This window comes from Phragmites australis, chromosome 9, assembly GCF_958298935.1.
Source record: "Phragmites australis chromosome 9, lpPhrAust1.1, whole genome shotgun sequence".
Taxonomy (NCBI): Eukaryota; Viridiplantae; Streptophyta; class Magnoliopsida; order Poales; family Poaceae; genus Phragmites; species Phragmites australis.
Genome location: NC_084929.1, coordinates 31,236,528 through 31,307,605, shown reverse-complemented (window position 1 = coordinate 31,307,605; position 71,078 = coordinate 31,236,528). Strand labels below are relative to the sequence as shown.

Below are 71,078 nucleotides of genomic sequence, written 5' to 3'. Positions count from 1 at the left end.
CCGACTTCTCACATGTAGTTATATTAACTTTGTGTCGATTGATTTCTGAGCTTGTTTTGTCAAGTTCCTGACATTTGGAACATTAAATAATAAAAAACAGAGTAAACAAAAAAGGGAAACGAATACAAGTCAAAACCCATATACTTACAGATTGGATGTTAGCAACTTTTATCTTCTGATCCTTGAGCGCCTGCCCCCCTGCATTTTCAATTTTCTGCTGAAGTTCTGAAGCCTGGTATTCATTATGGCAACTCAATTACGGTGGAAAATTACGGTGGAAAAGCATGCTACAACAAAGTACAGATATATCGGTACATGCATACACAAAGATGCGAGGGGTGGGGGTGGGGGGAGTTGAGGCAGATGCATAAGGCTTGGAACTAGAAATGAGAGTTATAAGCTATGTATAGGCACTTGCCTGATCATTAAGTTTGCTGGAACATTTTGTGAGTTTATTTAATTCAACTTGCTCAGTAGATATGATGCCATCCAGCTCTTTCATTCTGCGAGCCTCATCAGCTTTGGGTTGTGAAGCAGCTTTCAGCAAATCCAGTCACTTTTCATTGTAACTATACTGTGCATTCATACTCTCAACCTATTTCAAGAGAGAAAATAAGGTGATAAAAAGTTAGTCAGCCCAGCATTCTCAGATAAAAAACCAACTTGAAGCAAGCAGAACACTGTTTGTTTACATACCTCATTTTTAGCTTTTGCCAGTTCCATTTCAATACGGGATTTAGCTTCTTCCAAGGACCGATAGCGTTTCTTAGCATCATTCGTTTTTTCGCGCAACCTATTGAGTTCATCAACTAGCTTGTTAAGATGTTTTCAGCATTTTTAATAGCATCTTCCGAAACACTTTCTCGGATGGATGTTCCCATCATGCCGCACTGTGACTTGTTACCCCCACCACTCATGGTACCAGAGGTCTCAAAAAGTTCACCGTTCAGGGTGACTACCCGACGGAACTCTTTTGCTGCACTATATGCAATTCGGGAAGCCTGACAAACAGAGATGTCTATTGTCACTGGTTTATAAACATTTGTACCAGCCAAATGGAATAGGATATGTCACTAATAAGCTAATTTTCAGAACTAATAACAGTTTCCATGAAAATGATATGGGAGCCAAATAAAAACTTTTGTGAAAGATAACAGTGCACATAATGACTACAAGCAGCTACATCAGGAGGAAAGAGCAGTAGAATAAACAAAATAATTCAAGGATCAACCTGATCAATATCGTTCGCAACAACAGTGTTCCCCAAGACATGAAAAAAAGGCAACTTCAGCTTCTCATCTTTAACCTTTACCAGATCAATCAGGAGTGGAACTCCTTCAGGTCTTTTTACTTTCTCTTTAAGCCTATGAAGAAGGTGTGCTTGTTTTTCTTGTCAAATGTAGAAATACCAATTATCATGCCAACAACAATGAAATTAACAGGGAAAACTTTGCATCGAAATAACAAGTCCAGAAGAAAATAAAGTAGGGTGTTACCAGGATCAAACAAGTTGCCCTTTCCCCACGATTCCTTCGACGTAGTAACTCAATACAAGCTTGGGCCGAATTTGCTGTTTCAACAAGAATATAATTTAGACCAGAGCAAGCTGTTGATATGGCCACGTCATATTTTGCTGCAGGGCACAGTTGCTAATAAAATTAAGATGAAGAAATGCTTCTAACAATGAACTCTAATTAATATACCAGGCCCTCAATCAACACTACTTTATAATCACACAATGAAATTCTCGGATTAAAACACATAATAATTTCCTAGACCTTGATACCCATGACTTTTGAACTCAAAACCTCCCAGATCGTGGAACAAATACTTTCCATCTGAGATGAGAGACTAAACTAAAACTAAGTCCAGCACACACAAATAATAATCTGCGAGGGGTTTCATGCACTAACATCAAGACACAGGCACCGGCCTTGGCATTGTAAGAAACAAACAAAGATACTTGTGCTTTTTTTTACAAAATTGGTATCATCTAAAAATGTCATACTGAAGAATTACCTGAAACATAATGACCACAAGTAGAAAACAACAAAGCCGAGTTTGGCCATTACGTTTTACTAGAATGTATGGAAAGAAGTTATAAAAGTACAATGTTATAAAACATATTATAATGGCAAATTGACCCATAACACTTTAACATGTTCAATCCAGGTATTGACACCAATACAATGATATATGCTGTCAAACCTATAATAGTCACTACACACATTGTAGGGCATCATTGTTTTGTGGGTAGAGCGAGTACATCATACCATCAATTGCACCAAGATCACATAGCCTGCCATAAATGCCCTGTATTTCATTTGATTCCTTGGCTTGCATAATTGCTTTCGCAGCAGTGCTTTGATTCTTCTCAGAATCCCTTGTGGATTTAATCTCTGTAACTTTCTGCCTTGCTTCTTGTTCCAGAGGAATCAGTAACTCCTTCTGTTTTCGGCATTCCTGTAATGAATTTTCCGAGCAAGACATACAGCAAACTTAGGATAGTCCACAGAAAAGTGATGACCAAACTTAATAGTTACAGAGGGAAGAAATGGCTCAAATTAGGCTGGAAGTGATTTACCTGTTCAACTTTGCGAGATTCAGATGCTTCACTCTGGTGTTTCTCTATCTTTTCTTGAAGCTCCACAATATAAGACTCATTTGTTCTAATTTTCTCCTTTATACTTTCCATTTGGTTGAGAGCATCAGTTAATTCTGCTTGAGCTCCATCATGCTGAAACAGGTGATAAGGTTCAAATGCAAATGTAGAAAAAGTTAGGAAATAAGTGTTAGGAGATAGCAACTTGTATTCCCTGGAGCACTATGCCAGTATATATACATGTACAAGTTACAATATGCAAAGAACATCTTATACTCTAGGAATATTTACATAGAGCTATATATATGTCTAACACCTCCCTTAACCTCATGGGGGATCAACCACACTGAATTTGGAGAGATAGAACCTGTGTTGAGATGTACTCTGTACCTTTAGGAAGAAATCAATCAACTGAAGCTCGGAAGGAACATACTAAAGAGTAATCACCTCATCTTATACATGTGTCTGTGTGTAAGAAGCATTAACACCAATATGCTTGGTGAACTCATGCTTCACCAGATCCTGAGCAATACTGATAGCACATGTATTGTTTGAGTAAAAGGAGTAGGTGTGGGAGAAGAAACATCAAAATCCTCAAGTAACCACCGTAACCAACTGAGCTCCGTTGTCAACAATGCCATGGCTTGCAGCTCAACCTTTGCACTAGAACGAGAAACTACGATCTGCTTTTTAGTCTTCCAAACAATAAGAGAACCACCAAGAAAAACACAATAGGCAGAAATAGATCGACGATCAGAAAGATCACTAGCCCAAGTAGTATCAGAATAAGCACAAAGTTGTAACAAGCTGGAGCGTAAAAGAAGAGACGATGAGAGATAGTCCTACGAAAATAATGCAAAACACGCAGGAGATGACTATAGTGGAACTGAGTGGGAGCAGAAACGAACTAACTGAGGACGTGCACTGCATAAGAAATATGGTGGGTTCTATGGGAGTATCAATGTGGTGGGTTCTAGAAGCCTTCTGGGAAAATACTTTTGAGGATACTTTTTATCTCGGATACAAACCCACAGAAAATGGCAGGCTGTTACTATCAACCTTAATTATTGTGGTAGACTGACACACAAGCTCCAACATGTATCCGTAGAATAAATAGCTTACAATCCGCCGGTGAGATTAAATGAATCAATGTACTGATAATCATCAAACAAAAATATCGATATGAAGCAATAATGCCAACCTGCTTTGCACGCTTCCCAAACACAAATGGCATTGCGTCAATAACATTGCTCTTTCCACTGCCATTTGACCCAACGACAGCCGAGAAGCTCTGCAACCAAGATAGAAATTATGTCTCTAATAATCACTATTAAATGTGCAAAGTTGGAAGAAAAAAGAATGGAATGATATCAATCCTATTGAATGTGAGCACTTATTGCAGACGTTAGTGTGTAATTTGAAGAGCTATAGCTAATCATATTATGATTAAGTACTGCTGTGGCCATTATGATATAAATGTTTTGTATTGTCAGAATTTTCTATTTGCATAGTTACAGTTTCTGCACGGATTAAGGGTCTGCTCATTTATTTGAACATCATAGCTTCAACAAAGTAAAATGGTACAGACTACAGAGCAAGTGAAAGCTAAGCAAGTGCAGAAATGCTCTTTCAAGGATAAGATGAGTTTCCTTATAATAGAAACTTCCCCAGATACACGCCCAATTCTAATAAAAGCTCTAGAACTGAAAAGGAAAGCCCTCTTCTAGCAAGTACAAATCCTACTTGTGTTGCATGTATCGCAATCAAATGTGTTTTGTGGTAACAATTGTACAAGTAAAACAGAGTGTGATAGAATGACATCACTACATGTCATCGGCACTCTAGGGTTTGGAATTAAAGCCGCACATGTAAAACCAAACAACTAACATATCACCACTTAACTACATAAATTGAAACACGACCAGGACAGCAAAATTGAAGCTATAACATAGGCACAACTAAATTAGGTTTTCACAGGCGCCGAGATATGTAAATCTCGATCAGAACGATACAAACTTCGCGCCTAGACTGTCCAAATCTAACCAAAAACGTTATGCTAGCAACACATCTAGGATTTAATGACACTATAGGCAAGTAAAAAAACTTAAGTCGCGAATGCAAAATTGATCTCGCGGGGTATTCACCGCCGCTGCAAGGCCGCAAATGATTTCCATGAGCCAAAAAAGTGAGCGCATCGAAGCGAAATTTAGCTTGCGCGCACGCGCTGGTATGTGTATGAGAGAGAGAGAGAGAGAGAGAGAGAGAGAGAGAGAGAGAGAGAGAGAGAGAGAGAGAGAGAGAGAGAGACCTTGTGGAAAGGGCCGATGCGCTGCTCCCCGGCGTAGGACTTGAAGTTGCTGAGGACCATCTATTTTATGAACAGACGCGGCCTCGACGCCCTCCCCAGCAAGCGAGGGACCGCGAACGCCGTCCGCCGCCGCCGCCCCGAGGTCGATGTCACCCGCCCAGCCGTCGGCGCCGGTGCGACACTCCGCCGCTCTCCCCCGGCGAGGCTTCGAGGCGGCGAAGAGGGCACGAGCGAGTCGGTTGGTGGGGGGGTTGCGGGGAAGGTTGAAGTGACTGCGAGGGAATGTGGATTGGGGGGGGGGGGGGAATTGGGAGGGAAAACTGACTGAAACGGTGAGGGTAGGTTTCCACCACGCGCTGTGGAATTCGAAGGTGTCAGACCCAAAGAAATGGAAAATATATCCCGAGCTGGGCTGGGTTTTTATGACAAAGTTGGGCTGATTTCCGTTATTTAGAGAGAGGAAAATGGGCTGATTTTCGGTGTGGTATGCGATGCCTGCATGCTAATTTCCGTTAAACGTCTAAGCCCCCTTTAGATAGACCGTGATTTTAGGGTTTTTTTGGTTGGTTGAGAAAATAGTTATGATTGTTGAATTTTAGTTGTTGGTTTTTATAATAAATTTTTAGTTTTAAAGCACATTAAAAACCAGAAAAACCCCTCTCAGACTGTTCTCAACTTCCAGTTCATTTCAACCACAACACTTTCTTAGCCGGTTAAAAGCCACCAAAAACATGGGCTAAAAGTCAGTCTCTTCGATAGTTTCTGACTTTTTTAGTAAAAAGTATATCCAAAGAGGCCTAAAAAATGTACAATATGGATGGGTCACAGCGAGAATAATGGGTTAGTGTATAGTTTAATTCAGGCATGATTGCACAATCCGTATTGTACAGGTTGTAGAGTAGTAATTAAAAAAGATTGTAGTAAAAAGTTATTTACATTTACAGGGAAAGGTAAGGGAAATTTTTTACATGCGCACACATGATTTATTATAACCATTCATTTGCATGGAGATCCATGTAGAAAAAAGTAGAAAAAAAATCATAAAGTATGTAAGAAAAATTAACTAATGGATGAATGTTAGATGGAAGAAATGAACTGTTAAGATAAATTATATGTGCATAAGTTCATATAGTTTTGTATTTTCTAGGGAAAAGGACGAAAAGTATAGCACATACAAGTATTTTGAGCTAGCTGCCACTAGCTACCAATTAAACAAGACACAGGCCACCAAAACAAATGTGACGGCAGAGCGGTGCATCCAGCTCAAAACAAGGAGTGTGCCACCAATAACACATAGTTATGTTTTAGATTAAGCTTCTTCGTCCTAGCCAAAGGCCAGCACATTATCCGTCATTATCTGAGAACAATCATTGTTTGATGATAAGATCATTTAGTCGTGCAATTTGACTCGTTCGGACTCGGATTGACACAGCATCAGGCCATCAATAATGACCAAATGCAGAGTAAATCATATGTGAGCTTGTCAATAAGCGTTTGTCTGAAACACTCAGGTTCCAGCGTTCCTATTAACGACTTCAACATGTTGCAATGTTCCAAACGTTCATGAAAAAGGTCACGTATGTCTTCTTTTTTATTGGCATCTAGGATAAAATTGAATTGAATTTTCGTGGTCAGATTTATGTGTACTATATCCTTTTGTGTAACTTTTGAAACATTGTAACATGTTGGATCTACTGTATTTTCACTAATGAGGACGCCGACTCCCTTTGGGTGCTGATAAATTTCCCAAATTAATGTATCAAAAGCACTTTTGATCAAACCGCAGCACGATGCCACAAAAGGATCATGTGAACACAAAATGTGCACCCTTCCTAGTAGGGATTGTTTGGTAGATCTCTAAATCCTGATTTATTCTGGAAGTAATTCAGATTTACTTTGAAAATATTTCTTTGATGAATCAAATTAAGTGTGAAATCATTTGGCTAGCTGATTGTATTCTAATTACTGAAAAACAGGATGGTGGCTGAAATGACAATTGTACCTTTATTTGTATGTGCTGACTTGTATAAGAGACATATTTCACTCTTACTTTTGTTTTGTTTTTAAATATTTGTGTACAGTTAAATCTGAAATCATATTGCAATAAATATTCAATAATGAGCTAACATTAGATAAACTACATCCAAGAGTTTGAATATCCCAAATACGAGTACTAACAAAATGTAATATAAATCACACCTTTTAAATTCATTTGATACACAAGTTGTGACAAAAGACATCCAAAGTTTCAAAGTATGATAATTGAGCTATCCTTTGGGTTGTGATATAGCCCTCACTAAATCATCATGGAATCTATTTATACATGTGTCATTTGCATGTGGCGTCGACGCGTTGAAAGCATTTTGAGAGGTTGCACATCTCTTATATCTTTGAGACACATCTCTTATATCTTCGAGGTATCGTGGACACATAATCTAGATCTCGGTCGCACCTACGAAATGCCTATCAAGTGCACAATTCTCATGGACGAAGTTATGGAAACACATGATTGATGCCACAATTGTTTTTTTTATTGTCCATTGAATAGCTTAGCATCTTGTTAAGATTTCATCACTTCATCTTCCATACACCAAAAATATGCTCAACGACATTACAAACACTTAGTGCAAATAGTTGAATAGCTCTTTCTTATCATTAGGAGTGACACCCATGCTCCAACCAGGAACATGATATATTTAGGCCTTATACGATGCTAAGCAACTTGGTCTATTTGGGTAACTAGCATCATTAAGATAATATTTTTCTATAACATACAAGTTCAAAGTCAATTTAGAACCTTCTTCTGTGGTGCTAAGTAACGAGGAAAGGAAAGCAAGAAATAAACAAAAAATAGCTATCTAGTGGTGGATGTGGAAAGGTTATTCTATTATCATCTAGAGCATGGTAGAGCACATTAGTGCCATGCATGAACCCTGGTTGACCAATATACATACATACATACATGCATACATACATACATATATATATATATATATATATATATATATATATATATATATATATATATATATAAAAGGTGAAATGCATGTCAAAATCAACAATTGCCATCAAATTTTGGGTTGGACATCGAGGCTTGACTAAGATAGGCTAAGATACAAGTATCATCAATGGCTCTAATACAATCTTTAAAATATGGTCACGTCCTTTTTATCACCGCTGATCCTAGTGTGCAGTTCCTATCTTTTTGTCACCACTAATCCTATTTGTGACATCCAATCCGACAAACAAACATGTGGCTTGAAGCTCAAACTCCTGGGTTGTTCTTGGCACACTAACATATCGTAACTAAGTTGGACCGAGAGAAACCGGGGAGCCCCACTCCCCCCCCCCCACACACACCCTGATCGAGGCCAACCAACTGATGGTTGGGTCCCGTTCCGCATGACACACAAATAAAAAGGGAGCCCGACACCTCAGGAGATTAAGGCTACTGTGAGGTTTAGGCTCACCCCGAAACATCCACGCGATCCGGTCCTCACGGTGCGTCGCAACGGAGCGAAGACGGTCGATGCCACAACTACATCAAGGTCTTCACCACGTGGCGACCACTACATTGATTACGCACCAACGACTCGCTCCACCTAGCCGGCGACCACACCATTGGCAACACCGACGTGATTGTCTTTACCAACAAGTACATCTACATTCTCCCTCTACGCTGAGACATCACCGATCACCTAATGGTATCTCCGAACACTGGTTTGTTCACACTTCAACATGTATTTATGAGTGTTCATCTCCTATAGCTATAGACCTTTTATGTTGTTTAGTGGAGGCTTAGACCTGACACGAACATTTCAACAAATTTTCCCCAGGAATCTAGGAAGTATCTCTCTCTTCTAGATGGCTTGCAGCAAGGGGGTAATGTATGCCGGCCACTTCCTATAAACGACGCTCAAGCAAACAAAATAAACCATGGACAGTTTGCCTAAAAAATGCAACAACATGCAGAGATGTTCGAGTTGCGGACTTCCGATCCACTATATAATCCGCTCGCAAAACGATGTCAAATAGTCCTTCGTTTCTTCATTAAAGCCCACCGTGTTCAACACCCATGGCTTCTCTCAAAGAAGACGTTCCTCTAGCGCCCCAGCCATTGCCTCGAGAAATCAACAACACGCAGCCTCCTCCGCCGCTGCAACGACCTCAGATGGGCAACAACGCCGATCCAGCGGACAACGGCGTCCTCAACTGCACGTGTTTCCACCTGCGAAGTGTCGACACTGCGACATGTCGACACCCTGCTGATCTCCCCCTTCTCGGCAATCTCATGATGCCACCAACCAGAGAAGCCCCTTCTGGCTTGATGCCACCAGGGAAGTACCTGGGTTTGGGTTGCTTGCTCCTAGCGCCACCGCCACCGCATGCAATTGACACCAAGACTGATAGCTCTACTGCAGGTACACCTCCACTCCAAGTCTCCAAACTCTCCAAATAAAATTATATAAGCCTTTTATCTGCTTATATTCTCTGGTTGAAAGAAAACTACAGTAGCTCTAAACATCTTTGTATTATTGATTCTTGTCAGGATCAAAGAGAAAGGCAAGCGAAGTTGAAAATGTTAGTCAGAGTGTACATCTCAATGTGTCAGCGTCATCTTCAACACTTGCAGCTGAGAGGGTTTCTATTTGCACCTATGGCAGTGGCACACATACACAGGAGTAGGGTGATGTAGCTCCAAATACTAATGTTGTTATTAATGATGATGAACTACAACCTTAGATGACTCCAAAGAGGCAAAAGAAGTGCACATTTGATGTCTAGCAGTACTTTACCAAAAAAACAGAGATAGTAGAGGTGGATAGGAAGAAGTACGAGTAGTGGTGGGGATATTGCAACTTTCCAAACTGCAAGGCCAAATATAGAGCTGAGAGCCATCATGGAACAACCGAATTTTAGAACCATTTGAAGTCAATTCATAGTATAGTAAAAGGGTAGCAACAACTCAAAGTGGAAAAGGATCATGGAAAAGACACTACTGTTGCCGAGCCTTACATGTATGATTAGGAAGCTAGTCTCAAGAAATTGTATTTGGCAATAATCATGCATGAGTATCCTTTCAATATAGTTAGGCATGATTACTTTGTTGAGTTTATTAAATCATCGCGCCCAAGCTTTCCAATCAAGTCTCATGTCACTGTTAGAAAGGAAATCATGGACATATATTTGGAAGAAAAGTAGAAATTGTATGCACAATTTAAAACTGATCATTGCTGCTTTAGTGCAACCATGGACATGTGGATATCATGTCAAAACAAATCATACATGTGTGTCACCATTCATTGGATAGATGATGGTTGGCATATTCAAAAGAGAATTGTCGGTTTCTTTCATGTAGAAGGATGACATATTAATAAAAAGTTGGCACTGACCTTCTCTGAACTTATGGTCAAGTGGTACGTTGAGAAGAACTTATGGTCATTGGATAGATGATGGTTTGCCTTAATTTGGACAATGCTAGTGCGGAGGAAGTGGCAGTCACCAACATAATTACTGATCTTAAGGATGTTCATGCTTATTTAGTTTGTGATGGTATATTTTTTTCATGTGAGATGTGCCCGTCACATACTCAATCTGGTTGCTAGAGATAGTTTGAGTGTAATTTCATAAATAATTGAGAATATTAAAGCACTTGTACTAGCTGTAAAGGGCTCTCTATTGCAGTGGGAGGAACTCATGAAGCGTGTCACTGAGTGTGGGTTGAATACAATGAAGTTTCTCTCACTTGATGTTTCAACTAGGTGGAATTCAACATATCTAATGCTGAGGGATGCCTTGTACTACCAGCATGCTTTTGTGAGGCTTAAGTCCTTGGATCGTCGTAGATATGAGAAAATTTCTCTATCTTATAATGAATGGGACATGGCTATAACTGTTTTCTAGTGCTTGGTGAAATTCTATGGTCTCACTGAACTTCTCTGATACTTCATATCCAACTGCAAACTTGTTTTATAAAAGTTTATGTGAGATAAAGGAATTGCTTGGTAAATGGAAAGTTAGTGGGGATTTCATTATTAGTGAAATGGCAATAGCTATGAGTGCAAAGTTTGAGAAATATTGGAATAAATCTAGCACTGCTCTTGCAGTGACATGCTTTCTTGATCCTAGGTATAAGAAAAGGCTCGTAGAACTCTACATGAGAAAGTTCTATGGTGATTTGTATCAATTTCACCTTAAAGAGTTTGTTAGTGTTGTAAAAAAGGTGTGTCAAATTTATGCTAGTTCTACACATGTATCTTCGAAGGCAAAGAGTAATGTGAATGAACCTACTAACCTAGTAGATGAGTTCATCGGAAATAGAAATGATGAACTTGAAAGATTCTTATATGGTGATTCTGACCCTAATAGAGATGGCCTAAATGAGTTGGAGAAATACATGGTAGAGCCACTTTTGAAGCAAAGCCAATTTAATATTTTAGCATATTGGAAGAACCATACAGAAGATTAACCTATTCTTTCACAATTTGTCCGTAATATGATGATCATACAAGTGTCAACGATTGCTTCAGAGTTTCCTTTTAGTGCTAGTGGCCGTGTCATTGATCCTGAGATGGTACAAGCATTAATTTGCAGCAAAGATTGGGTAGCTGCAGAAAGAAAGGTGGTATTTTTTTTTTCTATTATGGATGATCTCGAGGTTCTAGAGACCAATTCTAATAAATTGATGCATGAGGTGATAATTTAAATAGGTTGTCCCTCAATCTTCACAAGTGTTTCTTCATGTACATCCTATCTAAATTGCCCTATTTTTATGCATTGCAAAATTGTAGGAGGAAGAAGAAGAAATAGTGAGAAACCAAGTTGAAATGTGTCTTGGTTTATATGTGATAAGTGATTGATAAGGTTGTCGATTTGGTTTGTCAAGTTTTGGATTGCTTGAGCTTGGTTTGAGCATTTAGATTATGGACTAACTGGAATTGGAGTTGGAGAAATATGTTTGCTTGTCTCATGGTATGCTAGTGATGGATGCAACTTGGCGGTCGGCAGCGAGTGATCAGGGCTAAGCAGATGCTTGGAGCCAAACGATCAAGAAGGTCGAGCGGAGTCAAGGGTGATCCTAGCTGTACACATGGAGATCAAGCAATGCATGAAGCAGAGGTGAAAACAACATGTTGATAAAGTCAAGCGAAAGGGGTGTTGGTGCAAGTGACAAGGTGGTCCGAGGGATCAAGTGCGGGAGAGACTTACCGATAGTTATGATCGCAAGATGGAGTACACATGTCGACATTAGAGCGCTTACTTAAGTTATAAGCAAGTGGCGAATCACACTTTGAGAAGTGTGCAGAGGATTTCAAGGTTGGGCCTCAAAACTGTAGGAGGATTGAAGGAGTATATGACACCATTATGAAGCTTGCGCTGAGGCGAAGCTAAGTCGTAAAGGCGCTATAGCCGATCGATGGACGGAGCAAGAAATTGACCAAAATACCCTTGGTGGTAAGTAGGAATATAATACAAGAGAGATGTATTTTGGTAACAGGCTAGAAAACTTAGAAGTCAAGTTTTATAGGTCTATAAATAGAGGGGTAGGACTATAAAAGAATTTGAACCAACCACTTGAGCCCCTTGTGCCACCCACTTGAGAGTTTAGTGCTAGGGTTTTAGAGGAGATGAAGGATGAGTGCTTAGCCAATGTAATAGGTGTGAGTTTTGAGATAAAATTATTTGTAATTTGTCTAAAATAAGGCTGACATCTTTGAGTAATAAAATTTATTATTTTGCATATGCTTGAATTCCCTTCCTTCTAGTTTCTCTCTATTGGTTTTTTTGTTTCTTTTGCAAGTTTTCAATCTCGATTGCGATTTTTATTTTCATGCTTGAGCTGATTTTTGTCACCTTATTGGAGTTAATATTCTAGTTGCTAGAGGCATAAAATTCACATACAAAATTACACAATTGAGTATTGGATTCATTTACCTCTAATCCATCAACTTGGAGGTTCTCTTCACCAAGTGGTCATCTCTTTGAGTTTTTGGTGTTTCTCCTAAAGATCCAATGTTTGTGTGAGGTTGAGTCATAGATTGGTTTGTTGTGGAACATAGGGTTTGATTTCAACCATGAAACACACCTTTTGTTGGATTTTCAAATTTGGTTTTCGAATCGGAACTTTCGGGTTGAGCCTAAATTTCTGCTATGTTGCTCTTTGTGATGATTTTTTTTTTAGGTGTGTTGGGTAAATAAGGAGTAAACCATCTATTTCATAATAAATTTGTAAGGCGTCTATTCACCGCCATCTAGTCGCCTATCTCTATCCTACAAATAGGAAGTGATCCAGACGTGATAAATCATTATGAGTAGTTTTATTGTCCTATTATTGTTATATGTTGACGTCATGGTGGGCTAGTAGTTCAATGTTATTATGTTAAGACTTTGTGGTGTTGTATAGACACTTGTACTATCGTTCACTTATGTCTTTGATTGAGACTTATCACTTATGTTTATTGTATGCTCATGTATCGAGTTAAGGTTTATATGGTTGTATCTTTGTATCTTGCATTGTTTGAGTCAAGTATTGATAAAAAAATTATATGTCATGTGAATTGAAAAATCATATAACATTTTTTTACTTCCATACAACTTGCTGATTAGATTGGTTCATTAAACTTATTAGTTCAGTGTTGTATGAAGATCATGTTAAACTTATACATGCTAACATGTCTTGATGATTCTGTGGGTCGGTGTTTCTAAATCCCGACCGATACTGGCATTTTTCTGATCGGATTGGTTCATTTTCGACCCTCCGATTATGTCCCACCATTCCCGTTCCCACCTATTCCATTTTTGTTTCCGTCCGACTGAGAAAATGTGAAAGTGATAACGGTTAGTGGGTTTTCCTGATCGTTCCCATCCATTTTCATCCCTAATTCTGATAGATTGCTCCCATAAAGATGATTTCGTAATACTGACAAATGGGGCTACCTGCATGAGCGGATGTATTAGTCTGCATCCATCGGGTCAAACTATGGAGGGAAGCTCCCAGGCTAGAATAGTGCATGCGAGCAGCTAAACATGCTTTTGTATGAGTGTTGGTGACACAGGAACCAGGGGTCCCCGAGTCCCGAGGCCATAACAGCAGAGTGCCACGTGGCGCCCTCCCTCGGAGGTTATCTCCCCGAGGTCCGAGAAGACCAAGTCCCTGGAGAGGGTGCTCGGGGTCACGAATGGTGGTCCCCGAGTGCCCGGGTTCCCCAATGACCTGAGAAGATCAAGTGCCAGGAAGAGAGTGCTCAGGGCTGCGAACAGTGGCCCCCGAGCACCCAAGTTCCCCGATGATAAGAAAAGCTAAGTTCCGGGAGAGAGTACCCGGGGCCGCGAATAGTGGCCCCCGAGCACTTGGTTCCCCGAGGACCCAAACAGTTAGTTCTGAGAGAGAGTGCTCGGGGCCATGAACAGTGCCCCCCCCCAGCACTCGGTTCCCCGAGGACCCGATCAGACAGTTCTGGGAGAGAGTGCTCAGGGCCGTGAACAGTGGCCCCCGAGCACTCGGTTCTCCGAAGACTAAGAAAGGGCATATCCAGAAGAGAGTACTTGGGGCTGCAAACAGTAGCCTCCGAGCACTCGGTTCCCTCAGGGCCTGAGAAATCCTTCGCCGGTGGTCCCCACAGAGGCCCAGCGGAGGTGTCAACTGGTGAGAGGCCCGATGCTGCATTTAAGAGGGCGCGTGGCCTGTCACTTCCAACTGCTCCCCCCACGCTTGTTGTCAGCCCCTGCCACGGCCTGGCGGGGAGGCGTGGGGACATTTAATGCACGAGTCCCATCGCGCATCATCCGGCACGCCTCGGTGGTGCCCCGCCTGCCGCCCTGCTACGTCAGACCTGCTCTGACCGGGCGGGCACGCCGTGCTGCTCGGTGGCTACCCGATGGGCCCTCCCTGCGGCGCCCGTTGAAAAGTGGCATGATGACGAACAAGATCGAACGGGAGCGCGTTTTCAACCCTCCCTGTCACCTCACGCAGCAGCCCATGATGGTTACTTCCATTTATGGCGCCTTGAAACTCGCGCCATCCTTTCTGGGCACGCTACCGCCCCGACGGATATATACGCAGGGCGGGCTCCCCGGAGAAAGACGGCTAAGTTCAAGCTGAAGACAACACAGAACGAACTCCGAAGGATAGATCAGCCGAAGAACAAGGAGCACAAAGCTCTAGACTAGACAAATATTCTTATAACTCAGCAGATACTCAAAGAGACGTTCTCAGAGCATTTATAGCATACACACAGGAGTAGGGTGTTACGCTCAGTGCGGCCCGAACCTGTCTAAAAATCCCCTGAACATTTACTACTTCCTGCACCCGATTGTTCCATTCCACCTGCATCTCATTTACCCCCATTTATTTCACCTACGAAGCAGATTCAGAATCATCCCCCCGGCCGAATCTCAAAGGGGGTCCCTCCAAATCCCCACTTGAGGAGTTCACCCTCCGACAATGAAGTTATACACATTCACTGAGTAAGAATCCATTCATGCAAGCAACCAATCACCCCCTTGGTGATCAAGGTCGGTCACGGCCGGCCCAGAGGCACGAGGTGCTCAAAGCAAGAACCGCAAGAGGCTCCATATGCTCCCGACCTAGTGTCCATTTAAAACCAAAAGGTCGAAGCTCGTCTAATTTTTTTTAGCAACTCAAGCACATCATAGACTTTCTCAAATAGAAATCGATCAAGATATCCGTTAGCCTAGGCCCATCCTATTGGAACATAATTTTATAGGACCCTTCACAGAGATCCTCACGAGACCTTGATTCATGACATACTTCTTCTGATATAACGACTGACATATGCAAGAGAAAACAACATATTATGCTAAAAGAGTGGATCTCTAAAAAACCTAATCCTTCCTAGTCTACTGGCCTACCAACCCCACCACATGACACTACAATGGCATCTGAAGTGTGAACCCAAAAATAAGAAAGTTCGACGCACGGCGGGTCACACGTGACTCCAACGTGGAGCAGACGGAGCCAGGATTCAAAAATTCATCATTAACCGACCAAAATGCGCGATAATCGGGCATCTCGGTCCGGCTCGGTTTCAGAAACTAAACGGTAACCAAATTTGAATTCAAAAAATTCGAAAAAAGTAAAAAAAATTCAAAACAATTCAAAAAAATCTTTAAAAAACTAGACACAATTCTAAGACCTTATGTGGAAAAAAATTCAAAAATAATGTCGTTTTCATCATATTCTATAGGGAGGAAGTTTGAAAAAAATGAAAAAAGTTGAAGCGTGCGGCTCAGTTATTAACTCATATCAAGGAAAAGCTTAACATGCAAACACATATTTTTTTGTGTAGAAAGTATCTTAAGAGGATCTTTAAAATTGATTTTACTTTATTTAGAGTTTTATTAATTTCTCTATGATTTTTACAAAGTTCACAAGCATAAAGTGAAAATGTTAAGAAACAGTATTGTAATTAACTTTTTCATGTCTACTATTATTTTTTCTACGTAAATCATAGTATAAATAAAGTAATAAAAGTGGTTTCACTAATTTTTTAGGTGTGATGAGTCAGTTATGAATTAATCTAGTTGCAACACATTTACACAATCCTGCATGTTAGAATAACTAATTCATGAGTTCATGTATTTTTAAAAGACATAGGATCTTGTAAGAAGACTAACAAAATTAGTTTTATGATTTTTGATTAGCAAAGAGTAAACTATGTATTTAACTTGGTTTAACAAATATATTTTCTCGTAGAAAATTTTGAACTTTTTTATGAGTATAAATACATTTATCATGTAGATCATGTTACAAGGAAACCAACAAAATTTGTTTCACTTGATTTGAATCTCAGATGAATTAGTTATTGATTTTACAAGATTGATATAATTTTTAGGTTTTTTGTTAAACTTCACTGAAAATTGAGAAAACCGCTCGATAAATCGAGAGAACTGAACGGTTACCGACAATACGGAAAATTCGAGAAATCGCTCGATTCGGTCCAATTCGACCGGTTACCGAGAGGTTAATTTTACAAAAAAAATTCCAAATTTTAAATTTTATTAAACAAAATTTGTCCAAATTTTATTCAAATTTTAAGTGATTATCACGAATTTTCGCTTACCGCTGGATCCCGGTAAACGACCAGCGAACCATAAGTTGAACCTGGACGGAGCCCATTGCTGATCAAGGGAACGAGCAACTTGACTGGCATGACGTGGACCGAGTGCTAGTTGGATCACGGGAGGCAGTTTTTTTTTTTTTTTGGCTGAAGCTTGAGGTGGGGAGGCTTTGTACTAGTCCTTTTCAATTCTTCAAATGACCATTATTTCTCTTTCAATGACCATTTTCTATTACATTTGTATCGTTGTACTTCTTACGACGAGATCTACAATATGAAATCATATTGTATATATTTCAGTACATGTTATTCATACTGACAAGTTAAATGTAATTGTGCTAGCAAGTTGTATGTATAACTTGGTAATGAAGGGGCTCTTTGGTTTGTTACACATGTGGACCTTACTAAATTTGGTAATGCCAAAATACGGGTGATACTAAAATGTCGGTAAAATAATACTGTTTGGATTGCAACTATACCAATTTGTGAGTATTACCAAAGTATGATAAGAAACAATGTGTTCAGATTACAACCATACCCAATTTTATCAATATTGTAACTGAGACATGCGGGGCCATATGTCATTTATATATTTTATGTCAAAATATATCAAAGAGATTTTATTTTATAATTTACTATCAAGGCCACCATGACACAAACCATTCATAAATTTTGGAGTCCGTGCACCCATTAGGCACCTGCCACGCCCTGCTTGCTTTGTTTTGCCAGCCACGCCAAAATGGGGGCGAGCGTTTTGCTTGCTCGTGTTCTGCCCTGCTTTGGCTATGTACTGCGCATTGTCAATGACAATATTTTGTTGGCACGTTAAAGTTTGGCACAGAACCAAACGTCAATCAAATATCAAGGACGTACCAAAAATTTAGTAGAGCTAGTTAGGGCTCATACCAAAAAGGTTGCTAATGAAGTCTGCACACAAGTTGTTAATAAAGTCTTCACATAAGTCATTACAAAATATTAATAAAGTTGCTAATGAAGTATGCACATAAGTTACCACCAAATACTCACTAAAATCACTAGCTAATATGAAGTTGGTACCAGACAGTCACTAAAGTTGTTATATAGTTTGCAAATAATATGCTACAAAGATCAACTGAAGTTTGCTACCTTAATCGAAGTTGTTACTAAATATTCAATAAAATTACTACCAAATGCAGTTTTTTTTAAAAAACATCAGTATAACTCATAAACACACGCACATACTCACGCTACCATACACATATTTACACAACATCTACTAAAGACCAAAGATGCGGATCTTAGAGATTGACGAAGTCATCTTAAGCAACTCGCTGTTGACGGGTATGTTGCATACTATTAAAAAAAAATTCACTTTAATAAGACACGTAAGAAGTAAACATGAGGTTTGATTTATAGTAGGTAGGGTTCAACCACCTCAACTAATCATCTAAGCCTAGACTTATAAGATATCTACATAATTTGCTATCAAACAATGGCTAAAGTTGACATCAAACACTCATTGAAATTGCTACCAAATTATACAAATTATTGCCAAACATTCACAAGTTGCTGCACAATCTCTATTGCAATTGCTACCAAGCATATACATATCTAAAACGTATGCAATATATGTCTCATTTTATTAAGCTTACAATATAGAACACAACGGCGTAAACATAACTCAAAATGGATATTCAAAAAAAATTATAGTCATTTAAAATGATTATGATGAACTAATATATATATATATATATATAGGGCGCTGCTATTCTTAGCGCTGCGCTAAGAATAGTTATTTAGCGCCCCGGCCTTCCCGCGCCCCGATCGTAGCAAGGCTCCAGCGATCACCCGCAACCGTAAAATTATCGTTCGCAACCGTAAAATTGATATTCGTAACTGTAAAAACACAGTGTTGGTCCCTGATTTTTAACGTATTGAGTTCTGGCGAGCACCTTGCAACCGTAAAACACAGTATGATGAGCCCGCAACCGTGAAAACCCAGTATTCGTAACCGTAAACTCTATTGATTTTAACCGTAGAATTCCGTATTGCAAGCCGTATAATGATAAGCTTTTTATGGTTACATCAGAGAACATACTACTTGAAACAAAGAATGTTATCCATGTCGCATAACAGTGAAATATTGCATAGTTCCTGCACTTGATTATGTTCCTTCAAATGCATGATTTCAGGAATTGTACTACTAAATTTTGTATTGTAATAATAATGAATATTACACAATACCTACTAATAGATGATATTAGTACATGTATTGGATTCTACAGTCAGCACTACTAAATTCTACACTAATATCTTTATGGATGACTGTAGTACGTTGTTGCCGCCGTCATCACCCTTGCCGTGGGTGTCCCTGTCACCATGTCTGCCTGAGGAGGAGAGGAGGATAGATGTGTAACAAAGCCTGCAGTGCTGGGGATTGTGCCGAGAAGATCCGACCTACTGGATTATACATTTGCAGTTACTGTATAGATCAAAACAGAGATAAAATACAACATTAGAATCTGCTCCATTGAAGAAGCCCAAAATTGACTAATCTAGCCAACAGCTACATGTAATGGATCGATCAAGAAACCATGCCCGATTTACAGAAAAACAACAAAAACAATAGACCTAATTAGTCACATCTGCTCAGATCTATTACATGGGCGAGCCACTTCAACTCATATCCACGCCCTTCACTCAGAAGTCAGATCCGCACTGATGGCTACCGGATCAAGGACGTTTGCCGGTGCTTCGCATCATGAGGGTGGCCAGCAGGGCCTGCGCGGTGCTTGTCCTACTAGTTGGAGGAAGAGGAAGACGCCTCATGCCCAATCTTGTCGTGCCCGCCACTCCCCTACGCGCGGGCAACACTCGACGAGGGAGGGAGGCTAGATGCGACCTCCCATGGGGGCTGCCACCGGTGCATCCAACATCCACATCTGCGTGCATCATGGCCTTCTTGGCATCCATCGTCACTGCCGCCGCCGCCGATCTAGATCAAGATTTGAGCATTGGATATGAGAGAGAGTTGGATAGGAGAGAGACATGGGATGGAAACTGGAATGAAATAGGAGGAAAGAGGGGGTGGTTTCGTTTTTTTATTCACGGTGGTCGAGATTTTACGGTTGCGGAGAGCGTCTTTGTGTTTTTTACAGTTGCGGGTGGTGGTAACATCTAGCGGTAAAAAAATGAACCTATATAAGGTTACAATAACTAATGCATTACAGTTGCAGGCTAGGCTGGGGAGCAACGTGTTGGTTAGTGGGGAGGTTACATATGTACGGTCGTAATGAATAAGAATTTACTTATAGGAAACAATCCATTTAATGGTAACGTCCAATCGTAAAATAATGAACAGATATACGGTTACAATAACAAATGAACTACGGTTGCGGGCTGGGTGTCTGGTTGGCGGGGTGGTTCAGGAGATCAGGGTCGGAGGGCGCGCGCGGCCAGGGTGTTAAATAGCTATTTTTAGCGCAGGGAGTAGAATAGACAATATATATATATATATATATATTGCCTTACGGATGTTATCCAAAAGTGACAGCACGTGGCTAGCATAAACAAGGTGCTGCAGCAAGGGAGTGCATGTAGTGGCTAGGGATGACATTCGCGTGTAGCAGGTACGGGTAGAGATCCCATATACATCCCATATATCTACTCTTATCATTTTTTTTTCACTCGTGGGCATGCCCATTAACACGACAAACAAAACTGAGAATATACCCGTCACAAGCGGGAAAGAAAAATCTGGAGAGCATGGGTATGAGGAGCTCTATAAGTGCCCACAGCCGGTTGGGTTTTACCTTTTGTCCCACTTATCATATGAAAATACAGGTAAGCGAGTGATATGGGTATATGTAAACCTTACTCATGCTCTTGTCGTCTAACCGTCGGGCAGAGTTGTTGGTTGACGCACGTACCTGTGGATAGAGAACAAAAGAACATATTTGGTTTTATTAGGGTATTTAACCGTGAGTAGGGAGGATAGAGGTATCTTGATGCACCGGTACCAGGGTAAATCAAAATTCTAGTAATAATTATCTTATTTTGATCATATGTGCATCATGATAAATTGAGATTTATGATCAATATTTATTTTGAATTGTGTATTTGTCACCATCATAATTTAAATTCTAGCTTCACCCCAGCCAATGAGTAAACAGATTATCCAACACAATTGTCATCTCTAGCAACTGTTGTTGTGGAGCGCATGCACCGCTGCCTCGTCGACAGCTTCGGATTCGATGGCGTTGACCCCACTGAGCAGCAGCCCATGGGGGCCAACATCCGCCACGAACACGCTTTTCTTCCACTTTAGCGGCCATGGCACGCGGCTGCCCGCCGAGACCGAGATCGGCAAGGACAACGATACCGGGTACGACGAGTGCATCACGCCCTTTGCTACTGTGCCTTTATTTACTGTTACTTCTGTTTGAACTCGTTAACTGGGGATCGAACAATAGTCGTGGTTTAGAGGCGCAACATAAATTTCAGGCGACTGAAATTTCGGAATATTACAGCCAATAGTGTGCTCCTTTGTTTTTGTCTCCGGCCACCATCGATCAGGGTTCGAGGTAGGTGCTCTATAGGCTTAGAGGTATGTCCGGGGCTGCAAGCGGACCAGCGTGGGCAGCGGAGTGGAGGTAGTGCCGACGCCGGCATCGCAAGTGGTAGGAGTTCGATGGGCAGATCAGTGGCAGGGGCATAAAAAACATATCGATTAGCGTGGGGGAGGACGAGAGGAGGTGGGTTGTGCGGAGAAGCGAGCGACGCTGCCATCACGGGGAAGAAGTGCGCATTGGATGGGAGGAGGAAGAATCAATCCCCTCCGTCCGATGCAGATCATGTGGCTAAAAACGTCGATTGAACCGATCGTTTATTAGTCGGCTGAAACATAGTATCACCCTATATTATCTGGATTTTTATTGTTACCTCTGAACAAAAGGGGTGTACCGAAGCAAACCCCTTTAACATTGCGGTTGAGTGTTCAGTAAGATTTGGACTTGAGCTCTTGATACGGAGAGACTGAACTGCTGACTGAAGCTGGAAAATAATACCATAAAACATTTCAGATCTGAACTTGATACTCTATTGGTGTTGCTTTCCTTTGTAGTTACAAATTCAGTGCTTATTCGCGGGAGTACTATTTGTTGATGGAGTTACAAATTCACAGTGTTTATTAACGAAGTACACGTATTGCAAATTCAGTGTTTGTAAACAATCTGGACATATTCTAATTAAAAAAACAATCTGGACATATTAGAATGTGCCACTTCACAACCTGTGCTTCTACCATTTGCGCCTCTGATGATAATGACTAATAACACCCTTGTCATTTGTCAATTCTCACTTGTCAAGAAGATTCTTACTTTTTTGTACGCATTGCAAACCAATATTTCAAGAAGCTCGTGGCAGAAGTCCCCGATGGCTGGCCTCTTCACCGTAGTCTTCAACTCATGCCACAGCGGCGGCATGATCGACAAGACCAAGGAGCAGATTGGGAACAACACAAGGCAGAACAAAACCCAGTAACAGGAGGGAGAAACGCGGCCTCCTTTCGGCACTTCCCTCCTATGGATCGTCCATGGCGTGTTTGAGTCACTGGGTATCCACCTCCGTCGCCGTGGCTACCAGCAGAGCAGCCACAGCCAGAGTGGAGGCCCGGAGCCGGAAACGAAGGCAGAGCTAAAAACACACGCCAGCATAAAAAACCGGTCGCTGCCTCTGTCGACGTTCATCAAGATGGTCAGCGAGAAAACCGGGAAGACGTCGACGTTGGCTCGATCCGGTCGACGCTGTTCCACCACTTCGGCGACGATGCGAGCCCCCAAATCAAGAAGTTCGTGAAGGCCATGGCAGGCAAGCTCCGGCAGGATGGTAAACTGGAGGGTAACGAGGGGGGCTCGGTGGACACTCTGAAGCGGGCCTTGGAACAAGAGGCGCACAGCATCAAGGAGGTGTACGCCGGTACGGTGGCGAGTGTGCTCGTGCCTCGCAATGGCGTTCTGATCAGCGGCTGCCAGACGGACCAGACCTCGGGGGACGCAACCATGCCGGAGGGCGTGTCCTACGGCTTGTTCAGCAACGCTATCCAGACCATCCTCGCCCGGACGAAGCACGGGACGGTGACGAACAGGGAGATAGTGTTCAAAGCCCGGGAGTTGCTCTCCAAGCAAGGGTTCACTCCGATGCGCGCCGATGCGCCCTTCATATGCTGAAACATCTGCGCCGTGTCGACTAATTTATATCTTTGCCCTTTGATGGGAGAAATTTTTGTAGTCCTCTCGTGTCAATTTCCTTTGATAAGCTAGTCCTATTAATTGTGTCATTTTTTGTTCTCTATGACGTGTGTAAGCTATGGTTTTTTGTTAAAAATGGACTGTTTTGTTGCATCATTAGTGGTTTGGGGCCGCCTCGGCGCCGCGGCATGATGTCGCTGGAAGACTTGCCCTCGCCAGAATAAGAAAGGCAAAAGCTGTTTCCACTGTCCCTTACTAGCATCCAAATTATCATTGTAAGTGGCACCATGATGACGACAATACCTAATAGAACTTTGATGGAATAACTTTTTATTGTTTTAGAATAATGTACCAGCTAACTCGATCAGACCTTTCTTTTTAGGAAAAAAAAAATGCACCAGCTAGGTCATCACTAGGTTAGGACCTCTCCGCTCTAATAGTATATTGAGAGTTTCGTCCACAAAGCTTAAAAGACAAGTGCCATTTTCACTTTGCTTTTCCAAAAGCAAGAGCCATCATATAACTGAAGCCATATGATGGTTGTGACTTGTGAGGTTGTTATTGTTGGTCTTGGCTTTTAAACCCAAGCAAGGTGACATGTAATGTTAAAAAAATCAAGTATAAAAGTTTAATTTTGGAATTCTAACATTTGAACATTTGAATTCAAATTCAAATACTGGAGTTTAAAATTTTGAAGTATTGAGTATTTGGTAGGAATGAAATGATGAATTTCCAAATTTCAAGATTTGAAGTTTTGAATATTGGAAGTGCCGCAAAAAAGTTTCTTGGACTATCGTATTAGGACCGCAAAAGAAAATCCAAACATATCACGTATAAATGCCAAATATGTCTCTGCAAACTGTTGGATTACGTTTCATAAATTGTTGCTTGATTTTTGGAAATGTTTAAGGTTCTATTTATATGATTCATTAGCGGTTAGGAATACTAAATGTCTCACCGTTAGGTGATTGAAAGCGCAAGAACTTTCGGTAGACCGATGGAGATTGCATGGCACCCTTGTTTCTTCCCATAACACATTGTCTTTCCCAAACCATCTCTGCCCCGTTGAATCTCTTCTCCACCAAGTTCCTTCCCTTGCCGAGTGCTACTGTTTGCTTCTTCCACACCGCAACTCACCTTTGCCGCCCGATTAAGGCCCATGGTTAGGATTCAAGGGGTTAGGGTTTTTGGGTTGGGGTGTCCCCAGGCTTAGAGGGATGCCCAGGACGGATCGAGGAGGTGGCTAGTGGGTAGGATGGCAAAGCGGTAGGGCACCACTAACTGTGGTGGTGGAGAACGGCTAGTGAACGGTCCGACGGTTGGGGCACCGAAAAACAAAATGGTTAGCTACAAATCTGACAATAAGAACCACCATCGAAGATGAAAGAGGAGGGCAGGGTGGAGGAGCTATTGAGAGGGAATCACCCCCTTAAGAATATTGTTTGTTGTGGGAGCGCTACATGAATATTCTTAGTGGGAAATCCAACTGTGTGTCAATCTGTCACTGCACATTTGAAGTTTTGAACCCACCGGAACTTAGTTCATCGTCGAACCTCTCTGAAATGTAGGCCAGAGAATGGAAAGTTGGCAATGAACCTGCCGATGCACTTTACCGACTAGGCGATCATGACCCGCGTCACCAGCCAATACAAAATGACACGACAGCGACGAGCACCTCGCGCGAACGTGAGCACTTAGAGGTCCACCAACACGAGCTGCCAGATCAAGAACGCCGATTGGACAACTCGTCACCGCATCAACCCACCGGGCGTTCCGGCCGCCACTACCTCCGATACAACGAGTCGAACGCACCGACGCGCGGATCCGGCGGCGTCGCATCGCGCGCCGGCGATGGGCCGGAAGCTCGCAGTGCTGGTGGGCATCAACTACCCGGGCACGGATGGGGAGCTCAAGGGCTGCCTCAACGACGTGGCCCGCATGCGCCGCTGCCTCGTGGACCGCTTCGGCTTCGACGAGGCCGGCATCCGCGTCCTCGCCGACGCCGACCCGTCCATGCCGCCGCCCACGGGGGCCAACATCCGGCTGGAGCTCGAGCGGCTCGTCGGGAACGCGCAGCCCGGGGACACGCTCTTCTTCCACTACAGCGGCCACGGCCTGCAGCTGCCCGCCGAGACCGGGCGGGACGACGACACCGGGTACGACGAGTGCATAGTGCCCTGCGACCTGAACCTGATCAAAGGTGAGCTCTCCCTTGTTTCACTACTCATGTGCCTTTCGTTGTTATTTCTGAAGCTGATTAAGTGCGGTGTAGAGGCACACTATGACCACCCTAATCTTCCTGCACACACCGCAGACCAAGATTTCACGGAACTCGTAGCAAAGGTACCTGACGGCTGCCTCTTCCCCATGGTCTCGGACTCGTGCCACAGCGGCGGCTTGATCGACAAGACCAAGGAGCAGATCGGGAACAGCACCAAGCAGAACAAAACCCAGCAACGGGAGCGAGAGATGCGGCCTCGTCCCGGCACCAGTCTCTCCACCTCCCTCCTGCGGATCGTCCGTGGCACGTTCGAGTCTCTCGGCATCCACCTCCCTCGCCGTGGCCAGCAGCAGAGCAGCAGCGTCCAGAGTGGAGGCCCGGAGCCACACGCGAAGGCAGAGGCAACCACACGCGCCAGCAGCACCACCAACCGGTCGCTGCCGCTCTCGACGTTCATCGAGATGCTCAGGGACAGGACCGGGAAGCACGACGTCGGCGTGGGCTCGATCCGGACGACGCTGTTCCACCACTTCGGCGACGACGCGAGCCCCAAGATCAAGAGGTTCGTCAATGTCATGTTAGGCAAGCTCCGGCACGATGGCAAGCTGGACGCTCTCAGGGCAGCCCTGGAACAAGAGGCGCACAGCGTCCAGGAGGTGTACGCCGGGACGGCGGCGAGGGTGGTCGTGCCTCGCCCTCGCAACGGCGTTCTGATCAGCGGGTGCCAGACGGGCCAGACCTCGGCGGACGCGACCACGCCGGACGGCGTGTCCTACGGCGCGCTCAGCAACGCCATCCAGACCATCCTCGCCGGGAAGAAGCACGGGACGGTGACGAACAGGAAGCTGGTGCTGAAGACGCGGGAGCTGTTGTCCAAGCAGGGGTACACTCAGCAGCCCGGCCTTTACTGCAGCGATGAGCACGCCAACCTGCCTTTCATTTGCTGAGACATCTGCGCCGTGTGGAGCGATGTATTCTTTGTCCATTGAAGAGATTATCTGGCTTCTTGGTGCGTGGAGGCTACGCTTTTGTTAAATATTTGTCAGTTCCGTTGCATCGTAGCGTGCTGTTACCTGAACAACCGGGATCCTCCGATTCCACGGGGAGTAAAGTCACATTCCACTGTGAAATATGATTTGATGCTATAATACTCGAATCACAAATTACTATTTACTTTTGACTTTATCGGGTGAAGTCAAAGATCTAAATCTGTTACTGAAAACGTTGACCTCTCCACCACTACTGCTGCCATTGTCCCAATTTTTACTTGCCAAGCTCGCAGTTATGGCCCGTGGCGAATTCCCTACCAGAACAGACAATCAACGGTGAAAAATTCCCATCAACTTGAGATCTCCTTGGGGGACAAATCCATTGGTCTCCTCCTCTACCATTGAACTGATATACAATTTTACTCATCTCACTTCTAATTTATCTTTACTATATAAAATACAAGTTGATTCTTTTATCATCTTTTTCTCTACTCTTCTACCATCTAATAAAAAAACTCTTAAAATTTAAATAATTTATCTATTTTTATGATTTATCCTTGTAACTAGCTAGGATATGAAACCAATTTTACTGATAAAACTAAATAAAAAATTAAAAAAATAACATATAATCTTCCCTTCTTTTTTAATCTTATTTAAAATCAAACTACAGTATTATTCTTGACATATTAGTTTGACGATACTCTCATAATGCAGCTACATCTTTATACTTTAAATTTTTATTTAATATTATTATATCTAATATTTATGATTTTATTGTAATGTGTATTTGACTAATATTTTACAAAGAGTGGGTGTGGGACAGGGAAGATGGAAGGCAAGCCCATCACACAAAAGACCGGGAAATTCGAAGCCACAAGCCCCCAAACGTCCCCATCGCGGTGATCGCCGCCGTGTCCTCTCACCAAAACACGTCGTCCCGACCTCTCGCCAGCGATAAGCAAATCCCTCCCCCACTCCTCTCGTCCACAAAGCCCTCTTTCTTTACGACCCCCAACCCCCTCCTCCCGCGTTACTCCCTCTCCGCCCCGCTCCGCTCACCGCCGCCGCAGCCTGCTCCCAAATCCCGATGGCGTCCGCGGCCGCACCGCCCACCTCCTTCACCCTCGCGGCCCGCGCGGCCACCATGGCGGCCTCCGCCTCCGCCGCCGCAACCCCGCTGCGGCGCGGGGGGCTCGCCGCGGCGTGCCAGCCGGCGCGGTCGCTGGCGTTTGCGACCAGCGACGCGCGGCTGGCGGTCCACGTGGCGTCGCGGTGCAGGCAGGCGTCGTCCGCGCGAGGGGCCCGGGCCATGGCCACCATGGCGAAGAAGAGCGTGGGGGACCTCACCGCCGCCGATCTCGAGGGGAAGCGCGTGTTCGTGCGCGCCGACCTCAACGTGCCGCTCGACGAGAACCAGAACATCACCGACGACACCCGCGTCCGCGCCGCCGTCCCCACCATCCAGTACCTCATCAGCAACGGCGCCAAGGTCATCCTCTCCAGCCACTTGGTAAGTCTCCGGCCTCCCCTTCGCTCATCATTTACTCCAAAAAGTAGCACTCTTGGCTCACAAATACAATGTACAAACTCAGGAATCATACAATGCGAGTGTTTGTGACCATCTGATTCAGTGATACAATATAAAGAGACTAGCTATTAGTCTTGAATTTGCCTCCTGTGCTAAATAATTTTATTTTATCTTAAAGACAGCTGACTTGCACTTTTTTGGGCACAAGTTGATCATTGCTGCAATGGTTCTAGGAGCCAGAATCTTTTACCTAATTATAAATAGCAAAATCTGATTGTAACTGATGATTCTATTAACCTATTTGTACTCTTATTTAAGAAATTGAGAATCTGACTGTTAGTCTTCGCACATACCCACAATGTAGGAACTCAGGACCTGTAGAATGGTAGTGTTTCATCAATTTATGGGAGATTATATATGCACACTGGCTATTAGTTGCGAATTTGCTTCTTGTGTTGACTGATAGTTTCTCTGAAAGATAGCTGGACTAAAACATTAGGTGTTTTGCTCAAATTGGTCACCATGACAATCTAGTAGTGATCCTTTTCACTCTGAATTGTGATACTTTTGATGCCCCTGCTTTATTTGACAGCAAGCCATTTTGTAAAGAGTGATCCAATGTTAAATTCACAGGCAGCTGCTTATGATTGCCCATGTCATCCAAGTTTGATTCATATCCCCTTTTCCCTCTGGATGTGCAGGGTCGCCCTAAGGGTGTTACTCCCAAGTTTAGCTTAGCTCCCCTTGTACCACGGTTGTCTGAGCTTCTCGGCATTCAGGTAATCTTTTACTCTACATCATTGATGCTTCTAACTGAATCATATGTGCTAATTGAGTGCTCTTACTAAACCATATTTATACTCACAAATAGGTGCAAAAAGCTGATGATGTTATTGGCCCAGAAGTTGAGAAACTGGTGTCTGCCTTGCCCAATGGTAGTGTTTTGCTCCTTGAAAACGTAAGATTTTACAAGGAAGAGGAGAAGAATGACCCAGAGTTTGCAAAGAAGCTTGCCTCCCTAGCAGATCTTTATGTTAATGATGCATTCGGAACAGCCCACAGGGCACATGCATCGACTGAGGGAGTTACCAAGTTCTTGAAGCCTTCTGTTGCAGGGTTCCTTTTGCAGAAGGTTACCTTTCGTTTCTATGTTTTATGCTCCATTTTTGAACTCAACACACTATGAAAGATAGTATAAAAAGAAATAAAGTAGAAAGTTAAATTCTTCTTCCTTCTCAACATCAATCTGAACCTTTTATTTTTACAAAATCATTTCACAGGAGCTTGACTACCTTGTTGGGGCTGTTTCAAACCCTAAACGTCCATTTGCTGCCATCGTGGGTGGCTCAAAGGTGTCATCCAAGATTGGGGTTATTGAATCCCTGTTGGAAAAGTGCGATATCCTTCTTTTGGGTGGTGGTATGATCTTCACATTTTACAAGGCACAAGGACTCTCTGTTGGTGCTTCGTTGGTTGAGGAAGACAAACTTGAGCTGGCGACATCTCTCCTTGCAAAGGCAAAGGAAAAGGGTGTCTCCCTTATGTTGCCAACCGATGTTATCATTGCTGATAAGTTTGCTCCTGATGCTAATAGCCAGGTTTGTTAATCTTGTTCTGTCATAATCAGCAGACCTTTTCTAGTCACGTCGAAGCACCTCTCCATTCTGCAAAGGGAGAAATTTGACCATGAAATTTTTCTATAGGTTGTTGCAGCATCTGCGATTCCTGATGGTTGGATGGGGCTGGATATTGGCCCAGATTCTGTTGCTGCATTCAATGCTGCTCTGGAAACAACGCAAACAGTCATCTGGAATGGGCCCATGGGTGTTTTTGAATTTGACAAGTTTGCTGTAGGAACTGAGGTAAAGCCCTGCTCAAATATGCTAATGCAGCTTTACTATGAAACTGAGACAAGGTTGCAATGAAGGAAACTTAACCCTGACATCTCTTCTGTAGGCTGTTGCAAAGAAGTTGGCGGACCTTAGTGGCAAGGGTGTTACAACTATCATTGGAGGTGGAGACTCTGTTGCAGCCGTTGAGAAGGTGGGAGTGGCTGATGTTATGAGCCACATTTCAACGGGAGGTGGTGCCAGCTTGGAATTGCTGGAAGGAAAGGAGCTTCCTGGAGTTGTTGCATTGGATGAAGCTGTTACTGTGGCTGTATGAAGCTAAGTTCCATTTTGTTTCATCTTCACCTTCATGTGTCATTCCAAACTTGCTACATTCTTCTCGCTCGCTCCTCTTCAACCGCTCGAGATGTAAGAAACCAATGTTTTATAGAGATACTGGAAATTGTTTGAACAACTTCCTTGATATTTTGTGTTTACTTGAGTCATCTTTCCCCAGTAACATAATTAGTGCCTCCAAACCTTCAAACGGAGCCTAGCCTATTCTGACTATCAGAAATTTCTGTACCAGGACCTGGTTTGCTGAGTAAGGATGTGGATATTGTTTTATTTCCTTTGCTACTCTTTTCCTTCCTTTGCTAGGGAAGCAAACTTTACGGGGTTGTCCGTTGGAAGGTAGATGTGCGCCATGAAGGTCTGCTACTAAAGAATTACTGGATCTTGGCATGGTAGAATTTCAGTCTGAACTCAGTCTGGACTCATTAAAAAAATCCAGTCTGGATACAGGACATTTATTCATTCCTTGGAAAAAAAATTCATTTCAATTCCTCTAGTGAACAATTTTGATGAGCTTTGTTCTAAGATATCTCTAATATCGTTGCAAGATGGAAGTACATAAAGAATTCAGCCAAAAAAAAAAATCCTACAGGCCACTGAGTGTTCAAACTGATCACTGAAAACATAAAAGCATTTGCATTCCCAGTTCTAAAAAAAGTAGTTGTCCAAGGCAATTCTTCAAAAGTTTTGCTTGAGATGTATCAGCCTCAACCTGCAGGGCTGGTACAAGAGGTCTTTGGTTTTTTTACCTAACCTTGCCTAATAAGGCTAGTGGGTAAATATGGATATTTGGTGAGGTGTCGAGTGCACGTGCGCTCGATAGTACCTCAGGGCTCACACCGACTGGACCCGCTCTCCCTTTCTTCTCCATCGCCTCACCTCCCCTTCTTCTCCAGTGAACCGGTCCATGCTGCTCCCTCCCCCGGTGTGCTGCTAACCTCTGCAGACGCCATCGCTGCGGCTGCGCTTCATGCTGCCGGCCTCCCTTTCCACCTGCCACCACTGGCTGCACACCACCTCGTCACGCCACCTCCTCCCTACTCGCCGGCAAACCCGATATTGGGCTTCTATGAGTTCCCACAATTTGAGTTGCAAACTTAACCCCCCCCCCCCTCTCCGGCATCCAGATTTGCCGGGGAAACAAACATATTTTGACTTTATACATGCCAGCTAAATCAAATCAAATGAATGGCACTTGTCACTGAGATAGAAACACATTCTCGGTAGCAGAACAGTACTTGGTGAAAGAATAGTAACTAAAAGAAGAGTCGATCCGCTAGCTAGTGATCATTAGTTTTCCATGCACCCTCCAAAAAAATCAGTTTGTTTGATCAACTCTTCGAGCAGATAACTATCTGAAACTAGCATCATCAAGTCGCAGCAGCTGACAAGAAGGCAGGCACCCAAAAATGTAGCCTACTTCCTCTCTATCTTGACGGTAGCCACCGGCCTGCTCTGATTTCGTATTAGGTTGGCACCCTGCTTTCCTTGATTGCTGCCACCATGCAACTCCCGTCCCTGTTCAGTGAATGCAATGCAGTTAGCTTTACATGTTATTATCTGGAGAAATGGGGAAGACTAGATCAGAAGTGTAAGATAGGTTTATCAGATCAAAACCCGATACATGAATTTGGATATGCAGTCCTCGCATGCTAAGCTAATCTAACTACCAGTCTACCACTGACATTGAAAAATCACTGCCAAGAAGTGACCCAGGATATGCATAAGATAGTTGACCACTGCAGTTTCTGAAACAAACCTGACGTGGAGCTCGCCGAGCCACTGCAGACGGTTCAGAAAGCCGAGCCTTGGGCGGAGGTAAAGCTAAGATCACGGAGGGCGCAGGAGCGGCAGCGGCAGAGGTAGCCGGAGCTGCACCAGGGACTCCAGGTGCAGTGCCTGCTGCGGCCGGCGTCACGCCACCAGTTACAGGAATAGCTGTATCAACATATGCCAGAATACCGTCACGCTCCATCTTGATTGGCAGATCACGGGGAGCAACCATACCACCGGGTGGGAGTGAATGTGACGCACGGCAGCCTATGGTGTTTGCCGCGGGGGCCGGCGTTGCCTGGAGAGCGCGGAGCAGCAGGGGCCATTGATCTTGCCGGCACAGGCTGGTGTCTATCTCCAAACGTTGCTGTCGTTGAAAATGCAGCTAGGTGAGGAGCTCGAGCTCTCATGACGCCATTCGGCGGCATACCGCTGCAGTTCGGCTGGGAAAGGGGCAGCGCAAGGTAGGCTGGAGGAGCAGTGAATACTGAGCTTGCGTTGAAGTTGGTGCCGTTGGCGCTGGTGCTTGTCATAGTCGGCATTGTCGGCCGGTGTCTGTCTCCAGCCATTGATGCCATGGCGAATGCAGGCCGATGAGGGGCAGGATCTCTGCAGATGCTATGTGAGAACGTACCGCCGTCGTTCGACCAGAATGGCGGTGTCACAGGAGGAACAAGAATCGCATTGGAGCTCGCACCATGGTCTTTTCTCCAAGCTTTTGCCATGGCCATCACTATCTGAGGTTGCTGCGATAGGTAAAGGGGGGGGGGGGGGGGGCTAGGAACACTATATGAGGGCATACCACCGTAGTTTGGCTCAAAAGTCGGCGCCGCACGACGAGCCGGGACAGACGGAGTCATCCCGGGGTGCATCGCCGTGGTGTTGCTCGCTGTCAATTTTGCCTCATCGTGAGAAACAGGAGTAGCAGCGTTTGTAAGGTCTTTTTGTTTCGGTCTGTTTTTGACTTTTGTTTTTATTAAAATCTAGAAATTCGAAATTCAAATAAACGGGTTTATTAAAAAATAGTCTCTGTAGAACACAAAAGTTTACTTCTGAGAAAATAAATTAGAAATTAAGAGTAGCTTTTTAAGAAATAGTGTGCTGAGAAACTAAAAGATTATTGTAAATTCATCAGCTAAAATCCAAAACAGTTTTTCAGAAAAACTAAAAACACAACTTTTTAAAAAAGTCAAAAACAGAAGACCAAACGAACATGCGCTAAGCTGCTTTCCTTTAAGGTGTTTGCTGGTAACAAGTGAAACATTTTAATGGTCATCTCATCGATGCTATGTTGGCATGTAGAGTGCAATGCTCGTTCAGTCGTTCGGCTAAGCAAGCAGTGAGTCCGAACATATCATGATCTAATTAATATTTGGGAGCAATACGTAGTTACCAGTACTCTGTTCTCTTTTCCTCCAAGATCTTTTGCAGCGTGTGAACCTCTTTCGACCACTCGAAGTCCTGCTTGTTCTTCGCCGGCTTTAGGTGGTTAGCCTCCAGAATTCCGACGATGCTCCGGTTTTTGTGTTGTGATGCACGAACTGGCAGGAAGGGCTGGAAGGTTATTGAAATTGAGTTGGTATCAAGATTAGTGTCTGTGCCACAGATGCAAAGTTCTGCATTGTATAGATTTTATGATTGTTTTTCTTTTAAAAATTGGGAGTATGAACAAAACAGGAAGCTCTGAAGCTCACCAAGATAAGGCGCTGTTTATGATAGAAATAGAATCGATCCGTGTTATCATCTGGTGCACCATCTAAGAATCGCATCATCTGAAATGAGTGAAACAGACAGACAAATGAGAAAATTAGGGTCAGGGAAGAGCTAACAACGATGAGTTGATAGAAATATAAACATTGATGTTAAATAAAAAAAGATATATTGTGTGCTTCACACTTAAACATTTTTCCTTTTTACGTGGAAGGTGTACACCCACAATCACACTAGCATACGCTAGTGCGTCCCCTGTCACAACTCACAACACCAAGAGGTGCTTCCCACGTTAAAACTATGTAGTTGCAGTAGTTGAGAAGTTGATGATTATTGAATTTATTATGTGAAAATTTCCCTTTCTTTGATTGACAAGCATGTGTCTACTTGCAGTGCTATGAACATGATCACCTATAGAGAAAATCAATTACAAGACAATGTGACATACCACTTCATCTTCCTTTTCTGCCGCACTGCTCTTATATGTGATGCATTGACTATACTTGAGCTCAGTCGCAAGGTTACGGCACTTAACCTCTTCTTCCCGAAGGATGATTTTGAAGTGCTTAGATAGTCCTAAATACAAGATGGAAACATAGGTCCGCAAAAAATGGCAATTCAGCAATATGTAAGGGAATGATTTGCAGAAATAACTTCTTTTAAAGCAGTGTTTGCATAAAAAGATTGTGTTTGTAACACTTGCCTTGAGAGATCTCATACATTGATATACCAAATGATTTTGATCCTCTACACCGTTGTTGTTTGTTGGCATTATTGCCGCACTAATTTTGATATCCTGAAATAAGCAAGCACAAGGAAATGATGAACCGTTTAACAATGAGAACTGTGTACAAGTAAGAGTTTATGAACTAAATGGGCATCCACCATGGTAAAAAAATAAAATAAATGCATAACACATTATAAGAAATCCATGACAACAGTAGACATGAAAAAGTAGAGAGGTACTTTTCAGATGTCATAATGTAACATTGAAATACAAATGATAAATCGTAAACTAGTATTGATACAACATTGACAATTCAAATACTTATCCTATAATATTAATCAGTATTCAACTATTACCTTCTTGTCAGTGTCGAAGTCGACCTCCAAGTTGCCTCGAGTGTTGTGCGATAGGTTGAACACAATAATTTTTGTTCCATGTGGACCGACATCGTTAAACTATTCAGCTCAATAGAAGACACATCAACAAACATTTCAGTGCTTAACTTTTTTAAGTCCATCTTTGCAGCAAATCCATTAACACAATAAGGTTTCAAAAACAATGCCAGTAACATAATTAAGATGGCATGTCGAAACTTGTCAAAAATCTCAAAATTTACATTTCGTAGCAGCTCTTCTTCCAAATTGTAGGGCGACCATTGCAACAGCGTTGACATATTGAGAGAGAAGTGCCCTGGCTCGCGCTCATATCTTATGATTCCACCTGTCATTGGATCATATTTGTAATGCACTTAAGGCAAGAGAAAATATATTATGTCACCAACAATTCTGTTCATAGTCAATAGTAAGAAAAAATAGTTAATCATCATACAACATGGTCAGAGGTAAATGAGCATTGTGTGTCACACACATACCATGGGTCCTATGAGGTGTTCTGGACATGTATCATCTCCGGACACATGAGAGAGGAGCTCAATGGATTGTGTAGGCTTTCTGGAACCAAACAAGAAAATCATGTTAATTCAACCAAAAACAATGATACCAAATAATTAATATTTGGGAGCAATACGTAGTTACCACGGCCTCGCCGCCAGCGAAGAAGTAGCTTAGCTGGTCATGGAGGCAGAGCATGACGCCGGCACACACCACCGCCATGGCGAATGAGAGTGATGTCACCACCACCACTGAGAACGTCGCCGCCCTCGGTTTGCTCGCGCCCAGCTCATTCCCCACCTGATCTTTGGATAAGAGATCTTCACCACATAGACACTGATGAGGAATTGGAACAACTAGTGCTTCTATGGGAGGCGCTACAAGTTTCAACCATCGATGAGACAATGCCAAACACCATTACATGGGATGGACAAAGGATGGTATCTACACGGTGAAAAGTGCATATAACATCAATTCACCGGAATGACGAAAAGATATAATATGAAAAGTGTATGGCAGGCAAAGATCAAGCCGAAGTGCAAATTCTTCACCTAGGTTCTCCTACAAAACAAAATCCTAACGGTGGACAACCTAGCGCGAAGAGGATGGCCACATGACCAATTATGCAAGCTATGTCATCAAGTAGATGAAACCCCGTACACTTATGTAAAGACTACTCATTCACAGCGGCAGTGTGGACTCGCATTGTAAATCGAAGGGGCCTCCAAGAAGTACTAGGCTTGAGCGAGCACCCGACATTAAGAAGATGGTGTCAAGAAGCAAACAGGAGGATTGAAGAAGATCACATAAGCGAATACAGTGGAATTATCATATATTTTTGGTGGAATATTTGGAAAGAGTGTAACAGAAGAACTTTTCAAAATGAAGCGAAGTCGGTAGAAGAGGTAGCCTACTTGATCAAGAATGATTTAGAACAACGGCGTAGAGCCCTTGGTGAAGGAAATTTTGGGGGCTAAACTGACACCTGATTTCAACCTTATTATTTTTCGGCCTTTTTTTTCTATCTCAGTCTGCTCTGTTGTTCTTTCTGTAGTGCCAGTAGAGTTGGGCCACTTATGTGTTGGTAGCCTAGCACTCTTCTTTTTTTCTTTTTCCTTTCTCTCCCTAAAAATATTTGATGAACTTCTTCTATGAAAAAACCGGCAAGGCTTACGCTGTCTTTTCGAAAAAAAACAATAGCCAAAAGGGTGAAGTTTGATGGAGAAAAAACATTTACAGCCCATACAGGGGTACAGTACGGAGAGGTAATAGCATCCCTTTTTTTCTGAGGGCATAATAACATTCGAAGTTGCAGCGTGCGAATTCGACAAGTTCATCGCATAATTCAGGTTCAGCTCGGGTAAGACCGACGGGGCCCAGTCAGACTCCATGCACAGGCACCAGTTTCAGTGAGACCTCAACATGTCCATGCACGTGAGCCTTCGTCTGATAAATCCTTAGCTCCTGGCTAAAATAGCAACGCGGTCGCAACTTTCAACACACATTACCCGGTTCACTTCTGACATTTCGAATTTTCAATACAAAAATCCACCCGTGATCCAAGAAGCAGCACCAGGCTGACCATGAATCGAGCGCGACCGTGGATCTCACCGCGGCAAAGCGGCAGTCCCCAGCACTCGCCGTCCTCGGCGGCCCGGCCGTTGTGACCGTGCCCGCGCCGCCTACACCGCATCAAACCACCAAGAACTCACCCCGCAAAGGCTACAGCGGCCCCAATCCGAGGGCAAGAACCCGAGGGAACGATTTTGCCTGGTGCCCAAACTCCAACCATGGCTACGCGCGGCGCCGGCGGCCCGGCCAACCGCCGAGGCGACTCCGGCGGGTTCAGGCGGAGCCGTGGCACCTCTGGGGCTGCAGTTGAGAGAGGAAGGCAACGGTAGAATCAATCTCGGGGAAAAGTTGTGGCCACCTAAGTTCTAGTCTTTTTTTATGTGAATTTGAGTTTCTATTTTAAAAAATAATTGCGTGCATTCTAAATGTTTTGATATATTATTTTTGTAGAGACTATAAGTTGTATTTCCATTATTAAAAGAAGGAAGAATAAAAGTGCAAAATGCAGTTAGCAGTGAGCACCCCTGGAGACGTTTCATTTGATAAGACTTCATTGCACGCTGCGTGCACAGGGCGTGGCGCCGAGCAGACCGGTCGGCTCCCCAGTCGTGCGGTGCCGGTGCCCGAGGCGGCGGCGCCCGTGCGACCGATCTGCTCGACTTTGCAGTGCGCACATGCTGCTGATTTGTGTTCCTGACGGAGCGGGACGTAGAGATGGTTAAATGAGTCACTTGGGTCGGTTCGGTTTGGCACGGTCGGAACAGCTTAGCTACTATAACAGGTCATGTCGTGTCGGTCCGTGTGCCTCCCTCTCGGTTCACGGCACGGGTTGTCGGTCATCGTGCCATGCTGAGTCGGTCCGGGTACGATATCACGGACGGCCGACTATAAAATTAAAAATATATATAGAAAATAGAAAATAGTCGGGTCTATACGTACCGGGCCGTGCCGCGCACTCGGCACAGAGACGACCCGTAGCCTCGTGTCGTGCTATGGCTGGACCGTGCCTACAGTGTCATGTCTCGAACCGATCCAGTAGGCACGGTCTATTTAGGTATCTTTAGTGGGACGTGGTGTCTTTTGCTGGTTGCTGAATTTGTAGTTTCGCAGATGAGGAGGAACAGAAACGTGAAACGCAGGGAGGCACTCCGGTCGTTGCTTCGTTCCACGGCCATGCCGGTCGGAGCTTCATTTACCGAGCACCGCACGCTGGTTCAAAACCAATCTACGTGGCGCGCGCGCGCAAGTCGAGTCGCCGTTGCTCTTTGCATGCACGAGGCATCCTCCGTCACGAAGCGGCGCGCGATCGCCCCTGAACCTTCGCCATGGCCCAAGGGGGCATGGGGCGCCGGGCTGACCGGCCGGCTACCGAGTCGTGCGGTCTGCCAGCTCGATCGGCCGTGCACGCACGCTGCTGATTTGTGCTCCTCGTTGGTTGCTACCATGAGACATGTTGACTGCTGAAGAACTCCGGATTGCTTGTTTCTGTAGAGTCAAGAACTCCGAAGTCTGAACTACACACGGCTGCTGATCCACACTAGGGATTTCTGAACTTGGGGATTTACCGTGTGCTCTTTTGCACTTTTATTTGTTCCTTTTCATTTTCTTTGTATCTTATTGTATTATCATTCTTTTTATTGAAGAACTCTGAAAATGGTTATTTCAGGTGTAACATACAGAAGGTCTTCACCTGTCAAAGTGACAGAGAGCACTGTGAGCATTTCATTCCAGGATTTAGCAGCTATCCTCCGCACACTGCAACCAGTCATCAGCAGGCGATAAGCGCAGAGTGGAAATTGGGTACTATAATTATTCATTCACAGACCTCCAGAGTTTTGACAACATAGAAGACCTGTTATGCTCATGTTCATACAGCACTGAAACAACAGAATGTTACACATGACACATTATAGCACAGAGTTAAAACAAAGTGCAATTCTTGGCAAGTGGCAACACCTACAGAAACACGAGCGAAGTGTTTTTCTGAAGCTGAAGTTGGGCAAGAAGAGAAGAAAGCACGGTCATCACTGCTGCGGCAGATCTGCTGGTTTGCTTCCATCATCAACTTCTTTTGCTTTCCAGCCCAGTCCAGGATGCGATGGTTCTTCTCTCTCGCCTTCGAAATCACGAGCATCCCGTAGAGAGGCCTCGAAGTCAGTTGAATCTACTGCTGTTGGAAGGAGGCTACCGATGTCGTCTTTCGCTCCAAACCCGCCGGCTCGCACCACATCCTCAGTGGAGATGGCAGCTTCCATGTTCACATCTCCAGCCTCATGGACATTAACCAGGCTGATGTTTCCAGCATCTGAATCTGAAAACTGTTTCAAGGTCTCTTGATCTTGGCTCGGAACACTGTCTGTCACTGCATCTGCCTTCTTTGGTTGTGCTTGTTGTTTGTTGCCGAAGTTCTTCTCATCCATGCCTGGGATGAGTTGGCACATGTCAGATTTCTAGGCAAGAATATCACAGAATGCACAGCAATAAGAATGCTCAATCAGAACTCTTCATTACTTCCGGAGGATGCCTAATCACACCAGGTCTCTTGGAGACTTGGAGATGCACAAGTAGTGTTATGTAGATCACGAGATGTACAAGTAGTGTTATGTGGATCACGAGATGTACAAGTAGTGTTATGTGGATCACTGACGCCAAGGAAAAGAGCCACATAAAACTAGTTCCTGCTAGAACTATAAAACTAAAATCCTCTCCGCATACTGAGGATAATGTACTGTCAGTTTTGCTTCCGACTGGTTGCCCTGAATATCCACTGGAGTAAGGTTTTCACCATAACTAGACTATTTTTTGACACAAACTAACCAAAATGTCAACCAGTTTAAATATCACAAGAAATTCCTAGCTTGTAGTGATTCGAAGTGTGACATCTTCCACTACTCATTAAGGAGGAACCCAAAAAAAAAATGTTGCCCACTGACCTTAAACAGGAGAGCTGGACCTCCAAATCACGGATGGTTAGCAGCTTATCCAAGAACTTCTTTCACATGAGGACGTCAGCATATAAATCCTAACTCATTACCTTTTGCTACTTTAAGCACACAAGTTAGAAATTTCCAGCCAGATTATGAAGAGGCCCATTCAATAACTACTTTAGACAACTTGTGGGCCAGGTCTAATTCAGTATAAGCTATGGCAACCACAGAGTTCAGTCAACTTGTGGGTCAGTTCTAACACAGTATAAAGCTGTTACAATCACAAGAAGAAAAATGCTAGACATCCAATGGAATCCTCACTCCAACAATCACCAAAACGTTGTAGTACTTCAATTAGAACAGACGGGTTGTTTTCTGTCCAAACAATCCCAACGTTTTTCCCTCTCTCTCAGCAAAAGGACATCGAGAAATTCCCCCAGGTCTCCCACCTTCCCTAACTCGATTCCCCACTGCAGCTACAAATCAAAGCACGCCGACCGCGTCCAAACTCCTATTTTGCAAGAAGAATACCTTCATGCGATCGATCAAGATGCCACCCTCAGTCACCCACCAATCATTAGGGTAAGCAACCCGAACTAGCGCGCTGTGCGGGATCAAACTAGAAATTAAACAAAATACAAAGGAATCATCGCACTCACCGGGCTGATGCGGAGGTTCAACAACGGAGGAGGGAGGAATTCAAGAACCCGCCGCCTCTACTCGCGTCCTCTATGCTACGCTTCGGCCAGGGCGTGGAATCGTTTCCCAGCTCACCAGGATGCTATACTGTTCTCAGTTCTAGTCACGGACTGGATCGCCACGTGTGCAGCGGAGGTGGGTACGTGGCGCCATACCACATTCGAGCCCAATGGCTCGGTGGGCTGGACCAATGTATCTTTTCTTTCAGATGTTAGTGGGCCGGAACTTTAAGTGATTTTTTCTCCTTTGCTTGAGACGTTTTTGTGTTTTCGTTACCTGCAAAGTGCAGAGAGAGAGAGAGAGAGAGAGAGAGAGAGAGAGAGAGAGAGAGAGAGAGAGAGGGAAAGCTTTCCCGCATGCGTGTCGAACTGTCGATCCATAAGCAGCTCCATGAACGCAGAAATACGCAACGAAGCAGAATAAGCACAGAAAGAGCCGCACAAGCATAGCGAACCAATGCACCATCAATATCGGTTCTGAGATTTTGATGGCTCGAAGCTAGTGAAATAAAAAACAGGGCCTATTAAATTGGAACATTAAAAAATAATTTATAAATTATAGAGATAATATTTAGTCTATTAAAAATTAATATATAAATTAGCATGTGGTGACGTAGAACTCTCAAGAATTTGTATCTGTGAGACCCTAACCTATTGCTGACAGAGATAATAATAATCTGATTACTACAGAAGTAAATCAATCAAGTCATCACATGTGCTGCCGTGCTAATTGCCTAATTGTACAATTGATCAAGTCATACTGCAAAAGTGCATGTTGCTACTTGTTAATAGGTAAACAGGTTGTATGTTTGCTACTTTGCTTGCAAATGTGCAACCGTGCGTTAGTCAGATGTCAGATGAGATCATGAGAAACTAAAAATTACCTTGAGACTTGAGTCCTGCTGCAACTACAGTCCTGCAGTGTGCAGAGCGGTTTCAGCGGGAGCGATTCACCGATCAGCGCTTGCTCACGACGCGATCGCGGAACAGAGCTCGAACTCCTGTCGGCTAGCTCCATCCGAAAGCGTTATCATCGAGCTCCATGCTCATCCGCAGCGAGCGGCGGACTTGATCGAGTCCTCACCATGTCCGATCAACGATTCACCAGCGACAGACTTGATTGAGTCCTCACCATGTCTAATCAACGATTTGTCGATTCAACGTCTCAGTGATTCACCAGACGGGCGAGGGGCGACCGCCGCGACGACAACCACTAGACATGAGACGAGGTCACGAGGAGACGAGAATATCAGACACGAGTAGCCGACCAGGTTCATGACTACACAGAGATTCGTAAGACACGATTATACGAAGTCGTCGAACAGGTTCACTGTCCACACGATATGGCCTCTGCCTATAGCCTATGGGGGGCTATAGGCTGATACATATTTGCCCCCCTCTCCCCTCTCAGGGCCGGCCTTGTGCACCACTAACATCAAAAAAATCACGAACCCAATGTGCTCGACAACGATGACAAACACCCATAATGCCACGTACCGACATGCGTTGTATACACACGGACCAAGTACGCACGTAGTATAGGTACTCAGTCCATCAAGCTTTTTCTTCTGATTAATACAACAGGTCGTTCCCCTATCGGTTCATAAAAAAAATTATACCTAGTATAAACATAGTCACAGCGCTCTAACAACGAGCAGCTCGCACGAAATCAGTCTCTGAACCAGCGCCCTAAGCGGCTAAGCCTAGTAGGATCCCGCCGACGCGGCGAAGTCGACGTGGTAGACCTCGCTCATGCCCGGCTGGAAGAGCCCGAAGTGTTGCTCCACGCCCTCGGGCTTCTGGTTCTCGTTGAACATGGCGAACAGGTACGTCTCCACGGCCATCCCTGGTCTTCGCGGCGTGCCGGCCCCGACGTGCCGCACCACGTTGTTGTTGTACGCCGCCGCGTTCTCCACGCTGGCGCCCACGCCGCCGCCTGACGGCCACCCGGTCTCCGACACCACCAGCTCCAGCCCCTGCGCGCTGGCCTTCTCCACCGCCGCGTGCGTCGCGTCCACGATCGCGTCGAACATGTTGGTGTACACCACCCCGCCGTCCGTCACCGACGACGCCGCGCCGGACTCGGCCGACAGCAACGCGTAGCCCAGGTCCACCTTCTCCGCGTTGGTCGAGTACGCGAAGTACGGTACACATTCACCAGCAGCGGCGCGCCCTTCGACGACAGGTAGGCGACGATCGGCGCCATCACCGGCGCGGCCGCCTCGGAGAACACCCCCTGCGACGGCGGGTACGACGTGCCGAGCACGGACGTCGCCACAGCCGTCGTGACGGGAACGCCGCTGACTCCCGCGGACCGGAGCGCGGACTCGAGGTTCTGCATGGCCGGGAGCACGTGCGCAGCGGTATCCCCCGGGATGACCTCGTTGCCGGCGTTGATGTACCGGAACTGGACGGCGCCGGCGAACGGCTGCACGTACGAGGCCACCCACGACGCGGCGAAGGACGCGTCGGACGCGAGGCGGGCCAGGTCCTCGTTGAGCGTGCCGAGGATGACGCCGATGCCGGAGCCGCGGAGCGCGGCGAGCACGGACGTGTCCGGGTGGAAGAGGCGCACGTAGCTGATGTTCTTGGCCTTGTACATGGAGATGACCTGCTCCGGCGGCGGCAGGTTGTTGCCCAACATGCCGTAGTTCACACCAATGGCGCCTTCAGCTCCTGCATTTCCACACCAAGAGTTAGACTAGATTACCAAAACAAAGCTGAATTTGTTCACGAGTCTCTTGACACCAATTCTCCGTTCGAACAAAACTTGCAAGCTTCAAACTGTAACAATGCTTGATAAAAAAATGATTAGGTATAAACTAAAAGCATTATGAAATGAAGAAAAACGTAGTAGGCTGTGACTGACAAACTAGCTTATCCCAAAATAGTGAAGGGAGTAGTTGGAGCAGCCAACAAATCTACAGGAGAAAAACTGGATCTACAAATTTTTCCAAGCTAATTCGGTGCACAACTCCACATCTTTTTACGTTTTTCTACCTAGGACTTGCAATGCCCAACTCCATCATTCACGCAATTTGGCGTAAAGTATGCAATCGATATATTCAACTTGGTGGCAAGGTCCAAACGTTAGTCAAAGATATGCTTGTGAAAAGAAGAGCATAACTTTCAGTTAAGATATTATAACAAAATCCAAATTTCTTTTGCGGTTGTAGTTTACTAGATTGTGTAGCTTAGGGGATGGATTAGACGACCAAATAGTCTCATATAGTTAGGTTCATAGCATCTCCAAGACGACAACTGCTAAGAACGACTAACTAAACAAGGATAAGATAAGAAAAATGTAAAATGATGCACGGGAGTTGAGCAGCTTACAAAGAAAATAATTATCTCGCCTCTAATGTTTTTCAGTACAGCCAGGATGGTATAGGTTGTCTGGTGCATGACCAAACGTGAGAAAATTTCCAGAATAAAAAGGATTAGAGAGAGATTACAGATGTTCATCTCTGCTATACTGGTACCCTGTCATATTCACATGAGATCAACAGCTAAAGATTTAAACATCAACCGAAAAAGGCTCTGCCGTTTTATTTCGTCACGCAAAAGTGTGCTTAGCAGATTACTAAACCGGGTGAGCTGTAACATCTAATAAATTATGAGAAAAGAATTTTATCTTGAAACTTAGGTAGGCTTGGCTAAGCTTTTACTCTCTTTACTGGCCGACATGGCTGTTGGTGAAAAGAGTAGAATTGGTCTAGTAGCAAAATACAAATTGGCCAATAATTATATTCAGTAATTTTACTGCATCAAACCAAATAATATAACATGTACTGTAACTAATTTGTAATGTGTATCTTCTCTTTTTCTACTTAAAACATTTGTTAATCCTTCCGTCGTGTGTGGTCTGCCGTCTCGCGTCCTTCATCCGCCCCACTCTCTGTCCGCTCGATCGCGCATCATGTTCGCGCATCCGTCCGATTCGTCCTTTGTCCGCCCGCACGGATCAAGCTTACTCTCCCAAACCTAGCGCAATAATCCGCCACTCCTTCGTCTGCTCCCGCATCCGGCCTCCATCCAATCTCGTGCTCCATCGGACACCATCCTCCTGCTCCTTGCCACCTCCCACTGCCCTGCTTCTCCATGCTGCAAGCCAGTCACCTCCGCCAGCCTCTGCATCGGACCGGTCCGCTGCTCCTCTGCTTGCTCATCCTCCTTGGTGACTCCACCCCTGCTTCGTCACCCAGGCGCTTGCCACCTTCTCTCACTGGCCCTCTCGCATCACCGCCCAGCCATTCTCCCTGGCCCTATCTCCAGCTCCACCACCGCCTCACCAGCTGTTGGATCCGTCGTTGCTTCTCCAGCCCGCCGGCATGCTCGTCGGCCTCTCAGGCCTTGCCAGCCCTCCACTGCGCTTCTCGGCATTGCCCTGGCGATGGTCGCTAGGAAACCAGTCCTTCTATTCAGCTTGTCGTCTTGGAGGGAGGAGACCGAGGAGGCCATCACCAAGCTTGGAATAACACAAGCAAGTAGAAAAGGCCACCCCTCCTCCTGGGTCCGATCTACGGCCTCATCGTCATGTCCCCGACCCATCTCGATTCCACTGCCGCCTCGTCGTCCCGCCACCTGATTTGTCAGCGTCGGTTCCGTCGTCACATCACCGGGACTTCCTCGCCATCTCAGGCCCCGATGACGGTTGCCGGTAAGCGAGTGTTGTTGTTCTCACCGCCATCGAGGGACAACACCAAGGAGGCCACCATCGAGCTCAGCAAAATCGCTTTCTCTCTATCGGACCAGTTGCGGTCCCGACGACGATGGGTCTGCAGTTATGCACCCCTGCTCTTAGGCTAGGGTACGGTGCATGGCAAAATTGGTGCGGTGGCTTGCCCTGGTCAGTGCCCCTTCCTTTCCTCTCAGTTCCTTTGTCATAATTTCTCCTGTTTTCTAGCTTCTACACCAAATGTTGCTTAGATTAAGATTTTATGGTCTATACACAAACACAGTTACCATGAATTTGATAATTTTGATATGGCTACATGATAGCAAGTTTCAATAGTTATCTGCTTTAATGAAAATGTCATTGCTGAACTTAGATGTTTGTTTCCTCAGAGTGCTCTTGATTTTCTTTAGGTCGTCCTGCTTGAAATTTGTTATGTGACATCACAACATTGCTTTGCTCCATGATATATGGAGTGGTGGAGGAGGTAATCCCAGTTGGCTGATTATTAGTTCCCATAAGGACTTCGATTGCATGCTTCCAGGTATCCAGTGCAGCAACGACTATTGCACACTTCTGGGATGGACGACAGTGGAGGCTATGGGGGGGGGGGAGCATGAACATCAGGCGGAGGAGCTCATGAGGGATGAGGATGCTGGCGCTGAGGGACTGCGCCACTGTGGGAGGATGCTGCCGCCTAGGGGTTGAGGATGTAGAGAACAACCGATGAGCCCACCCGCTGAGCTGCTCAGCACACAGGGTGTCATGCTGCCTGGTCAGCAGAGCCAAGTTGGCTGCTGGTAAGCTCTGCCGTCTCCTCTTTCTATTTGCACACCAATGTCAGGGTAAGGTTAGATGTCACTGCTACCTTTCAGTTGTGATTTTTTAGAATGGGAATCTGGGAAAATGAAAGTGCATCTAGCCCTTATGTGTGGTTTTGGTAATTAATGGCAATACCTATGGACTAACAATAGTGTTGAATTTGTTAGTAGGTTGTTCTATAGGTAATGCATTGAGAAATATGCATGAGCTATAGGTAAATGGGGAGATTAAAAATGTATCAAGATGAATGAGCTCTAGGTGATGCTCATAAGGAGAAGGAAAAACTTAATAAGATTGACAATAAACTTGAAGATTAAGTTACTTGTGGAGATCAAGTAGCTAAAGGTATGACATTGTCAATAGAGTTTTATGGACTAACCCGTATGCTATATGCTTGAGAATGAGTGGGGTTATGTTCTATGTGAAGATTGACAATATGCATGAAGGTAATAAGTTACGTGTGGAGATAAAGTAACTTAAGGTATAAAAGTTATCAATTAAGCAAGACTCAGCTGCGATGGACTATCCGTGGCGAAGGGCAAGCAATGGCTTGGCATCGAAGGACCAAAGCAGTGGTGAAGAGCGAGTGAAGGCTTTGCGCCAATGGACAGCGTGAGGCCATAGAAACTTATGAATGATTCGCATCAATCATATGAAGAATCAAGAAGAGATGGAGTGAAGATTATATGGAAGTTGGCAACCCTCAAGGTTTGAATGAAAGAAGAGGTACTTGAAAGTTATTCAAAGGCTCAAAGTGGTTCAAATGAGTTTTATCTTTGAATTTGTGTATAGATATGTCGCACTATTAAGAGAGATGCAATGTAGAGCTAATTGTCATATCTCAGTGATCAAGAGTTTCTAACCAAACCCAAGTGAGAGTTCTTTTTAGAAATCCCGGTGTGGAAAGTGTGGAAGTGTCCGAATTGGGTTTCGGAGTGTTTCTAATTTGATACAATATGTTTTAGGTTATGAATTCAGTTGGGATGTGTATCCCTCTGAATAAGCTTTTCATAGAGTCCAAAATCATCGAAATCGGACTTCGGGATCAAAAGTTATCGTCATTTTTAGAGAGCCAGCTGTGCTGGACCTGGATACTCTGGGTTGACTCGGATTCCCCGGGTTGTCTGGAGTCTCCGGGTGAGGTTCCGAGGGGAAGTCTCGGTTTGGGGCTGTTTAGCTCACCCGGAGTCTTCGGGTGGACCCGGATACTCCGGATTCCGGAGTCTTCGGGTTGAGCTCTGGCCAGGAGTTCTCGGTTAAGCTTTCCTGTGCCAACTTGGAGTCCCCAGGTTGACCCAGATATTCCAGGTCAGTACAAAAAGTGCTGTAACAGCTAATTTTTAGGGGTTGGGTATTTATACCCCTCACCCTATCCTTTAGAGCTGCTGCAAGGGTACGAAAGAGAACATTTTTAGAGCCAAAAGAACTCCTTCCCACTCTATTTTAGTGAGAAATTTGAGAAGAAAAGTGAGTTAGGTTGAGAGATTGAAAGATTGAGTGCAAGTGAGATAAAATCCATTATTGAGCACTCGAGTTCATCGACAAGAAGTTCGTAAAACATTTATTACTCTTGGAGGTGAAGCCTCCTAACCGGCTAGGTGTCGCCCGATGAGCTCCCGTGCATGTGGTGAGACGCGGGAAAGTTTGTGAAGGTCAATCTTGCCTCTGTAAGGGTAGAGATAAAGCTAGTGGATCGAGGAAAGCGGTTGAAAGAGATCCGGCTCGTTGGAGCTTCCTCAACGGAGACGTAGGATTCATGGCGGTGAATATGAACTTCGGGAAACAAATCTTGTGTCTCCTCTCTTGTTTCCTTGTTCTTGTGTTCTTGCTCAATATTTATGCATATTACTCGATCTACTTGCTCATGTGAATTTGATTGTAGATTCTCCGTGGATCTACTTGGAATCATCACTTGGAACACGTGATTTCATTTGGTTTGAGCTAAAACTCTTTACCCGTTGTTCAATTTCAGTTTCGAGCTCGTTTCTGTACAGAACCCGGAGATTTCGGATTTACCCGGAGATTCTGGAACTGTAAAACCCGGAGTATCCGGATTAACCCAAATACTCCATGAACAGTATTTTCAGGATTTTTTTCATTAATGTTTTCTTGCATATTTTTTGTTAGAATTGAATAATTTTTATCAACTTAGGATTGTAACTTTCACACTTATTTAGGTGATTGTGCATTAGTTGAGCATAGCATATTTAGGTTTTTCACTTGTGAAAAATTCATTAGTTTATATTCCGCTGCAAGTTTAGACCAATGGTAAAAAGGGATGATTTTTTTTGAAAAACATCTATTCACCCTCCTCTAGGCGACATTATTGTACTTTCAGAAAATTATAGTACCTAAGAGCCCTCAATGACCACAAGGTTATTGATTGCAACTTGATAAACCAAATATTTTTGTTTTGTAGGTCACTGGCAAGTAATCATACTGAGATAATAAAACATATGTGATGTCTGCAATTACAGATTGAGGCACAACATAAGGCCTGGTAAATTAAGCGATACCATGCCATGGGATGAAGCACATCATTTTTGGTTGCTTTTGCTCCTTTCTTCATTTCCTGTCTATGAAGCTGGCAACTGCAAGTCCACTCGATTTTTGTAATATTCTACTCACACACAAAAATGTTTACTTATATATTGGTCCTTACACACAAAACTGTTAACTTAATGTTTTCTCTTAGAATATCAGGATTTGTTACTATTAATTTCAGTATTTATGTGAGCATTTCTATTGTGCTTTTGTTTAAGAAACTTTATATTTTTCATTCCATCAGTACAATGGTTAATGGACAACAAATTGCATTTTTGCTTTCCTCTTTTGGCGTAGTTGCTCCTTACATATATATTTCTTTTGTACTTCATAGAATCTAAATGCATAAATGCATTGACACAAAGATATAACACCAACATCTCGGTCAAATAAAACTTTATCTTGGAAAATTCTAATGCTTTATTGTACTCCCTTAAATATTCATCATGTTCACCAAACTATTTGTGCTTGGTAATCCACACCAATCTACTTGATTAGTCTTGCCACTTTTGATTTCAATAGGGTTTAGTGCTTTTCACACTGGATAATGGTTCGAGCAATATACTGATTAATGATAACTACAGCAATGCTTTTGTGAAATACTCTATTCAATAATACCTTTTTCATCCATTCGGAACTGCTCCATTGAATAGTAAGATATGAATTAACTAATCAACACTTATGTATTTAATAACAGTAGTGCTTAGAGACATATTTTATTTACCTGTCGATTCTACATAGTTTCCTAAGTAACTTGTTGATTTCTAGATTTTAACAATAACTATGATCTTTTCACATTGAACAAAGTATTATCCTGGGAAGACAAGGTTTAGTACAAAATGTTGAGGATAATTTTTGTCCAAATCCTATACTACATAGCAATTGTATTTGATGATTTTTGAGTGAAAGCCAGGTACATATTTTGTCTGATGAATTATCTTCAGATCATCATTTCTACCTTGATCTTGTACTACATAACAATTGCATTTGATGATTTTTTGAGTGAAACTAGTTCGTGTTTTGTCTGATGAATTATCTCCATATCATCATTTAGAGTTTTCCAAACCAATTTATTTTTCCAACATATTTTGTTGTTCTATTTGGTTTTATTATTGGCTTGAATGTATCATTTACTAAATGCCTAAATACATTTGTTTCCACTTCGTATTATGAACTAGATGGTTGATTGATTGGCTTTACTCGCGCCCACAGTAACGCACCCAACATGTGGTTTGCTTTATATTTTGTATCAGTTACAGCACACAACTGCACGAACATGGAATTTGCACTTCTTGTTGCCCTATAGGCTAGGATGTAAATTGGAGATGTTCTTTGAATTGGACAATATGCCAGTGATCAAGCCTATTTATGCTATCTTGGTGATTATTATTGCTTTCACACTCAAATTGCTAAGGTAACTAAAATATGACATGTGAATGCTGTAATTCAATGGGATCAACTGATTGGTGACATTTTCTATTGCAAACTGATCATTTTGAAAAAAAGAACATATATACGTGATGGTTGCATGTTCTAGTAATAAGCAGAAGGACCGAAGTACAAGATTATTGTGTTTTTGGCTTTCAGTTAAGAGAAGTATATAAAGTTACTTGAATTAATCCTTCCAGTTCTTGTGTGATTTAGGATTGTAGGATGCATAAATTGATTGTTGAAATAGATGTACGCTAATGTGCTCCCATTCAATTTGTTGTACAATGTGAATTTATTGATTGAGTCCTCTTATGTATCATTTGCAGTAGGATATCTTATTCCAGTGATGCAAAATAATAAACCATTCATGTGGCCAATTTGTCCTATTTAATGTTTTCTGGCTGGTTTTTTAGGTAAGTTCTCTGGCTAGTTTTCCAGCTAAGCTTTATGGCCGCTTTTTGTGGCCAATGTGTTCATAACCATGTGCTCGCCATATACTGTGTGGTTTACATGAAACCAATTTTTTCGGTGCCCGTTGCAACACATGGGTATTTAGCTAGTAAAAATAAGTTCACTACCCAAGTTTCGTCATGTTAGATAAAGTGCCAAATAAATACATGAAAAATCATAAAGAAATAGAAATAGACAAGGAGTGGAGAAAGAAAATTATGGAATCAATCATGCAATGCTTCCCTTCCCTACCCAGATTAGCTATAATTTCCTAAGAAGCACAACCAAAAACACAAAGGATAAAACTATCAACCGCCTCTAGGGCTCTACGGCCTCTACCAACAGGCAATAAACTATCTAAGCAACCATTTGGCGCCAACTTTATCCTAAGGTATTCCGTAACAGAAAACGTTATCCTAATGCGAGTGCGAACTCGAACCCAGAAAGATGAAATGAAGTTAAAAAAGCATCACCTAACCATTTAAAATGCTGGACCAGAAACATCGCAATGGAAAGAAAGGAAAGCATCAAGAAGAAATCTGAAATCTAACAAGATGGGTTATGGAAAAAAACTCTCCAGTAACCGAAGAAAACGGAAGGAAGAGTACCAGCGAAGATATGTATCATGAATTGAAGCAAATATAAGAAAGTTCAAGCAATTTATGTAAGATCATAAATCTCTCTCTCTCTCTCTCTCTCTCTCTCTCTCTCTCTCTCTCTCAAATAAGTTGTGCATCGTAAACTGAAGAAAGCAGACGAAAGGGTAGGTGAAGTGATCGCATAAACTGATCACCCTGAAAACTGCCGAGAACACACAGAAGGAAAGTATAAGCAAACCATAAACAGAAGTACAGGTGAACTAACCACATAAACAGAAGAAAACAAACAAAAGAAGGTACAGATGAACTAACACATAAACAGAAGAAAATAAAGGGAGGAAAGTGCAGGTGAACTGATCATCGACTAAACTCACCCGGAACGGTTGTCAAGCAGAGCAAGAACCCACAAGCAAGAATCCATGGTGCGATCACCTTGATCCTACCCGTAGTAGCGATCATCCTGGCACCACCACAAGCCATCCTTCAAAAAACCCTCTCTCTCATCTCTCATCTCTCTAAAACTCTCTCTGTCTCTACAAGTATGAATACTCCACCTCTCTCTCTTCCCATGGTGTGGCACCGTGATCTGTTCATATAAGGCATGGGCAAGTGCAACTTGCCCAGTTACGTGCGTGCAAGAGTGCCCCATTATCAAATGGGAAGCCAACCACCAAAAGACTCAACTAAACATCTGCACTGCATGCATGCGCGTGCGGTCAAGCGTGTGCATGCTTATGCAGCCGTGCTAGCTGATAAGTTGCGGTTAGATTTAGATGACCAAATCGACGGTGAGCTCATCCGCCAGAAGAGCAATTTTCCACGTGGACCTGATCCATGGTGCTTTGACCGTGTCTTTATAGAGCATGTACAATGTGATGTTTAGAGAAAGTGTTTATGAAAAAATCGGGGTTTTTTTCCTCAACGACACTTGTCTTTAGTCGGAGGGCAATATGGTTACTTAAGCATCACTGCTTATATTAGTGCTAACAAGATAGGTAATCATGTTTAAGCACATATAGTCTTTTTTAAACGTAACCGGTAGGAGAGCTGCCGAATTATATTAAAAAGGAGGAAGCCCGACAGACTCACTTATAGAAACAACCAGGCGGGGCCAATTGATGGCTGTCCCAAATCCAGAAAAATGCAAAAGGAAAAAGTGATATAAACTATGGACTAATGTCGTGACATGAGGCACCCTAAGTGGTGCGCCCCCGGCAAAAACCCATATTTCCGCCTCTTCGAGGGTGATGGTCAAGACCTCAACAACTGATTTCACCCTTCCCTCGAATGTGCGTTTGTTTCTCTCCTTCCAGATTCCCTACGAGACCAGCATTGTGAGCATCCTCAACACCTTCCTAGATGAGGGGATGCAATTTGTCATCATGGACCACCAAGCAAGGATTAATTTACTACTCGATTAGAACTTGGGGAGGATACTAGACTATCTTAGCTTCCTCTCCAGCCTTCGCCACACCCTTCTAGTAAAGGGGCATTCCGCTAGTAAATGAAGACAAGTCTCTTGGGAGTGCTTGCATAAAGCGCAGACAGGATTGCAAGGCCACTCTCTGCGGATGAGACGATTCACAGTCCATAGCCTACCTTGAACCATGAGCCAAGCAAAGAACTTACATTTCGGCGGCGCCTATACCTTCCAAATGAGCTTTTAGAAGTTCCAAATGAGCTTTTAGAAGTTCGTGCTGATTGACCATGTGAACATCAAGGAGTAAGCGGATCAAACAGTGTAGACACCCTGACCTAAGAACCTCCAAGTTATGGAGTCATGGATGTTAGGTTGAAGGTTGACCTCTCTGGTGGCCTTCCAAAGCCAAATAAATTGTAAAATATGTTCTCGTGATACTTGGTGTGTTGAGACCAAGTCACAAATCTATTGTTTTTGCACTAACGCCTCCTTTAGAGAACACCTCCTAGCACTAGAAGCTGCAAAGAGGAGATGGACACAGTCTTTGGGCCTGAGACCCCTAGCCCGAGAGTGCCAAAAGGACACCTTTTCACAATTGCCAATCAAGATGGAGGTGGCAGCCGTGAAGAGGAGTCTATCAAAATTATCACAAGGCACTTCCGTTCCAATCTAAGCCTTTTGCAGCGAATTTCATTCATGCCAGAGCCAACAATGCCTCAGCGCCCTGCCGAAGAGCTCAAGATCAAGAACCCTGAGGCCTCCAAGTGGTTTAGGCTTGCAAATCCGCTTCCAGTTGACCTTACATTTGCTGTCCGTGATAAGCATGTCGCCCAACCACAGAAATTGCCTCCTTGCTTTATCAATTTGGCGCAAAATTGAGGTTAGAGCTTTGATTACGGCCAGGAAGTGAATAGGTTGGAAAGTCATCACAGCTTTAGCAAGTCATCATGCATGGTGTTCCACCTTGAACGAGATCCCACCAGACCTGACAAGATGAGCTCCCCTGTAGGGCAAGGTGTGTGAGTGCCACGTGTGTGTGCAGTGGTGTGTGTATACACGCCGTAATATCGTAAGTTAAGAAACAGCTTGTCCTCCTTGGTCATGGACCCTGCATCTTGTCTAGGTGGACTTTGTAAAATATTAGTATGATATTGTGGTAAAGCCAAAATGCCAAAAAAAAATCTACAACTATAATTACAAAGTATATAGATTTTAGTAATTTACTCTTTTCTTCATCACAATAGAATCACAAACTACTTTCATGTGGATGAGAGCAACCATCCCAACCGGTGAATTGGGGACGACTCAGCTAAACATAAACTTACACTTGCACAGATGAACTGCTCAGATCGTCAGTATCTAGCTTGTGACAGAACTAGAACACAAAAATAACTAGATATCTCGCGCTGACTTAATAGGGGTCCAAGTGTATCACTGAAAAATAAAATTTTAACTAATGTTTTGTGCATCCTGTAGACATAAGTTATATTCATCCTATACTTCTAGCATTCTTTTAGGTTACAAACACACACGCTAACTACCTGTGCGCACCCGCGAGTCTTAAAACATGACTCGGACCCAGGTGGATTGGGGCGTGCCACTCCCACCCAACCACCGAGCTACAAGCTCGGACGCCCCGTGCTTCTAGCGTTGCAAGATGAACAAAGACACGCCACCGAAAAGCAGCCCAAGGCAGTCCAGACCCCCAAACTGAACGCAAGTAGTAATGGGCAGGCACTTCTTTTTCGAATCAAGTGATGGGCCAACGCGCTCGCGCGTCACTCACACCTCACAAGCATCCCGCTTGTCTTGTGAGGAAAGGGAGGCTGCGAAAACGATGCTATCTCTAATCTCTCTTGCTGCTTCAGCTTTTGAGTGAAGAAGAAGAGTTGGTCATCGTGTAGGCGTGTTTCCCTGTCTCAGCTCACCGAGTCTCACGCAGCTCTGTGAAGAAGAAGAAGTGCGTCTGCAGTCTGCACACGCGAGAACATCCGAGGGAGCAGCAGTGCTTGATGTCATGCCTTGATCCTTCAACGTGAGGCGATCTAACCAACCATCTAGGGCTGTAAGTGGGCCTGCCTCTGTTAACGGGCCTTCAATGGCGTGACGTACTAGGCTTGTAAGATGCTAGCAGGCTTCTGTTGGGCCTCACGTTCAATGTTTTTTAGCCCGTTCATGGGCTTTTGTCTTGATTTTGAGACTTTAACAGGCTGTGTTGGGTCTCATTTGACATACTTGGTCCGGAAGTGTTTCACGCTTCAGTAGCAAAACTGTTTGTGCTTCATCAATTCATTCATGTGGCCATGTCACTGGAGAGGAGAGCTTATCAGTAATCACTAGCTGTCAGACTCCAAAGCGATCACGACAAATACAGATCTTTATTCCGATGTAAATAATGAATAAAACTGAATAATAACAGTTGTATATACAGGCGGACATCAGCCAGGTAGAACTACATGAAATTGGGGCAAAAGTAGATCCTGGCATGCTAAATATCTCATCATCGAACTCGCTCTACATACAACACACATTTGAGGGCACGCAGAGAAGGATCTTGAAGACCTGTATGTAAGTTTGCATCAACACCTCCTGCAAGCTCACAGCAAATACTGCAGGACGAAAGAACATATCTCTAGGCATTGGCATCACATTTAGCTAGGCCAAGAAGAGATGGCCGGTAAAGAGACTGGCGCTGTGCCATCTCAATTCTTTCCCGTGGATCATACATCGATTCATCTCGTATTGCCTGGAGGATGGAATCCGTTGCGAGCTCTCTGCAGGCGAAAAACGAAACAATTTAAGGCGCCTGACAGTGACAGGACAGTAGAATTGTACCCAAGAAAACATTAACAGTGATAGTCTAAGAATATTTCAACCTCTTGATTAAAATTTTGTAAAGTGTTTTGAGTATCGGGCACAGCTCAACAGGAGCAACAGGCTTCTTGATTTCTGGATGCGTCACACTTAAGCTTCCCTGGCTCAGGAGTTCATAAAATGCATTGACTGCAGAAACACCCTAAAATCACAGAAATGGTCAGCATATATAGCTACCCCATACCAAAAACCCACCCAGAAATTAAGCAAACTTAACACTATTAAGATGGCAGAACGAACCTGAATAGTCCCTTTGCCTTTGATGCTGTCCCCCATTTCCAGAGTCAGTTCCCCCTTTGCTAACTTCTGCCCGTACCATGCATTACGACCTTTCAGCAGTGTGACGTAAGTATCAGCTAATAAAGGTCCTGCAAGTTTCTCAGGTTCTTTCGCTAGGAGGTGGGTGATGTATATCATTTCAGACGTGCAAAGTGAAAAGTACACTGATTTGCTGGTTGCACTCTCATTGGTAAGTGCCGCCACCATACCTACATGATCATAAGATGTTCAGCAACGCAATGGAAATATCGAGCTCCAGAATAATTAGGTAGAAGGTGATAAAGAATATGTAAACATATATGGAAAGTCGGATTTACATTTTTTAAACCATGACATGAGAGCTGTGCATACCGTATTAACAATAGGGTGATTCTCTGTTGTCTGACAAATCAAGCGACATTGCATTTGCCAGAGACAACAGCATTGCAACATATGAAGAATGCAAATAGCATACTTCATGAAATGTGTCAGAAAGTATTGAACATAAGATGCCAAAATAGCAATTTTTTAGTTTGATGTTAAAAAATGCCATAATTTTGTTTGAGTATCTGATGTGGGCTGGAAAAAGGGAGGACCCGAATGATAGTTCCATTTCTCCCGGTTAATGTTTTTTGAGTCAATCTGAACATGAAGGACAGCAAATGGAAACTTACCAGCACCAATGGCATATACATTCTTTAAGCCACCCATGACTTCATGAGTAATGAGATCATTATTATCCCATACAATGAAATGGGGCTGCCTCAAAAATTTAGCAAGAGGTTTCCTCCACTTGTCAGCTCCACATATGCGAGCGTTTGCATACTCTTTGTTATAAATCTCAGAAGCAATGTTTGGGCCTCCAAGGTACAGAATATTCTCCAACAGAACTCCAGCTGCAATAAAAATCCATGATCAACAAACCACAAACAAAAGCCAAAGAGTACAACAGGGGGAACACATAAATGCATGTAAATAACATTCGGAATTGAGATAAAGAGCACATGATGTCAATTTCAGTTCGGTAAAACAAAACCAGGAAATGGATCACATGTGATGGGCAGAGACCAAAACACACAAATTTTTTTGGAAACAAGGCTACTAGCCCGGCTTTATACAGAAAGCCACAGTTCTTACAAGAATGAAGGGAAAAGGAAAGGTCAACATTCGGCAACAGCGATACAGACAAAACGCATCACCAGGGGGAGCTCCACCCTCCTACCACCATCCAAACTACCCGAAACAGACTTCAAAACATCATAGGACGAATGGCTTGTAGATGCAGCCACACTTAGCAGCTTACGCACGCCTGAGCCGACGTGCCACCTCCCTGATTCTCACAATGCCTGTCTCCACTTTCAATTTCTCATGATGGAGTAGCAATATCTTCCACTGCTGTAAAGTAAAAATTATTTTAAAAAAATGCTAGTTGGTTTAGAGAGCAGTTTTCTCTCAATTGCCATTTTATTCCTCACCCTCCACAAAATTACCCCCAAACCGAAAATAAGAAACTTGTTCTGTTCCTAAGGTCTACCTCCTAACCAGTTGATTGAAAAATCCTCCAAAGAAACTGGAATCCTGTGCCATCCTAAGACATCTTTCAAAACACACCACATAAACATAGCCATAGGGCATGAAAACATTATATGGTTGCAATCCTCCACTTATCCACATAAAGAGCAACCAACTTCACCAGACTATTTTCTCCTTTTGAGCTGCACAGCAGATTGTAACTTGTCATGGTACATCTGCCAAAGAAAAATCTTCACCTTCAAAGGCAGTTTAGACTCCCACACCTCCTGCATTCTTCTATTGATCACCCCTCCAAAGCAAATTTGCTTGTAAAGAGATTTTGTTCTGAAACTACCATGTTTCTCCAAAGCCCATATTACCCGATCATCCTCCAGTTCCAGATTCACTTTCTCTAGTAAAGACATCAAATCCTGCCATTGTCTGTCCTGATCTTCTCATAAAGTCCTTCTAAACTGAATATGTCATCCTTCCTCAGTGCGCATATCCACCACCTTAGCTTTTGGATTATTACATATTTTATATAGGTCTTGGAAAGCCACCTTCAGAGGAACCTCACCCAACCACACATCAGACCAAAATAAAGTAGCTTTACCATGCTAAATTCTGTTACATGTACAGAAGGGAACCATGGATTGCAGAGCAAACATAACACATGGGCATTCCCTTAGCTGCAAGATGAACCATTTGGTAAGGGGCTAACGGCATTAACTAGCTCTCCAAACACTCAACGACAGACAGAGAATATGATATATAACATCAACCATGCAATAAATATGAAGGTCTGTAGGTACAGACCAAGATTAGCCAGAAAAATTCATCAGGAACATTCCAGAGCTGTTGTATCTTGATCCAGGTGAGCAGCAATTAAATCTTTCTTTAAATTTGTTAGCGGTACTTCGACAAATATTACAGCTACGAGATTAACGAAACTAGTAACCCAACGATCAGATCATAGTAGATCACAACGAGACTTGAGCAAAGAACTCACTTGCATTGCTGATCATCTGCGTGGGTGTAATGATCCGGGGCACGGTGTCGAGCGACGCCTCGATCCCCTTTGCCAGCGAGATGATCAGCGGCGGGCTGATCCGCTCCTTCCAGTACCTCCCGATCTCCCCGAAGACCTCCCGGGTCTCCGTGGACGGCAGCCCATTGACGACGATGTCGGCGTCCCAGACGGCCTCCTGCAGGTTGGTGACGACCTTGAGCGGGCAGAGCGGCGTGTCAAGCATGTTGAGGCAGAATCCGTCGCGGAGGATCTCGTCGGCGTGGAGCGTGCGGTCCCCGAGTCGCGCCTCGACGTACTTGAGGTAGGCGCAGCGGCGGATGAGCCTCCGCAGCACGTCCTCGCTGGCGTTAATGACCTCGAAGAGGCGCTCGGCGTCGGCGCGGTCCACGGCGCGCCCCGCCCGGCGCCACACGCGCACCTGCACCCTGTCGCGGTGCCGGCCGTACGCCTCCTGCAGCAGCGCGCAGAAGACACTCCCCCACGCCCCGGCCCCCACCCCGACGACCCGCAGCGGATCGTCGTCCGCCTTCCCCAGCAGCCGCCGCAGCTCGTCCAGCTTGTCCTCCACCGCAGCCGCCCCGCCGTTCGCGTAGCTCCCCACCATCGTTTCGCTCCGCTTAACACCCTCGTCGTCACAAGCGAATATGCGAAGGCGAGCTTACTAGGCGAGAGCGGCGGAGCGGGAAAGGAAAGTTTTTGTTGGCGAGCCCGAGGAGGAAATGCGGGTGGGTTTTTTGTGGGGTTTGGCGACCAGAAATACCAAATCCCAGCGCGAACTCGCTGTCGGTCAGCAAGCCCGAGGGCCGCGGCCGCGCCGCCCCTTTGAACTCTGCTCCGAGGGGTCGTGGCGGCGCCCGCCCGGGGTCTTGTCTCAGCTACCAGCACCAACTCCACGGCGCAATCCTGTACGCAAGCGAGCGAGCGAGCATGAGAAAAACGAATCATTTTTCTACCCTCCGTCGTTTTCTATTAATAACGTTTACACGGAGGCAGGCGGCGAGGGAATCGGATCGGAGACGTTTTCGTGCACGAGGCGAACGAGGGCGGTGGAGACGCGTCCGAAAGGGACGGGCGCCGGAGCGGGCACACGGCGGGTTGGATGGTTTCGTTGTAGTAGCACCGGAGACGGAGACGTCAGACGGGTGATGGTCTGACGAGTTTATGGCGGCAGGTGGTCGTGCTTGGCGAACCAGGCGGTCCCCGTCCCCGCCTACCGTTGCGCCACCCAATTCCGACGTGCCCTCCCGCTCAGGGCCGACCATCGGCGTGGCGTGGTCCACGAAACTTGCGAGCTCTTGGATGATCAAATCGACCAGAGTCGGCCGTTTTAGTGGGTGGAGCTGGTTGGCTGGTGCTGCACTTGAGCACACCGCACCCAAGATGGCCTACCGTGATCAATTAGGGCTAGCTTGCCCGACCTCCCGCTTAGTTTTAGAAATTTATAAGTTGAATTGTGAGCATACTAAATATATTTAGGTGAGTCATGTTATTTTTATTTTAATTAAAAGCAGTAACTTAAATTATTTTATTTTAACTTATCATTGTAAAATCTAATATGAATTGAAAACTAGAAGCTATACTAAATATATCATTAATAGCTTTACGAGAAGCAACTTACTCAAATGGGTAACTGGTGGGTTGTTGCGGTTGAAAGTTAGCTGTTTCTATTCCACGTTTGTCCAAACGTTGTGTTTTCTTTTACTTTACTCTGTTTCACTTTCAGTGCGCATGTTATAAAAAATATACTTCGAAAAAATACAACCTGCGTCCACACCCAATTACCCACCTTAGTCTGTTCTGTTCAATTCTTCGATTCAAATATTAGTACCACTATTAGATTTCTCCTTTCTTGGAACCGAATCCGGATATTCGTTTATTAGTTTCGTACTGAACTTATAATTTGTAAAATACTCCTACTTGTTGGTCTCGTTTCTTCTCTGGTGAAGGTTCAAAGAGTAGTACGAGCACCTGCTGATTTTTCACTGTGTAGCTCTTATATAGTCGAATCATTTTCTTCAACTGCAGTTTGACTGACCATCATAGATGCCAAATGGTCAGAACTGTGGAATTCCAATATGTACTTGTCATGACTTGATTCAGTGTATTGTGCATGCAACACTTGTGACATTTTTAATCCGATATGAGCATATGACAATGAAATACAGAAAAGGGCACTGGATGGACAGAACAATCGTGTGCGCGTGCGAGCAAACATAACCTCTCTTATTCAAATATTATTTCAACATCAAATAAAATAAGTACAATTCGATTTACACCTGAACATAAAATGCAGATAAGTAGATAACCTGCAGATCACCAGGACAACAGTGCAGTTACCGAGTTCTTGAACTAATATTGCCACCGCAACAGCCATCAGGTTACAAACTGTACGTCCAATGACTGCAGACCGCAGTAGCAGAAACTCGCGCGAAGCCTTGGGAACCTTTAGGTTAAGGAAACTATATACCGAGACAATGATATGCACACTCATGCAATATACACTTGAATAAAGATATAAACACAATACGCTCCATAGAATGCAATGAAAAATCACGAGTTCCTTGTTTCCAGTACGCAACACTGTATCGTTTCAGTTTTGAACTTATATGATCCTCTTCCTCTGTCGATGCTGAATTCCAATACAAATCTTCTGGTTACAAATTCTTTTAATGCTTAAAGACCATCATAACGGCTGCTAGCCGAGGCTATATTACTCCACAAAATCACATTGACAAAGATATCTTGACAAGACAACCTTTTCCACTATGAAAGATTGGTTGATGAACATGGAAATAACAGAGTGAAACTATATTGCTTCTGGGCCTTCAGGAATCAACTCATAACCATGGGGCTTGATATCTGTTTTCCTATCTTCGACGGGAATGCACTTGAGGATAACAGAGATGATCATACTAACTGAGCCAAAAATAACACTGAGCAACCATAGCTCCCAACTCAACGGTACAGTGTTTGCAAAAGTGCCAAGAAATTCCACTATGATAACTTGGAATATGACAGTGGCTGTTAATATACTGACAAAGATCCAATTGTTGAATATCCCTCTGAACACATTGATCTTTTCCATTTCCCTACTATTTACTTCATTGAAAACCTGAAAGAATGGCAAATCAAATGTGACTATGACGTTAGTATAATGCAATGATTCCTGTATTTTCACTGGAATAATATCACATTTTAGTGAATTAAATATGTATTTTATCCTTGCATGTAATATAATCATAGCATCTAGGAATAATATGTACTCATGCATGGTTGAAAATGGTCTGCTACATTGTTGTCTACTATGTGGTTTTGTAAAGAGATCCTCAACATCATCACCAAGCCAAAGAGATCCTCAACATCATCATCAAGCCGCAGGACACCGTCTACTCCTTCTGGACGGCAATCGCCGGACTCTTCCTCGACAACTCCATGCAACGCACGATCTATGCCCAACAAGAGTTCCATAGCCTCTATCAAGGTGAATTGTCCATCACTGAGTACTGTGGCCGGCTGAAACGGCTCACGAATACTCTTCGTGACATCAGCGCGCCGATGACAGATCAAGCCTTGGTCATCAACACCCTTCGAGGTCTTAACTCCAAGTTCGCGCGCGCCATTTCCACCCTCACCGCGCAGCTGCCGCCGCTGATTTTTTTGTGCACACGCTCCTATCTCCCGCAAGAGGAGAACTGTATGGCGCATACGGCCAAGATGGAGGCAGCAATCGCGCTCCTCGCGGCTAGCTCTTCCGATGGGGTCTCCAACAACACCCCGCTGCCCTCTACTCTGCGCATGTCATCGACTCCCTTCGGTGGCTCCAACCGCAAGAAGAAACAAAAGATGGTTGATGGACGCTACCGCTCCTCTGGCAACACAGGCGGCACGTCCAGTCAGTCGGCCAATCCGCCAGCACAGGCACCTGCGCAGTGGACTCCGACGTACAACCCTTGGGCAAGGATTGTGTACGCTTGGCCCATGCCTCAGTGGCGTGCGCAGGGTGTTCTTGGGCCATGTCCTGGCGTGGCTCCTACTCAGGCCATGAACGCGATGGCGTCCCCGGCCTGCTACCTCGACATGGCACCAGCGTCGATGATGCAGCCCCAGATGCCACCAGCTCAACAACAATTGCCATAGGCTCTCTTCTCTGCACTCCAAGACATGAATACCAGCACACCACACTCCGGCGCGACATCGCACATGGCATCTCATCCTGGTAGCACTCATTCTTTCTCCCTGCCTTCATCTCCCTCTCATATAATCGTTGGCAATGTTGCTCCTTTATTGGTCACCCACATTGGCCATATTTCTTTTCAAACTGCCACTTCTCCCCTTCAGCTTAGGAATGTTCTCAGTTCACCATCTCTTACCAAGAATTTGATTTTGGTTCATACTCTAACCAAAGACAATTTTGTGTCTGTCGAATTTGACCCATCTGGTTTTTCAATCAAGCATCAACAAACTCGGATGGTGCTGCTCCGATGTGACTCCACTGTTAATCTCTATTTGCTTTGCGCTAACACTACTGCAACCGGCCGCCAAAGTCTTTATGCCACCACCTCCATAGAGCTTTAGCATGCACACTTAGGCCATCCGTGCAATGCATCTTTAGCTCGTATTCTACAAACTTTTGATTACTCATGTAATAAGTCCGTTGCTCATACATGTCATGCCTGTCGTCTTAGCAAACACGTAAGGCTGCCTTTCTCTTTCTCAACTTCCGTAGCAGTTTTCCCTTTCAATTGTTGCATTGTGATTTATGGACTTCGCCGGTTGTAAGCAATTTAGGTTTCAAATTCTATTTAGTCATCCTTGATGATCATTCTCATTATGTGTGGACTTCTCCGTTACGCCACAAATATGATGTTCTGGCTACTCTGATCTCTTTTCATGCCTTTCTTCGCACACAATTTCAGAGGCCAATTTTCAGCTTTCAAACCGGTAATGGCATGGAATTTGATAACCAAGCCCTATGCTCCTTCCTCGCAACGAATGGCATTGCACTACGGCTCACTTGTCCGAACACATCACAACAAAATGATCGCGCTGAGAGGATTCTTCGCACCATCAATGATAGTGTGCGAGCTCTCTTTTTTCATGCCTCTGTTCCCAACACCTTCTGGCCTGATGCTCTATCCACCACCACTCATCTACTCAATCGTCGCCCTTGCAAACCACACCAGAACATCACACCCTATGAGCTGCTCTTTGACTGTCCACCACAATACGATCACCTACGGGTGTCTGGCTTGTTGTGCTACCCTAACACAACAGCAACGGTGGCACACAAATTGGCACCTCGATCCACAATATGCATATTCCTCGGCTACCCCATTGACGCTAAGGGCTACAAATGTTACAACCTAGAAACAAGGCGCGTACTAACCTCTCTTCATGTCTATTTCGATGAGACGCGTTTTCCTTTCATGGAGCTCTCAAGCTCATGGGTGCCCTCCTCACCGGTCCCTACGCCCATCGTACAGGGTGTCGTACCTGTCCCGGTTCCCGTAGCGCATCATCGTGTCATACCGTGTTTGCCTACAGCGCACCCGCCTGGTCGGCCCAATCCGCAAGATGTAGAGCCGCCGATTGCACCAATCACGAACACAACGACGCCTCCCGCACCTAGTCGCGTCCTTGTTGGGTCGTCACCAGCAGTCGCACCCGACGCACAACCTACGTCCACACTGGCCACTACTCATGCATCGTCATCAGCTCCTATGGATCCCGTGGCCTCGACGTCTACTCCGGTTCCGGTGCACTCGACATCGGCCCATCCCATGATCACGCGGGCCAAGGATGGTATTATCGTCCCCAACCCGCGATACGCCAACGTCGCCACCACTGCGTTGCCACCTCCTGCGCCACTGAGTGTTTGCACGGCGTTGTGCGACCCTGCCTGGTACACGACCACGCGGGACGAGTTCTCTGCTCTCATGGCGAACCAGACGTGGACGCTTGTACCACGGTCGAGCGGGGCGAATGTGCTTATGGGAAAATGGATCTTCCACAACAAACAGGCGCCTGGCGGGTCCCTTGAGCGCTGCAAGGTGCGGTGGGTCATCCACGGATTCCATTAGCGACAAGGTGTCGACTTCGACCAGACGTTCTGCCGGTTGTTAAATCGGCAATGATCCGCGCCGTGCTCACAATCGTAGCCTCCCGTCGCTGGCCTGTCAACCAGCTAGACGTGAAAAATGCATTTTTGCACGGCGAGCTCACTGAGCGGGTTTACAGCCAATAGCCGACTGATTTTGTCGACGATGCACACCCGAACTACAACTGCCTCCTCTCCAAATGGCTCTACGGCTTGAAACAAGCATCGCAAGCATGGCATGATAGATTCGCTGGCTATCTCTGCTCCATCGGTTTCATCTCCATCGGCTCCAACTCCTCTCTGTTTGTCTTCGCACGAGGGACAGACATGGTGCTGCTTCTGTTGTGTGTTGACAATAGTCTTAACTGCGTTGTCAACAACACTTCTTCGTCGCATCACTAACCAACTCAACTCGGAGTTTCCCATGAAGGATCTCGGGCCGTTGCACTTCTTCCTCGGCATACATGTTCAGCGACCGAGGCCAGGTTCCTCCTCCATCAACAACAATATGTAGTGGAAATACTCGATCGCGCGGGCATGGCGAATTGCAAGCAATCATCGACTTCTGTGGACACCAAGCCCAAAGTCTCCACCAATGCTGGTGTTCTTCTCGAAGATGCAACCTTCTATTGAAGCATTGCAGGCGCCCTACAATACCTCACCATCACCAGGCTGGACATAGCACATGCAGTACACTAGGCGTGCCTCCACATGCATGTACCGCGTGACGTTCACTGGGGCTTGATCAAACACATCTTTCGCTATGTTCGCGGGATGAGTCACGTCATCAATCTCCATGCCTCATCGTCAACTGATCTTGTGGCTTACTCGGATGCGGAATGGGCAGGGTGCCCGGATACACAGTGATCCACATCAGGTTACTGTGTCTTTCTCGAGGACTCTGATTTCATGGTCGTCCAAGAGACAAGCCACCATCTCCAGATCGAGCGCAAAGGCCGAGTACCGGGCCGTCGCTAATGTCACGATCAAGTGTTGTTGGCTTCGCAACTTACTTGGTGAGCTAAAACATTCCCATCAACAAGGCTACAATGGTGTATTGTGCTAACATATCCGCAGTCTACCTATCCGAAAACATCGTACATCATCGGCGAACCAAGCATGTGGAGCTGGACATCCACTTTGTCCGCAAGAAGGTCACGCTCGGTCAAATTCGTGTTCTGCATGTTCCAACGAAGCTTCAGTTTGCAGACATCATAACAAAGGGCCTCCCGACGACATCATTTGAGGACTTTCGAGCCAGTCTCCGCATCTCCAAGGCCGATGCACAGACTGAGGGGGGGGGGTGTAAGCAAAGATGGCGTCGTTTCCTTTGTTCAGTTAGATCTCAGGCTAGACTCACGGCATCCGCACCCTTGTGCCTACTCTCACGAGCACGTAGTCACTTTGTAGCTGATTCAGTTACTCCACAGCTAGCTTCTGCACCTGTATAACTTCGACTCGAGAGTATCAATGCAAAGCGTGTTGCCTGTCTATCTCTCTCTCAGGTTTGCTATCATGATGAATCTCACTGCATATCACATGGAGCCCATTGGATATCCAATTAGTGGCAGAGCTAATCAAGTCATCGATGTTTCCTACTTACTACTGGCATAGGTAAAGGTGAAAGCTTTACAAATTGAATAATCGCGTATCACAAAGGTGGCTTGCACTGCTCATACCTGGCAAAACACGAAAGAGTTGAATATGAGGGTATTGATGGTTCTGTCAGCGTCCGAACCTTCAATCTTAAGGAGCCTCTTACCAGCAAACATGAGAATACCAAGCACAAGGAGCTGATATAAACTCTGCCCAAGAATATTTCTCCACATAACCTGAGTGATAAAACTATCTCCCCGTCTTACAGGTGATTTCTTCATCATTTCATCGTTAGGTGGCTCTGTGGCTAAGGCCAAGGCTCCTAATGTATCCATGATCATGTTCACCCATAGCAACTGGACGGCAGTAAGTGGTGCAGTACCTACAGTTTAGTTCAAAGTGGACAATATATGAAACCGTTCTAAAAAGGTGCAGCAAAAAGGAGATAGATATTAAGCAGGTAGGGGTGTGTCAATGTTAACCCAAATAAGATGCACAGAAATTCAAAGCAATCATGATTAGATACATAATAGTATAATGTTAGTATATTTGCACACCTATGATACACGCTGAGAGGAAATTCACTATCAGAGCCACTATATTAACTGTAAGCTGGAACTGCACAAACTTCTGAATGTTCAAGTAAACTGCACGACCCCATCTAGCAACATTTATAATGGTACTGAAATTGTCATCCATTATTATAACATCAGCGTTCTCTTTCGCAACCTGCATCCAGTGGAACACTTGCGTCACAAATCCACACTACAATATATCTCATACCCAGAATTCAGACCGAATTGAACAACAGATACAGTTCCAGGCTTCCAGCTAAGGGAAGCAATTGACTCCAAAAATAAGTTCATGCTTCTGTACTTCCTATAATAGGGATGGTAGCGTTTACAAAATATAATACAAGACGAAAGTTATTTAAGGAATATGCCTGTAAAAATAATACGGGCAATACTAATTCAGGAAAACTGAAAAAATACCGTCCGTTGCTTCGTCGAAAAAAATGAAAAAGATTTTGAGAATTTCTTACTGCAAGAGACAATTCCAACCGAACATATAAAGGGTCATCAGCTCATGGCAGCGAACAACAAAATGCAGTATAGGAACTCTAACTTACCTCAGTGCCGGCAATACCCATGGCCAGACCAATGTCTGACTCCCGCAATGCTGGGGCATCATTGGTTCCATCACCAGTAACTGCCACAACCTCTTGATACATACTTTTTAGGCTTGTTACCAATTTATATTTGTCCATCGGCAAGGACCGGGCCATTACCTGAGCTCATGAAATAGATTTGGTTAACTTTTGAAAATTGAATAAGCAAAGCCATTAGTGAAAGGCAAAGAATGAAGTAAAACTAAACCTGAATTTTAGGCAGGAGCTCCTTCAATTCATCTGTGCTCTTATCGTGAATCTCTCGTCCTTCTATTGCTATTCCGTCCTCAGTTAATATTCCACATTCCTTGGCAATAGCTTTAGCAGTGTTGATGTTGTCTCCAGTCACCATTCTTACTGTAATTCCAGCAGCCATGCAGGTCATCACTGCATCCCTGACACCAGGACGGACTGGATCCTTTATGCCAAAAAGTGCTATTAGTGTGTAACCATCCTCTGGTATAGTTTGATCATCAGAAATCTCATTCAGATCCTTAAACGCGATGCAAAGTGTTCTTAATGCCTCAGACGCAAATGAATTGATTATATTTAAGACATTTTGCTTCTGCATTTCTGACAGTGGTGTTATATTTCCTTCACTATTGAGGACACTATCGCACTGTCCTAAAATAATTTCTGATGCGCCTTTACAGAAGGACCGGAGGCCTCCATTAGGTAATTGTATTAGCACAGACATCTTTTTCTTAACTGAGTTAAAAGGCTCTATTCTTACTCTTGCGAACTTATTGTACTCATCATATATATCTCCTTGCAAGCTCAAGCCAAACTCCAACAATGCTGCCTCAGTTGGAGTGCCCAAGATGGTCTTTTTGTCATCATCTCCCTTCACAACCTCAGATCCAGTGTTCATAAATATGCCTTGTATAAGTATTGTCATAACTCTTTCTGAAATTGCAGCCTTTAGCTCATTCATATTTGTATCACCATTGACGGACTTGGATACATCACTGATCCAAACCTTATCTACAATCATGTGGTTGGTCGTCAAAGTTCCTGTCTTATCGGTGCAAATGCAACTTGCCGAACCCATGGTTTCACATGCTGCGAGATGCCTTACTAGTGCTTTGTCATTCATCAACTTTTTCATGGCAAATGCTAGACTAAGAGTCACAGCCAGTGGTAGACCCTCAGGGACTGCGACAACAATGATTGTCACTGCAATAGCAAAGTAGTTAACTATTGTCAATGCATCATTTGCTGACCAATTCAACAACCCAACATGCATTCCCTTGTCAACCAGGAACCTCACCAGAAGTACTAGAAATGTGAGAATAGCAAACACCAACCCAATATGTCCAATGATTGTGGCCACACCATTAAGCTTAACTTGCAAAGGAGTTTCATCCACTCCATCCTCATTAAGGCTATCCATGATTTTTCCCCACTCAGTACGCATACCAACGGCAGTAACAAGCATCTTGGCTGTTCCATCTACTACTTTACTCCCAGCATGAAGAAAGGGCTTTTCCTCGGAAACACGAACTGGTTCACTCTCACCTGACAAGCTAGATTCATCTATCACTAAGCAGTATCCAGAGATGAACAAGCCATCTGCAGGAACAACATCACCTATTGAAAGATGCAAGATGTCGCCCACAACCAAATCATGAATCAGAACCTTTTTGGTTTTGCTATCTCTAGTGACAAGGACATATATCTTCTGCTTCTCACGGTCCAGTTCCATGAACTTCCGGGATTGCTTGTAATCACTGGATGCTGTAACCAGTACCACCAGTAAAATGCTGAGTATTATGCCAAGGCCATCATAGATACCCTTTGGCCACCCCTCGGTGGCAAGACCAACAACTAGAGAAACCATAGCACATACCACTAGAATAATCAGTGTCAAGTCATGTAATGCATCCCACACAAACATCCAGAAGCTTCTAGGAGGCTTCTCAGCATGCTTGTTAGTGCCATACAGTTTCTGCCTGGTTGTTGTTTCAGTTTCCATTACACCATCTTCCAATGAGGCTTTGATTTTCCTAGATATTCCACCGATTCCTCCATGCGTCTTAAACATTGTAGAATCTTCACGAATGCCAGTAATTGCAGCCAGTTCATCTGGACTGATACAAAATCCTTCTTCGATAAGCTCCTGGGATAGGTGGTATCGTTTCACACCTGCATAGTTAAGTGATCAAGGTGAAATGCAACAGGGTAGTAATAATAAGAGCAGCAAACCAGATCGAAATTAGTTGATGAAACCACACCATCGATAAATTGAAGCGCTGCCTTATGCACGTTAATTACAACCTGGACTTTTCCCTGGGCAAGAAAAGCAAACATCTCTAAAGCAAATCAATAAATCTATCAAACATATAATAACTGAACAGTCTTTGGCAATTCGAGTTCAGTAGTCAATTGCTCACTCCAATAATCACTCAGAAGATGTGCCGTTGTATGATAATACCCTCTGGCAAGCTAAATAAAGAAAGTTCAAGTGGTGGCCTAGTGGCTCATCTCACACGGTGAAGTACTTATACCTCTTGAACTTCAACATTTTTTATTATACAGGTTGAGGCAATGCACTTTAATTCTTTCTATGAACACATCGTGTACTCATGCCACTTGACCATTAGTTTCCCTGAAATTACATGTGGCCCTTCGTTACGAATTTTCCTCGAGAAGTGGTCGTGCCAAGCCGTCTGGTCAGTGGTCACATGTGAACCTTCGACCAGAACATGCACGTAGAAAAGAAGAGCACTGAATACTTCGTTAGCCGTGCATTAGCAATGGACGACTCCGGAGGCTAAGCACCTGCCCCAGGAGACAGTACAAATGAGGGAATACATCCTACATTGACATGACCTGATGGGAATCCAGTTTGAGGTGGAGACATGTTAATGCCATTGCTGCCAATAGGAAGCACAAGCAGTGACCGGCGGAGGTGGACGCGCGCATCCACATCACGAGGCTAACCCGGAGGAAGTTTCCGAGCAATTTCCCCAGAGCCCAAACGCACCACTTGAACGGTGCGATTGTAATCCCTTCGCCCGCACAAGTAATTTTTTCAACAGTTCAACGAAAGCGACGGCACGAACGGCTCCACGAGCTGCACCGGCGCCGGCCTCGGTCTCTGCAGGAACGCAGCGGTGGGGGGGGGGGGAGGAGGGAGGGAATGGCGGGGGGCGCCTACCAGGATCTTGCGGCGATGGGCGTCGTCGAGGGCGTGGAGGCCGGAGAACATGCGGAAGCGGCGGCGGCGGTTGCGGACGACGAGGCCGACGGCGCGGCGCCAGCGGAGTCGGGCCTCGCCGGGCGGGTTCTTGGCGGGGATGTCGAAGTGCTCGTTGAGGTAGCTGTCGATGCTCCAGCTCCTGCCCGACTCCATGCTCATGCTGCTGTGTGCTGCCTCTGCTCTCGCGCGCATCGTCTCCGTCCTGCTGTGTGTGTGTGTGTGTGTATACGGACCGAGGAAAAATAGTAGTACTCTAAAGAGGCCCCGTTTGTCGTGGCAAGTCTAAAAACACCCCTGGAAAAGTTTGAAATATGACTATGGATGGTAAATGTCAAACGTTTGAATTTTTCTATGAAGCTTGGATTGCAATAGTACGGGTAAATAAAATGTTTTATAATAGTGGAAAAATGCGATACAAATAAATTATACTGTAACAGAACAAGCCTTCAATGGGTAATAGGTGCATAAGACATGCCTTCCAAGAAAAAAAGGATATGCATGACATAAAAATACTAGTATTTGCCATTCCTTTTAGCGTTAGTAACACCTTCACATCACCAGTTGACAGGTCAAATTAATGTTCACAGTGGCACAGAGCACCTGTACCTTAAACTTAGAGAAAACAGCATCCTCACAGGGATCAGGTAACAAAAAACAGATCGCCTGTCACGTAGTAGTATAGCAGTAGAACAGTTAAAATGTATCAAATTGGTGACAGGAGACAGATGCCAATGAAATTTCCAGACGCTTTCGGCGTACTAATCTACAGTTCATATACATGACTGGCTCCACCCACGATCAAAATGTAAAATTAGATAATATATATGACTGTATTTACCAAAATAGATAATATATCGTCGTATTTATAATTTTAGCATTCGTATTTGATACCTCATTTACCAAAAATTGATTTTCGATACACCATACCCAAAATTACACGGACCAGTGTACCGAATACGATACTG

The 71,078-nt window shown here is 44.3% G+C and overlaps 5 protein-coding genes and 3 pseudogenes across 6 annotated transcripts; 3 read left to right on the top strand and 5 right to left on the bottom strand.

The window, feature by feature from the left end:
- LOC133929149 (structural maintenance of chromosomes protein 4-like) overlaps window positions 1-5,175 on the bottom strand; it is a 7,460-nt pseudogene extending 2,285 nt beyond the window's left edge.
- A 16,047-nt stretch (window positions 5,176-21,222) lies between these two features.
- On the top strand, window positions 21,223-23,196 carry LOC133928145 (metacaspase-4-like; annotated as a pseudogene).
- Window positions 23,197-24,839: 1,643 nt separating this feature from the next.
- Window positions 24,840-26,597, top strand: LOC133929148 (metacaspase-4-like). The gene is made up of 2 exons (XM_062375779.1): window positions 24,840-25,417; window positions 25,532-26,597. The coding sequence occupies exons 1-2, from the start codon at window positions 25,069-25,071 to the stop codon at window positions 26,383-26,385; spliced, it is 1,203 nt and encodes a 400-aa protein (XP_062231763.1). The 5' UTR covers window positions 24,840-25,068; the 3' UTR covers window positions 26,386-26,597.
- Window positions 26,598-27,412: 815 nt separating this feature from the next.
- On the top strand, window positions 27,413-30,268 carry LOC133929146 (phosphoglycerate kinase, chloroplastic-like). The gene is made up of 6 exons (XM_062375778.1): window positions 27,413-27,937; window positions 28,657-28,734; window positions 28,827-29,087; window positions 29,236-29,553; window positions 29,659-29,817; window positions 29,912-30,268. The coding sequence occupies exons 1-6, from the start codon at window positions 27,515-27,517 to the stop codon at window positions 30,119-30,121; spliced, it is 1,449 nt and encodes a 482-aa protein (XP_062231762.1). The 5' UTR covers window positions 27,413-27,514; the 3' UTR covers window positions 30,122-30,268.
- An 8,329-nt stretch (window positions 30,269-38,597) lies between these two features.
- LOC133929145 (uncharacterized) lies at window positions 38,598-40,533 on the bottom strand. The gene is made up of 2 exons (XM_062375777.1): window positions 40,397-40,533; window positions 38,598-39,232 (listed from the first exon to the last, which is right to left on the bottom strand). Exon 2 carries the CDS (start codon window positions 39,228-39,230, stop codon window positions 38,835-38,837), a length of 396 nt encoding a protein of 131 aa, XP_062231761.1. The 5' UTR covers window positions 39,231-39,232; window positions 40,397-40,533; the 3' UTR covers window positions 38,598-38,834.
- A 1,605-nt stretch (window positions 40,534-42,138) lies between these two features.
- Window positions 42,139-44,572, bottom strand: LOC133928144 (putative glucan endo-1,3-beta-glucosidase GVI; annotated as a pseudogene).
- Window positions 44,573-54,735: 10,163 nt separating this feature from the next.
- Window positions 54,736-58,989, bottom strand: LOC133929144 (probable glycerol-3-phosphate dehydrogenase [NAD(+)] 3, cytosolic). The gene is made up of 5 exons (XM_062375776.1): window positions 58,030-58,989; window positions 56,183-56,404; window positions 55,491-55,738; window positions 55,253-55,392; window positions 54,736-55,150 (listed from the first exon to the last, which is right to left on the bottom strand). The coding sequence occupies exons 1-5, from the start codon at window positions 58,652-58,654 to the stop codon at window positions 55,009-55,011; spliced, it is 1,377 nt and encodes a 458-aa protein (XP_062231760.1). The 5' UTR covers window positions 58,655-58,989; the 3' UTR covers window positions 54,736-55,008.
- A 1,263-nt stretch (window positions 58,990-60,252) lies between these two features.
- LOC133929143 (probable calcium-transporting ATPase 6, plasma membrane-type) lies at window positions 60,253-70,367 on the bottom strand. 2 transcript variants are annotated; one of them, XM_062375774.1, is made up of 7 exons: window positions 70,072-70,358; window positions 69,146-69,200; window positions 67,120-69,056; window positions 66,873-67,031; window positions 66,301-66,472; window positions 65,827-66,125; window positions 60,253-61,162 (listed from the first exon to the last, which is right to left on the bottom strand). In XM_062375774.1, the coding sequence occupies exons 1-7, from the start codon at window positions 70,303-70,305 to the stop codon at window positions 60,857-60,859; spliced, it is 3,162 nt and encodes a 1,053-aa protein (XP_062231758.1). In that variant the 5' UTR covers window positions 70,306-70,358; the 3' UTR covers window positions 60,253-60,856. The 2 variants fall into 2 exon arrangements, with proteins under 2 accessions (XP_062231758.1, XP_062231759.1); XM_062375775.1 differs by lacking the exons at window positions 60,253-61,162; window positions 66,301-66,472 and having other exon boundaries at window positions 65,934-66,125; window positions 70,072-70,367.
- Between the last annotated feature and the right edge of the window lie 711 nt (window positions 70,368-71,078).

Coding starts and splice junctions, on each gene's coding strand:
- LOC133929148 (XM_062375779.1), top strand. CDS start 25,069: ATGGGCCGGAAGCTCGCAGTGCTGGTGGGCATCAACTACCCGGGCACG. Junction 25,418..25,531: donor CGACCTGAACCTGATCAAAG/GTGAGCTCTCCC, acceptor CACACACCGCAG/ACCAAGATTTCACGGAACTC.
- LOC133929146 (XM_062375778.1), top strand. CDS start 27,515: ATGGCGTCCGCGGCCGCACCGCCCACCTCCTTCACCCTCGCGGCCCGC. Junction 27,938..28,656: donor TCATCCTCTCCAGCCACTTG/GTAAGTCTCCGG, acceptor CTGGATGTGCAG/GGTCGCCCTAAGGGTGTTAC. Junction 28,735..28,826: donor CTGAGCTTCTCGGCATTCAG/GTAATCTTTTAC, acceptor ACTCACAAATAG/GTGCAAAAAGCTGATGATGT.
- LOC133929145 (XM_062375777.1), bottom strand. CDS start 39,230: ATGGATGAGAAGAACTTCGGCAACAAACAACAAGCACAACCAAAGAAG.
- LOC133929144 (XM_062375776.1), bottom strand. CDS start 58,654: ATGGTGGGGAGCTACGCGAACGGCGGGGCGGCTGCGGTGGAGGACAAG. Junction 56,405..58,029: donor GCAGATGATCAGCAATGCAA/GTGAGTTCTTTG, acceptor TTTTTATTGCAG/CTGGAGTTCTGTTGGAGAAT. Junction 55,151..55,252: donor TACAAAATTTTAATCAAGAG/GTTGAAATATTC, acceptor TTTCGCCTGCAG/AGAGCTCGCAACGGATTCCA.
- LOC133929143 (XM_062375774.1), bottom strand. CDS start 70,305: ATGCGCGCGAGAGCAGAGGCAGCACACAGCAGCATGAGCATGGAGTCG. Junction 69,201..70,071: donor CCCATCGCCGCAAGATCCTG/GTAGGCGCCCCC, acceptor TTTCTTGCCCAG/GGAAAAGTCCAGGTTGTAAT. Junction 67,032..67,119: donor AGCTCCTGCCTAAAATTCAG/GTTTAGTTTTAC, acceptor TCATGAGCTCAG/GTAATGGCCCGGTCCTTGCC.